Source organism: Struthio camelus, chromosome 3, assembly GCF_040807025.1.
Source record: "Struthio camelus isolate bStrCam1 chromosome 3, bStrCam1.hap1, whole genome shotgun sequence".
Taxonomy (NCBI): domain Eukaryota; kingdom Metazoa; phylum Chordata; class Aves; order Struthioniformes; family Struthionidae; genus Struthio; species Struthio camelus.
Genome location: NC_090944.1, coordinates 54,676,934 through 54,729,969, shown reverse-complemented (window position 1 = coordinate 54,729,969; position 53,036 = coordinate 54,676,934). Strand labels below are relative to the sequence as shown.

The following is a 53,036-nucleotide window of genomic DNA, read 5'->3' as shown; positions in this document are numbered from 1 at the left end:
GCTATATAACGGCCTTACACACTTGTTCAAAGGCCTTATGCACTCGTTCAGATCGTATCCTCCGGCCAGCAGGGTCTGCTGAGGCCATAAACCCGCGCAGCTGCCAGGGGTCTCCTCAGGTTAAGGCACGGAGGAGGGGCAAGTTGAACGGCGGCTGCTTCTCCCCGCTGCCAGCCGGCCGGCCGTGCGCGGCCACGGCGCGGCAGCGGCAGCCGCCAGGCGGGCGGCCCGTGCCCCCCGCCCCTCACGCGGAGCAGGCCGCGCGGCGGGATTAGCCGGGCCGCGGCTGCGGCCTGCCAACAAAACCACCGACCTGCCTCAAGCGATTAAAGCTGCCTGGCTGGCGGGTACCACAAGGCTCTCTGTTCTGTATCGCCTTTTCCACGGAAGCAGCCCCCGAGGGCGGCGGGCCGGGCGGGGGGAGCGCGGGTGCCCCATGGCCGCCTCCCGCGGGGCCGCGTCCCCTCCCCTCCCCTCCCGGCTGCGCGCAGCCCCCTCGGGCGCTCGGAGCCGCGCGGCTGCCGCCCCCCGCGTTACCCGCTCAGGAAGGTGGTTTCCCCCGAGGACCCTCCCGCAGGGGCCCGGCCCAGCCGGCGCCGGTGACCGTTGGGGACGCGCGCGGGGCGGGGCCGCCGTTGCCGGGCGCAGGTGCGCGGCCGGGCGGGGCCGGGCCGCGCCCCCCGCCGTGCAGAGAGGGCGCTGGCCGCCCGAGGCCGCTCTCCCCGCGGAGGCGGAGGCTGGCGGCAGCGCTCGCTCTCCCTCGCTCGCTCGCTCGCTCCTTCCTTCCTTCCTCCCTCCCTCCCTCCCCCCCCGCCGCGGCTGCCATGGAGAACGAGGAGCGACAGGAACTTGTGTGGCTGCCCGCAGTAAAGATGGCGGCTGCTGGGCGTCGCCCGGCCGCTGCCTAAGGCCGGCGGCCAGCCGCTCCCCGCCAGGGAAGGGGGCAGGGGAGGAACACGCCGCCTGCCTGCCAGCCCTCACCAAAGATGGTGGCGGGACGCGTTCGCGTTGTCCAGGGAAGGGTCAACAGCGTGACGCGCTTTACTTCCGGGTGAGCGCCGCTAGGCGCCATATTGTCTTGTTCGTGAAGACGAGGAGCGAAGGGGGGGGAGAAAACGGCCGTGAACCGATAGTAACGGCAGCACCTGCGGCGGGAGGCGGGGGAGATTGTAAGTAGAGGTGCGGGCAGCGCTCGCCGAAGCTCCTGGGGGGCTGGCGGGTGTGAAACTGGCCCGATCTTCCCCTTCGCTCCTCCTCCCCCAGCCGAGCCAAGCAGGGAGGCGTTGGAGGGTGCTGAGCGCTGTGTCTGAAGCCGCTCGCGGTGCGTGAGGAGCCGGCGGCCCCGCGCCGCCTCCGGGCGGAAACTCCTGTGCATGGACGAAAAGGAAAGACTTTAGCTCCTCGCCCTCCCCCGCGGCCCGGCTGGCCCGGCGCGCATGCGCGGCGCGCGGGAGCCGGGGGACCAGAGGCGGCTGGAGCCGGCAGCCCCGGTTGTCCCCCCCGTCCTGCCCAGCGCGCATGCGCCGCCGCCCTGGCGGGGGTCCTGGGGTGGCCGCTGGGGACGGGTCCCGTTACCTGCCCGTGCGCATGCGCCGGGGCTCCCCGGCGGGCGGTCCCGGGGCTGCGGGGCGGGCGCCGGCGGGCGGGGGCTCCCCGGGGCCGCCGGGGCCGGCGTGAGGGCGGCCCGGGGGCTCTCGGCCCTGGAGCGCGACGGGGCAAGGCCCGTGCGGGGCACAGGTAGGCAGGCCACGGGGCGAGCGCGCAGCTTGGCCGGGGGATCGTCCGAGGGAGGCTTTTCAGTTACGAGTAAAGCGGTGTCCGTTGGTGCACAGCTGAGAACATCTGCTTACCTAGCGAGTAACCCGGTTAGGGAGCAACACTTGCCCTGGGATTTTGTAGCTGACTGTGGTAACAACCTGGCTTCTGCAGATTAAACGTCTTTCTGGAATATTTGTGCTGTTTCATGGGTCTTCTCATGGTTCGTTCCACTGGAGGGCTCCAGAGAACTAAGCATTGTCGTTACATGCAGTAACTTTGTAAGACCCCTGAACCTAGTTTGGTAGCTTGGCAAACGCAGGCTCTTCCTGAATGGATCTTGAAACGGAGCACAAGTTTGCAAGCCTTTCTTCATTAAGCACTTATCCAGACAGATTTTAAGTACTTTTCAGACAACTGCGTGAAGTTCAGTGTTGAATTAAACATGGATGAGGTGTGTGAGGCTGAACCTTTACAATTAAGGATGTGCTATTCTAACTGAAATTTGTCTAGTTTCTGAAACAAGTTAAGGTACAGAGTAATCTAACCACATAGGTTGTTGTTCATTTCATCTCTTACATCGTACCTGTAATTGTTTGTCTGTAAAAGACCATTATTGAAAGTTATGGGAGACAGGGACTAACAGATGATCTAAAGGATTTATTTTAAGGTAAAGGGTCAGCCACATTTTAATGATGAGAGATCATAGTCTTCCCTCAAAGGTTTACCTGCAGACAATATTCAAGCCTCATTTTACAAAGATAGGATTACAAATAAGAGTTTCATACAGCTGAACAGCTGCATCATGTGTTCAGGAGTAAGAAACCTGATTCTAATTCTAAAGTCAGGCTGAGCTGAGAGCTCTTGCCTCTCCTGGAGGTGAATGATGCTGTGGCTCATGCTGGTTGTAGAACACGGTGGGAACCGAGAGCCTTGGTTTTGTCAAGGGACAAGATGCTAGCATTACCGTAAATTTAGTAATAAATCAGAGGACAAGCTGCTGATCACTCATTTGGCTGGGGCAGCAACAAACCTTGCTGTTATGCCATTGCAAGACTTCCTATACTGTCTTTTTCACATGTCGTGCAGACTCCCGCTACAGAGGATTGGTTTCTATGCTTTTGGGCCCAGAGATTCTGTAGAACTTAAAAGTCCACAAGTTCAGTACAGTTCCACAAATTCTCAGTGGACAGCTTGCCCTATCACCTGTAGTGGCAGAGGGTAGTCTTAACCGTGGTTGATTTTCAGTTAGGCTCAGGATTATGCAAAGATATTGTAGAGGAAGGAGTGTCCAGTTTCATGACTCAGGTACATTGTCATCAGAAATCTGCCTTTCACAGTAAATAACACAAGGCAACTTCTCTATAGGTAAATCTTATCAGCCGTTCTTGCTTCTAGCTCTAGCAAGTCTCTCTTGCTTAAATGATAGCTGTATTTGTGTTGGGGGGGGGGGTAAAAATCTGTTCACAAACCTGATTATTTAGCTATTGGCTCTTGTATTTTGTTAACTAGCTATAGGTACGGTTTTGATTTTTTTTGTACAGAACATGCCCTTCAAGAAGGAAGTTGCAGGTGGACAGTATGCAGCAGGAAAAACAATATGGTGTGCAACATGTCTAATAGAAAGTCTAATATCAGATCTTCTATTGGAATGATGTGCACGAAGTAATCAGATCAGACTTTTTTTTCTCAACCCGGTAGAATTTTGGCTCAATTATTTTTGGTATTTTAGTATTTCTGCAGTAATGAACATTTTAACAATGGTTTCTGTGCTCGATGGTAGTCAAAGTAAGCAAGTGTCCTTGTGCGTAAGTGTCCTTATGTCTTCAAAATACAAAAAGTAAGTAAATGATACGTGACTTGCTAGTATGTTGCCCTTTTGTGCTTTTAAAAAGGTTGGCTACAGCTCAGCGTACCCACTGTAGATTTAAGTTTAAAATAACAGAAGTTGGAAGCCTTACTCTTTGAATGACTCACTGTAGAGGTTTTCATAGCACTTTTTTTTTAAATTGGCTTTTGTTCAGCTTGCTTCATCTTAGTAGTGCTGTAAGCATTAGTCAGACGTGCTAACATCTGAACCAGATTCTGGAAAACTTTGTAGATAGCAAAAAAGCAGTTTTCTTCAATTCCCTTTTTGTTTCTGTATTTTGGATCTTGATTAAGTATTTGGAAAAACCTGTATTCCTCACTCTGAGAGGAATACGGGTTGTATACCTGTATACAGGTGTATCTGTTGTTCTAAATTCAGTGAAGTAATTAAAACTGACTTCCAGTACTGCAGTGAGTACTGAACTATAAATGAGCTGGAAGAATTTCATGCATTTTTTGACTTGACAGGTTGCTAACAAATCCCAGGAGGCAAAAAAAAAAAAATTCTGTCGTTTCTGGCTCTCAGGAAACGATACATAGTATCTCACGTTAAATACCAGCAACAACTTAAGTGATGCCATAGATACTATAGCCAAGTCTTTGGCCGAGTGTTAGTGGGATGAGTGAAACAGAGTAACAGCCAGGGTAGTTATTCTAACTCTTTTCAGAATTATGCAATGGTAACTCACCCAGGAAATATTTCACTTTCTGACCAGCAGTTGAATGTAGCATAGTAGCAAAGGTTGGTTTAATCAGATAAAATGGAAGCTGATATGTTTTTCTCTGAATGATAGTCCATGTTTGATTTGACTCTGAGTGAACGTGTCTGCAGCACTCCTGTAGTAACTCTAAGTATTCGTACACAGTGCATAGGCTGGAACATTCTTCTGTACTCTCAGTTCTCTTCAGCTGCTGAGATGGACTGACTGCACGGATCTCAGACATGAAGACCGCCTGCTGATGATTCATATGGTACCTTCTCTACATTATTTTTTTCTTTTTGGTAGAGTGACTGGCTCTTCAGGATGCAGAAGATGTTTTTTGATTTGCATATGCCTTTTTAGTCACACCTACTATGTACAGATTCCTACAGTAAAGTAGTATTTACTCCACAGAGGCACAGTCATGGAGGAAGTGCTCAATTTACGCTTTCTTCAAGTTTCGAGGACACTGAGTTAGGTATTCTTGGAGTTAATACAGTCTGAGTGCTTTACTGACTTTGGACACTGGCTCTGTTGGAGATCCATGATACCCAGGATGAGCTGGTCTTTACTCTTCCTTGTGAAACTTGTGAACTGTTGGGGGGGGGGGAGGGTTATCGCTACAGTATTTATCCACGAGTCCTTCTAGCCTTGTCCATGAGGTCTAGGCTATCATGACCCTCATGAAGCAATAGCATAAGGAGAGAAAGGGAGGAAAATGGCTCTTAAGCAAGAATGTTCAACTTGAATTCTCCTGGTGTCCTTTATCTGATTCTTGTCTTACTTTTAGCTGCTATGCTCTGGGTATTATAAAAATATGAGTAGATTTATCCTGCTCACAACTGAATGGTTCTGCAGAATTCATCACACAAATTGACCACCAGCCTTCACTCACTGTGCTAAAACTCCACAGTGTCAATATTCTTTTGCAGTAACTCCCCTTGAATGAAAGGAAAGGACCCTACGTTAGAACAAGACACTGCACAAAAGATTGCTGATCAGGCTGTGGATTTCAAGGACCTTTGCTTCTGAGAGCGCTTCATTTTTCTTAAGGTCCATCTCTAGAGCCTAAATCTATATGGGCCAGAGATGCTCTGCCTGCAAAGTATGTGGTGCTTTTGAGATACTTCTTCCCAAGCTGTGGCTTGGATGACTTGATGCAGCTGAGGAATTCCACAAAGAGAATCAACCAGAGACTGATATACGTTTGCTGCTAGAAGCACTTACATTATCTTGAGCTCATGCGAACAGGTTACACAGCTAATGATAGTGGATTATTTAGTTGTCATTAAATTATTTCATAAACAATAATTACTTTACTGTAAGCCATGTGTTAGGGTCTTTCCCTTCAGTTACTTGGTAGACGTAAAGATAGGCAAAAGGTCATGACTGCAATGGCATTTTATCTTACAGGAGATAAAGCTTCTGGTTATTTACCTAGATATCTGACTGATGAACATCAAAAAGAGCAGGCCTTCTTTAAACCATATGGTCCAGAGACCATGGTTGTGTAGGGGTTTTGGATGCATGATGCCTGCTGTTTCAATGCCTTTATTTTAGAAAAAGGATGCTCCTTTGCTAAAGCAGAATGCGTGTTTGAAAGGCCTGCAAGACCAGATCTTTAGTCACCAGAGGCTCAGATTGCAAATAACACTTGTCAGGGCATCTCACGTCAAATTTGGAGTTGTCATTCAGGGGTGATGAATAGCATCATCAGAAGGGTGATGCAACAGCCTCTCTTCCGCATCAGAAAGCGTTTGCTTACTGACACTGGTTCAGTAGGCTCCAAAACCATCTGTTGTTAGTCTGCTTGTTTAGAGAATTAAGTAAACCAGATTGCCAGATTGTGTCCTGGAGATTTGGTCAAATGATGTTGATGTCTCATGTAGGAATTCTCAACCTTCATCTCTTCAGCTCATAACACAACAGAAGGTGCCTGCTACTTTCCTGCTAGGACAGCCTGAGTCCTGGGCTGTCTCCTGGTTTCTCAGAGTTGGGATTGTTGTGTATGCACCCTTTAATCTTGCTTCTAACATGTATTCTTTGGAAGATGAAATTAAATAGGGTACTTGCTTTTATCTGTCAAGATATTTTGGTTCCAAGAATTTTCCTGTGACGAGGCAGCAAGAATTTCCAGATCTCTTCCTGTTCTGCAGGAGCTGTTGATACGTAAGGCATTCTGGCTAGTGCGCTTCAGAGTTTGGATGCTCTATGACCCTTATATTGAGGAGGAACATATTTTCATAACGACAGGAGATTGTTGGATTCAGGAGATTCCTAGAGCAAGAAGGAGTCTGCTAGATGCACTCATCTGACCAAGTAAATGTGATTCGTTCTCTTTATAATATTCTTCTGGGGCTGAGCTCACTTCGTAAGCTCCTGGGCTTCTTATCTTGGACCATCCATATGAATTTGAGGAATTAACATTATCCGTTAACTCTACTAAATTTTGTTCAGGGGCAGTTTTTGCTTATGGAAGATTTCTTGGTATTTTTCGATTCTGTAGTCAGTGTCATAAGACATGTAATGAAGAGACTCCCTCCAGGATGACTAGTGGACTTGGTCTTTTTACTTTCACAGGACTGACCTCACTCCCCAAGACTGCTCCTCTCCATTGTGGAGAGGTCCAAGGATAGTTACCTCTGTACAAGCACTGTTGAGCTGGATAGCAGGTTTCATGAACTTCTGTAGTTCATGAACTTCATGAACTATAAATCTGCCAAGGTAGAGTTGCCCCAGGAATCTGGGGAAGTGCGTTAGAGCTCAAGCTCTGTTGCTGACCTAGTCTAAAAAATGACTCTTATCTTTGACACCCGGGGCCATGACCCAGAACTCTAATGGGGCCTTTACCACGCACTGTGTCATTGGGAAGTCACCAGGAAACTGTGCTGTACTTGGCAGGGTGGCATTCTCATCTCTGTGAAACAGCCTGTAGCTTGCTTCAAGGTAACTGTGTTTTGTGGGGAGTGCTGGGGGGTATCTCCCAGGGCTAAAAGAGGGCACGTGAATGACCACACAAAACTCTGGTTACGGGTAAGTAGCCTCTGTATACTTTTTAGAGCATGTGGTGTGTCTGGGCACACCATACACTTCTGTCAGAAAATACCTCATTTTGTGGATGAATAGGTAGGCTAAAGAAGATGCTTTTTCTTTCTAAAAGAACAAGGTAACAGTGAGTCTAGTCTACAGCTGAGATGTGCATCACAAGTGAGGAGAGGAGTGGAACAGTGTCTTTTAAAATACTTGTTCTTTTACTGGCCTGACCCAGCATTTTATTGGGTCAAATCCTAAAGTAGAGAGTTTGAAGCCTACCTCATTTTCCTCTGGGTGCTGTTGGCTCTCAGAGGTTGTTATCTGTTGTGGACCAAGGTAAGTCCTAGATTGCAGATTTTGTTGCAGGTGAAACAGGTGCTTTCACCAGCAGTCCTCTTGAAGGTGTTACGTTTTTGTACCAGTAATTTGGTATAAGAAATTTGGGTAGATCCAGCCTTTGAATATGAATCAGTCTTTTAAGCTTACAACAGCATATGCTTCTGAATGTGTCTGCTTTTAAAAGCTTTAGCAAAATTTTGTGATATCCCATTGACATAATGTATGTCATAATGTATGACAGTAAAGTACGTATATAACTGAAATCAAATGTGAATTGATAGAGTGTTTTTCCTTCATGTGATTGTGTTTCTGCATAAAAACAGAACAAAAAAATCCAGAATTAGCTTCTGTTCTTCCATTGGTAAACAGATTTTTTTAATAGATTCAGATTCCTGTTCTGTAAGCTGACATGAAGGAACAATTCTTGGAGGGCCGATAAATACTCTTTTGTTACTCATGGTTGCTAGAAAGGCGAAATACAGAAAGGCTACAACCAACTAAATTGGAGGGTAAAACAGCTAAATAAGAGAACCACAATCCATTGCCCTGAGGGAGGATTGTGCGTGTGTTTTCCTTTGCCGGTAGACATCTGTAAAATCTGTTTGTTGAACTTTATTCCTTTTCAAAAGTTGTTGCATGCACATTACCCACCCATGATATCAGAACCAGAGTGTCTTAATGACTTCTAAATTGACATACCTCTCTGTTAGGAAGGAAGTGTCTTCCTAATGTTTGAATTTGGTAGACTTTAGGAGGTATTCATCTTCCTCCTTTTGAGCAGGAGATAAAACATTTCACTGGGATTTGGATGCTCTGCAGTGTGTTTGGCCTTGTGTTGCTAGTAGGAGATCGACTTAGAGCTGTCCGTTGCTGTTGGATGAGGCCTCTTGCTTTCAGGTGATGTTGATCTGGGAATTTTGTAAGAATCCAAAATCATTTTGTGTTTCGTGTGGCAGCACCCCAAGTTAGTTTTGGCAGTGCAAATTGTAATTAGGTCAGAGAGATCTTTTTCGTATCTGTAACTGATTCTCTCTTCTCCGTCCTTTCATTATTACTACTTGCGTGTGTCTGATGACAAGGATGTCTACTTCTCATCATATACATCAGCGTAAGGGACTTCAGTTGTTGATTTGGTGGGGGAGGGGGTGTCGTTTTCCCCCTCAGTATTGGGGCTGATTTCTTTACAGTAAAATTAAAATTGCTGAATACAGGCTTAGTTGCTTAGTTGCGTTTTATGCGTTCCTTTAGAAGTAGTTTGTGGCCCCTTCCAGTTGATGGGCCTCAGTTCAAAACGCTTATTTGGATGGCTCTCATATCTGGTTAGTTCATTATGGGTATCAATCTGTATAGACACTATTTTTATTTTTAATATCTCTAAAATAGCTCTGCTGACAAAGGAAGATGTTTAATCGAACAATATAAAGCTTCTCTATAAAAATTCTTATTACAATCATCACAATGAAGTTACACAAAACTTTTTTGTTTTTTTATGTGAAACAGACTAACGTCAAGTAGCTTCCATACAGATAATTTTATAGATGTGCACGTATATCAGATTTTTTAGTTATCTTTTTGAATATGATAACAAAGAATTAAAAACAGTTTACGTTTGCCTCTGAAACTTAAAAACGGATGAACTTATTAAACACACCAGGATTTAGCACAACAATTTGTAAAAGCAAAACACCTACCTTTTAATGTCTGTACCCTCCCTGTAGTAAGTGAGAAAATGTTTCATCTTTAAAGTCCCTTTTTCCTATTCATGTTATACTAGTTAGTGGAAATAGCAAAAGTGCTGGAATCCCATCAAGGAGTAAAAAACCAGGGAAGGCTGTTTCTCTTATTCGAATAAATGAAGTGATGATATTCTACTCTTTTAGGTCATCAGGTAGATTTAGGCTTTAGAACAAATTATTTCTGTTCACTGTCTGTGGACAGTGCCTATGAAAATGCATCATTTACTAGGGGTGTTTGAATACGTTATGTTTTCTCCTTTCACCAGTGAATTTTAAGGTTATTTTTATTTAATAAAACAATTTAAAAATGCTAATTTTGTCCCCTTCTTATCCAATTCCTGTTTCTGTCCAAAAAACAGTACGTAGAAAAAGATGAGTGAAAATATATAGTATATGAGAAATGTTTTTTAGCCAGTTTACACATAATATTTGAAAAATGCTTGTGTGTGTACATACAGAGATGCATACAGAGAGCAAAATATTTGCTCGAGTATAGTACGTGTTTCTGATTAGCAAAGGAAGTTTTATGCTAAATTTGACAATAAAGATGTTTACTTGAAAGGCAGCGTGCTTTAAGCTTGCCAAGCTATGAAAATCAGCATTTCTTTAGGAGAACAGTACAAATGCAGCACAGAATTAAAATCTTTCAAATACAGATCACAAATTAAAACTGGCACTTTCAAACAGCAGTGGTTTTTAAATCAGTCTGCTCTGGATGGTATAATTTGAATTAAGCAAACGCTGAACTTGTTCACAGTTCAACAGAATTGTTGCTGTCCTGTCATACTGATGTGGCATGTGTTTCTGTCAAAGTACAGATCAGTTCCGTGTCTGTTGAGTTCCTTCGACCTCTTGCTTTGCACTCCCCCACCTGACTTATTTTCCCTAAAATAGCAATAATAGGGTGAAATCACCTCTCTGGGGAAAATTGAGGACTCCAGGCTGTATTATATTGTAGAGCGATGGACTAGCAGCTAGCTACCTACGCTAATGAATACAGCATGACTGGGATTCTTTCACTTGCCCTGAAGCCAGCTGACGCAGACGGGCAGTCTGTGACCGTCCAAAGCAGAAGGGCCCCACCGGTGCCGCTGGTGGCTTGCTGGTCCCTGCCACCTCCTGAAGCGTGCTGGGACCAGCACGGAGGAGCGCCGACCGGCCTGGGGCAGAGCAGTGCCAGGGACCTCTCCTAGCGGTGGCAGTGGTTGAATTCCAGTGCCGTTTTCTGGCACTGCTGCATAATCTGGACTTGACCTCGGAGTCCTAACGCAAGGCAACGTACTGTAGGGAAAATCAGGAGGGGAAGGAGCTCTGCTGGTACCAGGAGTCGGGATCTATTTTCTGTGTCTCTTGTGCCACCTTTACAGATGCCACAGGATGTGGCTGCAATATACTTTACCTCCCTCCATCATAAAGCACGATTAATGTCTTTGGACAACTTGTAGAATGATAAGGTAGTTGCTAGCTGTCTTGGGTGTAGGTTATATAGAAGCGATTCTGAGGAACTGGTTGTCTTAGACCTTCTTACATTCCAAACTGGTGTTTCGTTTTGTCCATAGTGAGGATCAAGGCCTGAGAATAAAGAAGAAAAACATAGAATACTAAACATCCTTTTCAGTGATGAATCCATTAGAAACAGATAAACGGCGAGCATTTTAACAGGTACAAAAGTTTATTGCAAACTAATTGTGTAAGTTGGAACATGTCAAAAAATGTGATGTGTCCAAGACTTTAGCGCAGAGATACAGCCAGTACAACAAAAATAAATCTAACCTGATCCTATTAGGTCAAAACTGTATCTAGGAGTCTGCAATTCAGTTGAATTTATAGATGCGTTTTAATAATATTGCTACACTCCCTCAAGAGAACAATTTAATCTGGTAATCTCTTGCTGAATTTATTTTAGTGACATATCACAAACTTTTTCCAAGGTAGTACGTATTTAGGTAAATAAGTAATATCAGAAATACTGAAATACATTTTTTGTCATTGCTAGTGTGATTTAATAGTTGGAAATGAAGGGCATAGGCACCATGAGGCAGTTCAGTTCTTTGAAGACTAGCGATTTTCTTGAACCGTAGTTGATGCAGCTTTATTTTAATATGTTAACAAGTTTATTTTGACAATTGAATGATTCTGGATCCTGAAAGGGAAGATGAATTGAAGGGAGGAAGAAACAGAATGATTTGCTTTCTTATTTTAGGATGATAATATTTATGTGAGGTTACTATTTCATACTTAGTGTTTGAAATATGATATATGAGTATTCAGAGAGCTAGATGTTACAGGGCCAGCTTCAATGTTGCGTTAAGTGGCAGGTTAGTTCCCTTATTAGCCACTTTTTCTGTACTCAACTAATGTAAGGAGGTTGGCCTCCCAGATACAGATCAAAATGCTGATTGCGTGTACTCTGTATTCACCTACTAAAGGTTTGAATATCATAAAAATGTCATTGAAATAAAAATATATTTAATTTTGCTAAAAAAGATAATTAAAGTAGCAAAGCAGGTTTTGCCTGATACTCTGATCTGGTCTTGTTGAAAGTCCCCAAAAAGAGGTTTGCAGACTGGCTATGTTCATTCGTTTTGTATAGCGCTTGATTGTGAGTCTCCTCTAGGTTGCATGTGCTGCCCTGGTGACTTCAGGAAATAAATGTTTTTGTGGGAGTTCTTTGGTTGTGTTTTTTTTTTTCCCCTTTAAGTTCAAAGTATTTGAAGCAGCCCACGTGGGTGATGTTTTATAGCATGAAATCAAGAGTTAGGAGTTGAATGCCCTGTGGAAAGGCATTAGGGTGTATGAGATGTTTGAGGGTGTAAAGCCTGCTGAGGAGTGGTTACTAGAGACCGCATAGGGCAGAGGGAGTCATGCTTGGTGCAATCTCATCCATACTGGCATTTGGGAACAGTTCCTGGAGAGAGCTGTCCCCAAAACTGTACCCAGTCTTGGTCTTCAAGAATGCTATTTGGAGCAGTGTAGACAGCACTCTCTGGCTCTCTGCAGGTTGGATATATAAATATATGAGGTGCAAATTAACCAAATAATTTCGTGTGCAATTATGGACATACCTGGTAAACTGCTGTACCTCATTTATTTCTTGAAGAAGTTTGTGGAGCTCCCTTTCTTTCAAGTTCTAGCGCTGTTACTTGCCACTCAGCAAGGATATGTATCACTGCACCGAGAAATGTTTCCGATGATTTTAAGAGACCGTTTGGTGAAGCTGCAGATATGCAGTGAAGTTTTTCCCTCAGATTTTAAGGCATATTTCACTTAGAAATTATAATAAGCTTATACAGTACATAAAGCACATGTGGAGAGCATCTTGTACCTGTGCAGCTCTCCAGTGTAATCGTTAATGATTTGTTTACCATTCAGTGACTTTCGTTTGTCTCAGTTAACAGCCTTGTATGAAACTTGTATAGAAAAATATCCCCTTTTCCCTAAAATAACTTTTAAATAACATATTGTTTATTTTGACTTTCTTTAAATTGCATTTATTGTCATACATGTGTTTTTTTCTGACAGACTTCCCATGTCTCCCCTTGAATGTCGTTTGTAGTTAATTTCCTCACAAAAATATGGATGAAGTGTACTAATCTTCTGAAATCTTACAGTAATATTTTCAGATATTACTCTAGAAGATGAACAGTTTCTTCCAGCTAAAAATACTGAGCCAGCATTGCTTCAGCTTGCTTTGCAAGGCTTAAATGTATCTGCAATTATATAAGTTTCAGTTATGTGATATTTCATGGGTATCCATTTAAACATACAACTATTATTTTTAGTTGAAATATAGACTATATAAAGACTTAAAAGATGTGGGATCAAGGTGGACAACCTTGGCAGCAATGGCCTTTGAACCAACAGCAGTGGATGCAGTCATTTCAGCACCAGCAAGATCCAAGTAAGTGTGTAGAAAGCTTTGTGGATTTGACTTTTTTTATTTGTTGTAATCTGAATTTTAGAATCTTTATTACAGATCATTACTGATAATTGCTCTATTATATCTACTTTCAAGATATGATGCTTTTCTGAGCAACTTAAAAAAAAGAATCCTAGTGTTTTGATACTTTTAATGTATCATATGCAAAATAAAGGTAAGTGTAGTGAGTTTTCCTGGATAAATTATCAACATTCTACCTGTCATACAGACCTACGTTTAGACCTCATGTTCTTTTACAGAGTCCATATGCTTTTCAGTTCTTCAGCCAAGCTAAATTGTAAGAAACCTTCATTTGAGAAAATCTGTCTTGTCGTTTAGTGCCTATATGGTAGAATTTTTAATGCAGATGTATACATAGAAGAACCTCTCCCTGGAACAATTGACACAATATTTATTTTAGGTTACAGTAGTGATGATCATAACCTAGTTTATTCCCAAAAAAACATTTTAAGCAGTGGAATATAATTTACCATAAGTTGCATGCAAGGTAAAAATGCAAAGCATCCAGAGGTATCCAGAAAAGACGTGGAGGAGTGTGTTTAATACTCAGAGTGATCAGACTGACTGGTTTTGCATTGTTATCTGTTGCTTAAATTTTTGCAACCTCAACATTTATTGACTTGATAACGAGCGGTAGACCTAATACTGTCCTCAGATGACAGTGCAATTTATTTACCTACTGGTAGGACTGATAGTGAAGAAAATAGGGGGAGAGAACTGTAATCGTACTGTAACAAAATAGCATTCTGAAAAGCAGATGTTGTACAAAGACTGTACGTTGTCAAATGTTTTCTAATTATGCATCTTTCCTAAGCTGGAATCTTTAAAAATTTAGACTGTAAGGGTGTATTTCTTTCTGACATAATTAGTATATTTAAGAAAAAAGAGTACTGCTACCATCCAGCGCAAACGTGAACCTAAAATAATCTGCCTTATGGCGTTTTGAACGAACGGAGAAACTCTGCTTAAGCAAGTATGTACATTTTGACATTTGCAGTCAGTTTATTGTACACTGTGAATAAGTAACAATTGTGCTGGTGATACTTGCTGAAGGTAAACGTTGCCTGTTTCTCTTGAGCACTTAGACACGTAATTGAGAAGCAGTGTTACACTTCAGAAATGCGAACACTAACCTTTAGTGTTTTCTCTGTTTATTTTAGGCCAGATAGACTGGGCTGCATTAGCTCAAGCATGGATTGCTCAGCGAGAGGCCTCAGGGCAGCAGAATGTAGTGGAGCAACAGGGAATGATGCCAAATGGACAGGATATTTCGGGAATAGAATCTGGTCCAAACAACCATAATAATTTTCAGGGGGATCCCAACTTCAACAGAATGTGGCAGCCAGGTTTGTTTTCCTTCCCATTCATTTTTTTGCTCCTATAATGAAATTTTATTTTTGTCAGGCTTATTTTGGGTTTGTGAATGCCCTGTCCCTCTGATTTCAGTATGCAACACTAGCAGTAGGATCAACTAATTAACCAACTATCAGGCTGCTACTCTCCAGTCAGTGTCCCACAAAATATGGGTAAGAGTAAAGATACAAAGGTCTTATAGCACAACTCACTAATCTCTATATAAACAAATACATTGCTTTATAATAGTATGTATGCAATAGATCTGTTTTATCCCTGAATGTTGTAGAATGATGAAAGTGTGAATTGCAGTTATATTTTTATTTCCCCAAATCTGTTCTTGCATCTCACATGTTTCATTGGTTATCCTAAGGCCCTAGGAACTGCAGCACTGAAGGCAGCAGGATGCTCCAGAATTGTAGAACATCTGTTGCTCTCTCCTGTAGCCCAATATCTGCCTCTGGCATGATTTTGACATGTAGAAAAAGTTCATATTATAACTGGCAGATTCGGGCTTTAGCTGTCTTAAAATTTTGAAGAAGGAGATGGATGAAGTTCTGTGTCTAACATACTTTTATTACATCTGTTTCATGTGTATAGAGGTTAATACTTACCCTTTTTGTCTTATGTATCTGATTGTCATGCATAATTTTTCATTTATAAGTTAAAGTTGATTGAAAGCTTCTGTTAATATTGATTACTTTCAGTTCTTTATAACTTTCTCAAAACTTGAGTTTCTTTTTAAAACTGCATAAAACAACAGTGACATCAAACATGGGATGGAAACTGAATATTTTCTACAAAGAATCTTTCTGAAGTTGTAGTCTGATAATTTTTCAAAAGGTTTGTTGCTTCAGCACAATATAACGCAATTTGAAATTTGTGAGGAAAGTAGTTTGTAAGTCTGCATGCATGCCTTCTATTGGCTGAGTAAAAACTGCGTTTCATGCTTGATTCCGTTAATGATTGAGACAGTAATTCCACCAGTTCTCCCTGTCACTGTTCAAATTAGCATAAGTGCAGTATTTATTAGAAGTAGGCTGTCTCAGAATATCACTGATAGATCTTACACATGCATAAAAATGGATCTAGACATCAGGTTTCACTTAAATTTAACATCACTCCCCTGGGTTGTAAGTTATTGTAACCACATGTAAGAATTTAAACTTTACAATGTGGTAGTATATAGAGCATATTGTAGCTATATTTCTGTATTATAAGCAGAAGTTTGCCCAGAAATATGTCATTATCAAATAGCTGTGTTCTTTATATGATCCTGCAGTGATGAGTTCTTCATACGATCCTGTTTCATTTGTGAGATGAAAAAGAATAAAATCTTTAGTGTTAGTTTTGCAAATAGTCACAGAATGGTAAAAGCGAGGAAGACGTTTTGCTGCTAACAGGGCATTAGGAGCTCAAGTTCCCCCAGGAAATGGGAGAGCAGGAAAACATCCCTTAAGAATTAGATCAGGGAGCAAAAAAAATGTAACACCCTTTGTTGAGGGGAAACAATATGCCAGTTAATTCTATTATTATTATTGGGCAAATCATTCAAAGAATATGTTGTTTTCCTGATCTTTTGCGATACTCTGATAAAGAGCATGCTGATGCAGATATGACCCAGCTTCCCTTAATTTAAACAGCTTCACTCTTAGTGTATAAAAGTAATCACAACAGACAAACTAAATCATGGTATACATGTTTAATCAAAATACTCCTTCACATATTCATTCTGTTTCTAGAAAACTTAATCTTTCTTCGTATCCCTTCAAAGTTTCTCCATCAACTTTGGGTCCAAAAAGTGTTGTGCACACTACTGACAAAGGAGGATAATGGCAATGTGAAAACTAGCCAGAACTACCAAAGCTAGCAAACAATTCATTTCAAAGGGTGTCATGTTCCAGCAGTGAAAACAGCATCTGTTGTGTGCAGCTTGCAAGTTTCCAGTCAGTTGGACTGAAGTGAACCAGGCATTTAAATATTGTCAAATATTAAGACACATTTATAAACAGTAACTGTTGTAGGCTGTTCCTAAAGGATAAAACGTTCTGTCCTGGGAGATGCTGGCTCTGGAAAAAGATTCAAATAATCGGTTAGACATGACCTTGCAGGATGACACTGAGAGTAAAAGGAGTGATATAATATTTGAACGTACAAATAAAGGGACGATTAAGTAGAAAAGATATGTTACCCCTTTTTAGTAGCTGCAGTAAGGGGTCCAGTTCTGCTACTGACAGATGAAAAGGATTCTAAAAATGAGAAAAATGAGAAGAGTTATTAAAGGATTGGAAGCCAGGTATTATCACAAGAGGCTGGGTGTTAATTCTTTAGCGATGAAAGTTAATCACAGTCTGTAAGTAGCTGTAATGGTGGATATAAGTTATAGGCTGAATTCCTGAGGAAAAAAAAGCTTATGGTAAGAAGAACTGTTTATTCATTCTTCTGGATAACTTTACTCTGTTAGCCAGTTGTAACTTAAGTTTAAGGGCTAACGGCCACAGCTTATACTGGGACCTCTGTTAGATATTGGAGATTCCATGGAAACATCCATTACCAAAGCATATGACTTTGGAAAGCAAATTTCATCAGTTTTGCTGTTCACAGAACCATTTGTGTCTATAATAGGTCTCTTAGGTCTATCATGCAAAGGAATAAAACAGCTCAGTGGGTTGAAATTTGAAATATCACAGAAGTAGAGAGGTGAGGGCAGTCCTGTAACAGTTCGTACAATTTGTAAGTGCTGTGGTGGACTCAATATCCTTGGAAACCTAGAGAAACAGATTTATAGATAGATATATATATATATATTTTTTTTTTTTTTTTTTTTTTCTCCAGAACATATGTTCCAGATCAGCCGCAGCTGTTTGTCTGTATTTCTCTCATTTGGTTGAGGAAATTATTAATCAAGATAGTATAATACAGCCTGTAGATTGATGATTCTTCATGGCTTTACCATCTGTGTTGCTTGTGACTCATATAAATCTTACTAAGTTGGCATTGAATTGTATTCTAAATCCTTAACAGAATGGGGAATGCCTCACCAGCCCCCTCATCCACCTCCAGATCAGCAGTGGATGGCTCCAACCCCAGGTCCGATGGAAGTTGTTCCTCCATCTGAAGACAGCAACAGTCAGGACAGTGGGGAATTTGCTCCTGACAACAGGCATATATTTAACCAGAACAATCACAACTTTGGGGGACCTCCCGATAACTTTGCAATGGGGCCAGTGAACCAGTTTGACTATCAGGTGAAACATATTTGTTGCTTTAATATTGTAGACGTGCAGAGTCCCTACCGTGGATGTGTTCCTCTAATTTCATCTAGCGGCGACTTTCATTCTTCGGTTCTACAAACAACCACAGAACCTGTTATCTGCTAAGATACGTTTTTACAAAATACTTTACAGAAGAAGACTTTAGAGTTTTCAGTTCTATTCTGAGGCCAAAGTGTTTTTTTTTTTTTCTCTATACTAGTAATGAGAAACGGCTGTTGTGTGCAATGTTAAAATGACTCACTGTTTTCCACTATATAACTAACATTATGAAGTTTTGTGTGTATAAGAAAAAAAATAAAATTCAGAAATACATACTTAAATACACCAGATAATGTATTGTAGGGAACACCCTTGTATTTGCAGGGAGATAGATATGGAAACGATCAATAGATCATCCAGTCTATCTACTGTGATTCTGTGAATAAACAATGATATTTCTAAAAATCCACATCCAATTTTTTCTTCATTTTGGCATATAGGTTGTGTAGCATAATAAAGTTAGAGGCAGTTTTAACATTAATAATAAAAGGGGGCATTGTGCAACTCTTGAAACACAAAAAGCTTATGGATCTTTCCCCAGTTTTCAGTACTCTGTGTTCAAAACTCTTGAAATAAATGACAAACGGTACCTTTTGGAACACCCACCTCCCGTTCATAAACAAGCCCAAGGGAAGACTGACAGAACTGTAGAAATATGTTTCTATCTTCTGGCCTACTTTTCTCTATTTTTAAATATTCATGTTCAGCAATATTGTTAGACAGGAGGTGAATTAATCATTTGCAAATACACTAGGTTATAATAGTGTCCTATGTTTACTATTGTGGTACCAGAACTTAATCTCTCAAAACTCTCTAAACAGTACAGAAAATTTGTTGTGCACACAGGAATATGTGACCTTAAATTGTAGTGGAAGAGTGCTTCTACTACTAGTAACTTAAAAGGATAGTCAATAGAATGTAATAAAAAATATTTGATGCTATAGCTTTCTTTCTAAATGCTGTCCTCTGAAATAGTTGCATTAGGCATTTCTGAGCACCAAATACAACAAAAGTGTATACCTCGAGAGTTGTGACTCTTGGGTTATATACAGCTTGCTCAGAACCCAGAGTCTGTACCAAGCTTGCACGTTCATGTATTTAATATTTTAATCAACAATAGAACTTATTTTTACTAGTAACTTCCATGAATAATTACTCAAAAAAGCACAGTGCCAAAATTCTTGTGCAATAAAAACTTGAACTTTTCATTTCTGTCCTCTAGTTGTAATTAGAGGGAAAGACTGCTAACATAACCAAACTATTTCATTTAACTGCATGCTCTGATGATAACCTGGCAAGGAAGTGGTGAGGTTAGATGGTGACTGGGGGGCCTAATGTTTAGCTCCGTATGGAAGGAGATCGTTTGAAGCCCTTTCAGTGTTGTTAATATCCATACTTATACTCTAAAAATCTTCAAACCTATAAGTTAACTCCTTAAACGTGTAAAGAAAATCTGTTTCTTGAGGACCACAGGAAAGCAGATTGGGAGATCTCAGTAGCCTAGAAATCATGGACCCCTACTTGCATGGATTTCTATAGACCGACTTGCGCACATGCTCATGATGTATAGAGTATTAAATGTGAAGAAAAATAAACTGCATTACTCTTTCAGCATGGGGCTGCCTTTGGTCCACCCCAAGGTGGATTTCATCCACCTTATTGGCAGCCAGGACCACCAGGGCCACCAGGGCCACCAGCACCTCCTGCACCTCCTCAGAATCGAAGAGAAAGGCCCTCATTCAGAGACCGTCAGCGTTCACCTATTGCGATGCCTGTGAAGCAGGAGCCTCCGCAGATTGGTACATGTTAACCACTCTTTACTGAAAGGAACATGAAAGCATTATTTTAGAAAGAGATTTTATTTTAAAAAGAATTTGAATACTTTTTTTTCCTTATACAGTAAAAAACAAAGGAGAGGAAAAAGCTATTATTTAATGATTTTTGCTTGCAGTCTGGTGCATGATTTGTTTGGCTGAGGGTAGAGGATTTGCTGGTTTTTTTCTGTTTTGAAAGTGTTTCCATCTTACCAAACTGTAAACCTCACTTATGTAGATGCTGTGAAGCGTAGAACTCTTCCTGCCTGGATTCGTGAGGGCCTGGAAAAGATGGAGCGAGAGAAACAGAAAAAATTGGAAAAAGAGAGGATGGAGCAGCAACGTTCACAGATGTCTAAAAAAGAAAAAAAAGAAAGTGAGGAGGCTGAAGAAGGGGATGGCCCACGATTACCTCAGAAAAGTAAATTTGTGAGTAGAAGGACTTGCTTTTTGCTCTGGTTTGTATTTCCTGAAAGGATCTGAAAGGATAGCAAAGACTGAAGAAATTGTGCTTGTTTCTGTTCTGTGTTTTAGGAATATGTATGGTCTTTAAAGAGATGTGAGTTCTAAATAAGTAGCTGAACAAATTCAGAAATCTGTATTTGTTAAACTGAACCGGTTTAAGGAGCTTTGTGTTACATTCACTTCAGTAGTTAGCCTGTTTGTTTGTAATTCTGAGTGCCTATCTGGCACGGGACTGACAAGCATGTATTTACTTATCTCGTGTGGGGAAGGAGGGATCTGTGTATTTACTGCAAGGAAAAACAGAGAGAAGAAACAGGATTTTATGATAGCTGTAATACAGACTCCATTACAAAATAAATAAAGTTCATTATTATACATAGAAACTATTGAGCTTTAAATCTAAATTTTCCTGAAATAGACAATGCTGTTTTCTTACAGGACAGTGATGAGGAAGATGAAGATGCTGAAAACACAGAAGGTGTAAGTGTTGGGAAAATCAGCAGGAGTCCATCCCCAGCTCCTCAGGAGGAGCAAAGTGAACCAGAAATGACAGAAGAAGAAAAGGAGTATCAAATGGTATTAATAATGTAGTTCTTGCTAAGTATTTCTATTTGCTGATCTTTTTCATGCATAACAAAATTTAAGAAGTTTTTCTCTGCCTGATACTGTAAACATGGGTGTAGTACACATCATACAAAAGCAGAGTTACGTTTGCATGTCTCTTTATAATGCTGTCTTTTTCATATAGTCAAGGGCATAGGTCATATAGCTCATATTTAGCATAGTAGCAGATGAATACAATGACTGTAACCTTTACATTGACCAGCATTAATTCTACTGTTTTGCTTAACTCTGTAAATTTCTGAAAACTTTTAACAATTAAATGCATCCATCTGAAATCTATGCTTCAACCTCAGTTCCTTAAAGTTTCCTTACAGAGAAGTGTGTTCTTACAAGAAAACGTCAGAAACTTCTAGACCAGCAAGAACTTCACTGTATCTGCAGAACCTTTGTATTTTGGTATCATAGTTGTTGCTCTAGAAGGGGGAGCTTCACAGTCCCATGAAAGTAGACATACCTAATTTCAGCAGTGAGAATTAGTGATTCCTAAAATTTTGTCTTTGATATTTCACAATATAGCAAAATTACTACATCTCCTATATAGCTTTTTTGTGGATGTTTTCTGTTTTAAGTGATGTCTCTCGAAAGAAATCATTAAATAAAACATACAAAAGAATGCTTTTTTGGCTATTAAAATAAATGAAGTTGTCTTGTGGAATATAACTTGAATGCCTATTTTAGTCAGGAGATTTTACCTTTAACCATATATAAAATTTTCTTCAGATGTTGCTGACAAAAATGCTGCTGACAGAGATTCTTTTAGATGTCACAAATGAAGAAATTTATTACGTGGCGAAAGAGGTACACCGTAAAGCAACTAAAGGTATGCTTTTTTAAAGCTTCTTCTATGAATATTCTATATTTGCATGTCTAGAACACTTAACCTCCATAGCTGTCCCCCAAGAACAATCCCAGTATAATGCATCTGACTTGATAGAGTTCAAATCCAGTAATCATGTACTGTTGTCCTGTGCAGTGTATTGTGAGTTATTTCAGTTATTCCATTTCCTTCATATAATTCATTTATTTAGTTAAAATGGTACCTGTGTGTCAATGGCTCTTGAGTTGTAGCTGTTTCTTAATGCAATTGTTTTTATCTCAAGTTCTTAGCTGTTCAGAAGTGAAAAGAGACGAACTTTGAATCCTCAATTAGAAATTCTTTTGCTCTCACCTATTAACATGTTACTCTATTTACATAACAGATGTTTTTTAACATAATTGAGTTAAGTATGTAACTACTGAAACTTGAAAATTATGTGCAGATGCTGTAACTTGGAAAGTGATTTGTGAGCATAGATATGTTCTTTCTGTTGACTGTTAATTTGCAGTTAAATTCTAAATCTTCGTGGTCAGAAAATCTAGAATTGGTTTTAAATGGATGATGCGTTTTTAATGTTTCTTCTCTCCCCTCCAAGAACAGCAATAGTAGTAGATTTAACAATACCGTAAACTCTCATGACTATGAAATCGTGGCTATTTGTGTTAACATGTTGTTCCTGTTGTTGATGTGATACAAAGCTCCTGCAAAACAGCTGGCACAGTCCAGTGCACTGGCTTCCCTCACTGGACTCGGTAAGTATGTTCCTTATTTTTGAGAGGGCTTAAAGGGGGAGTTTCACTCTTGCCTTGCGTTTCTAGAAATTGCGTTTTGAAACTAGATTTTAATTGACCAGGAGTTTGGGTCACTTTCCAATAACTGTGTCATTACCAGCACCTCTGTTTGTTCCACAGGTGATCCTACTGATATCAGTGGGATGGTTTTTGGAGTAAAGGACTAGTCAGTGTGAGTTAGTATACCAGAATCTTGCCCTAATTTTGAAAAATATATAAAAACATGAGATAAAGTCACTTTTCGATAGGATAATTGTTCCAGGAGCACACTGCAGTCTCTTAGAGAGAAGAATACAGTTTTCATATTTTTCTCCTGTTTTGAGCCATCCAAACCACAAAGGACAGTTGATAGAACAATAATGTTTGTAAACAACTGTTTATAAATAAAAATATAATGTCTGGAATTTCTATTTTATTGAAAAGCTACATACGTACAGAGGCTCCCATATCTCAGATTACCAGTTAAAGGCAACGCAGGAAAAAGAGCTTGAAATTCCAGCTTGAGAGATAACAGCAGAAGATCTTTCCCAACACGCACTTTTTATCATCTAAAAATATATGACAACAAAGTGTCAGTGATCATTTATGTGCCCATTACATGATATTACAATGAATTAGTTTGAATGTTCTCGTTCCAAGTATTCAGACACTTTAGAAGTAATTTAATAAAGATCATGAGAACCTCAACTTCAAGGAAAGTAAAGTATCTCCATGTCAGATGGTTAAACTGACTTTATTTTTTTTTATCAGTCCAGTAGTTATTAATGTCTCTGGGGAGAAGAAAGACCATTTCTGTTCCATCTCTGTACCTGTCAAAGAGCAATATTTTCTAAATCAGTATAGAAAATTTGATATGGCATTCAGAATTTCCGTAGCCTTGGACTATGGAGGCGGCCGAAATCATTTCAGAGATGTCTTCAGGGAAAAGTCCCAGGCATGTCGCCGCTTTTGCTGTGCGGTTGCTCATAGGAAGGCATTGTTATGATCTCCACAAGGAGTTTTTTTGCCCTTCCATACAATGGAAAAAGTATCGTGGTCGCAGTGGTTGCCTGACGAAAATAGACAAGCTGTTCCGGAAGGAGTAGAACCAGACACTAAGCATCAATACAGATATGGGGCCTTGGTCACACCAGTCAGACAACATTGGCACTTACCAGAATAAAGTGGCTTCTTCAGAGAAGAGAAAGTGAAGGAAGGGCAGTGTTACTCTCCTCTTTGCCCCACAGAAATATTAAGAACAAAACTTAATCTTTCCTCGTGATAGACTGGACTTTATGCACGCAGGTGGACTGGGTGGTTATGGATCAGGAGACAGTGAAGATGAGAGGAGTGACAGAGGCTCTGAATCATCTGATACTGATGATGAGGAATTACGACACAGAATCAGGCAAAAACAGGAAGCATTTTGGAGAAAAGAGAGAGAACAACAACTATTGCTAGAAAAACAGCTAGAAGGTAAATCACGTAATGTCTTCCTACTATGCTGCTCCATGTGTATTCTGCTATTTAGAGAGTATATGTTAATCGGTTCAAGAGAAAGAACTTTTTGACCTAAAAATATGAAGCCTAATTTAGAAATAGTGTTCTTTAGTAAAATATTTTGATAAAAAAATATGTTCACGCGACTTCGTAAAAATTGGTTTGCTTTTTTCTTTCCAACAAGGAAAAATCTATTAAGTGTATTTTTCGTGAACTCTTCTACTTCATTGCTAAGAAAGCAGACATGTTACAAACATGTACATATAAAATACCTATTATATCTCTGTATGCGTATAATATACATGTTGAAAAATTCAGTTAGTATCCAGGTTGTAACTGGGGGATATGTTTTACCTCTTTGAGGAGCTGTAGCAGACTGCGTTGCGTATAGACTTGGTTTCTTAAAGTTGTTCACTGACACATTTTACTTCTGAAAAACTTGCTTTTAGATTACATAATCTTGTGCAGTGTGCCTTTCGGAAGGTAAAGCTGGAGGCTATAGTTTCTTTGAACTTTGAAAGTTTGAAGTTCGAAACCTCTGGAAAAAAAATGTCTGTGTTTTGTTATCTGAAAATCTTGGCCTGCATACACATTATGTTACTTTTAATAAATGTATTTTTATTTCCACAGTTGTATTCTTACCATGTTTATGGTATTTGCTGACTACCAGAATGTTACGCAATCTCAACCAATGTTAACTTTTTCTTCTGTAACAGCTTCATAGTCTCTCTGTGTTTAAATGCTGTGATGCTAACTGTTGAGCTGCATCTTAAGCAAAGAATTATCTATAAGTCTCCTTTTTCTGCTGTTCCTCCCTTCCTTGGTATTTATTTATTATCAAAACTGTTTAAAGCAAAGAAAAATGTAAATTGTTTGTAACTAGTTAGCATTTAGGACTAATTTAAGTTACCCTTGGATAAATTAATAAAAGGGATATTTTCTCTCAAAAAGTAAAAACGTGTATCACTACAGCAGAAAGTACTGTACAGAAAGTCTGTAGGATTGTTTTGGATAACAAGTCTTTCAGAACATGTAGGCAGGTACAACCGACACGTTGTTCTGAGGCTGAGAGGCACCGTTTGGGAAATACATGTTCTTCAGACCAAACCGTGATTACTCAAAGCCCATTGAACAAGGTCTGGGAGGAAGGTAGGGAGCATAGGTATGGCTAGAGGAGTAATGCAGGAAGGATAAAGAGAGAAGCAGGTGTGTGGAAAGTTTGCAGGAGGAAAAGGTATGTTTATGTGGATGAATTAGCAGGTTTAGTGATCCAAGGTATTCATTGGAGGGCTTTGTCTTAAGCCACTGAAATATGAAATGACATCAAATAATTCTAAAAGTCTCTGGCTGCAGCACTTTTTCTGAAACAGGGGAACAATCTTTCTAGAATTAAACAAAAAAAAAATCCAAGAAACAACAACGTGTTCAATAAGTAGTTTGTATAATGGCAGACAGTATATTAATTGTAAGTATTAGGAAAGGTGCTTGGAAACCTTGTTTTTTGCCAAAAGTAACAGTATGGAAATTATTGACATATTACTTCAAATTACTTGTATTTTTCTTTTGTATAATTTTTTTTCAGAAGAAAAGCTACAAAATGAAAGAGTTTCAAAAGAGATGAATGAATTTATCAGCAAGGAACAAAACAGTAATTTAACATCACAGGAGGGAAAAGAAGTTGAAGCAGATATGGTTCATGAAAAGAAAAGATCTCCAAATGCAATCACACCTGATATAGAACCCAAAAAAGAGGGTAAAGAAAAAGAGAGGACAGGAAGGAGTAGGTCAAGAAGCTCTAGTAGTGGTAGCACTAGCAGCAATAGTAGAAGCAGTAGTAGTAGCAGCACTATGTCTAGTTCATCCTACAGCACTAGCTCAGGTAGTAGTCGCAGTTCTTCCCTTTCCTCCTCTCCTAAAAGGAAGAAGAGACACAGTCGCAGTAGAACTCCTTCACATAAGGTTAGGCGCAGTAGAAGCAGGAGTTTCTCTCACAGAAACAGGAGAGAGAGAAGTAGAAGCAGGGAAAAACTAAGGGAAAGGAGAAGACCTAGTAGAAATCAGAGTACTGAAAGAGGGGAGAGACGAAGAAATCGGAGTCCTTCCCGAGAGAGAAGCTGGGATAGACGTAGAAGTAGTAGTCGCTCAAGAGACAGACGAGTTAGCCGTGCCAGTCGCAGCAGAAGTAGGGATAGACGTAAAAGTGAAGACCAGCGTAGAAGTCCAACCGGAAATAGGCACAAACGTAAAAGTGATGGCAAAGATCTAGAAAAGAAGAAAGAGCAGGGTGGAACTGTAGATAAAGACAGAAAAAAGAACAGAGAAAGGGAAAGAGATCAGGAAAAAAGAAAGGATAAGCCAAAAAAAGAAGAGAAAGACAGTAAGGCCGGCAATCATGATGACAGTAGATTAAAGAGAAAAAGAGACAGTGAAAGAACTTTCTCTCGCAGTGAAACAATATCTGTGAAAATATTCAGACAGGATTCCAGACAAGAAAGCAAAAAAAGTTCTACCAAAGATAGCAAAAAACATTCAGGCTCTGAATCTAGCGCCAGGAGTAGTTCTGAATCACCAGGAAGCAGTAAAGAAAAGAAGGCTAAGAAATCGAAGCATATTCGATCATGCTCCATGGAGAAATCTCAAAGGTCTGGTAAGAAGGCAAGCCGCAAACACAAGTCTAAGTCACGATCAAGGTAGTATACTTTTTAAGTATTTTGTCTGACTTTTTTTCTTTTTTTTTTTGCTATTCGTCTTCATGTGTACAGCATATGAAAGTTTTTTTTTAATAAAGTATGATATTTATTAAATTTCTTGTCTTGGACAAAAGTAACTTTGGAAAAATCTTTTAAAACTATTAATTATTAAGCCTGAAGTGTGTGTGGGCTTGGGGGTCTTTTATTTTTTTCAATTAACTTTTTCCCCTTTTTCCTTTATTTTTCAGATCAATGACTCCTCCTCGTCGTAAACGTTGAGGAATGATATGGCAGCAGTGCTATGACGTTTAAAAATTCCATGAGTTATAAAAGGCTTGTCTCATTATAGAGGCACATTGTGGCTATGTAGGTGAAACCAGAATCCTTTTTTTATCTGTAAATAGGTGTATTTTTTCCAAATGCTGCTCAGAATTAAATACCTAATAGGATTTCTTTGTATTACATTTTTTCAAGAACGGTAGTGCTTAATAAGAATATAAAACCTGCCATTCTCTTTCAGCTGTAATGTTCTTAAATTACTATTGAATGTACTGTGATGTCAATAAAGCTCTTTAGTTCATTTTTGTTTAAAATTCTTGCACCTGAATTTTGTGTTAAGCTGTAGAAAGTACTTTTTTTTTCAGAAAAAGGCAGCTTTTTTGGTATAATGAATTTTTAAAGTACTTGAAAAAGATTTTAACGTAAAACACTTGTCAAAGTATGTTATCCATGGACTTCAGATTAATCTGTTGGGTGGGGAGTGTGGAGAACCAAGGAATAGACATCTTATTTTTTCTTTAGATATGTGTAATAGGTTTTAAATCTCTTTTTTATTTGGACTATCAAGTGACATATGCTGTGTGTGTAAAATATGGGTCACTGTAATACAAGCTATACTTAAACAGACTGAACCCCTTTAGGAGTATGTGCAACTAACTGAACTTGTGTGACAATGTTAATCTCTGGAACTATATTCCTCACCCACTTTTATTTGGTTTTCAGAGAAAACTTTTTGGACAGTCAGGGATATTACAGGAACAAGACTCACAATGTTAGATGTCTTATTGAATATATTTGTAAAAGGTACTCAGTACGCGTTAGAAAACGGATAATAGATAAACTTTACATTTTGGCATATGCATCAAATGTGTAGTCAACATTAAAACTGATTATTTTTGTTAGTGTTATGAGAATTGTGATTCCTGTAAATTTAACACATTGATTAGACAGCAACTTAACTAAATCATTGATTGTAGTATTACCATAAAGTGAAACAAGTGACTGATTACCTCCTTGTTCAGGAAATGAACTGTTATTGTTAGTAACAAGACTGTGAAATAACACTAATAAAAAACAACAACAACAACAACCACCTTAGGCCAGTGACTGTTACAGAAGACGATTAATTTAGGAAAAAGATGAGTGATCTATGCCTAGAAGGTCTGGTATAATAGTAATTGTGAAGAAAATAAAAGGCGTAATATCAAAGTAAGATGGCTCTTTGATGGCTATCTCCTATAAGAAAAAAATACACTTGTACCGGCAACTTGCAGAGCATGTCTTCTTGAACAGATTAATCCATTTAACTAAAAGTAGAGTTCAGCTATGTAGCATTTTTGCTTATGTCATTTTTTTCATAAATGAGATGCAGAAATAAATTCTTTCAGTACTTTGGCAAAGAATCCACATTTTAACTATAAATTTATTAAGCGAGTTAATGGCTGGTGAATATGTGCATGTTTATCAAAACACTTTTTTGGATAAATAATTAGTTAATTCAGTTATAAATGATATACCCCCCCCCCAAATATAAGTTCTTTTACATGGAGTAGATTAAGCAGTCATACCTGATAGCAAAACGAGGCATAATTTGCAACACATTACTTTTACTTGCATTGGTATGGATATAAATAATGACCTGTCGATCCAATCTGAGTACACTATTGGCTCTTGGTAAAAGTGAGGATTTTTTTTTTTTAAGAGTAAGTAGCATATCGGACATCTTAGTAGTTTAGTAGTTCAGACATCTTATTCATTTTTCAGAGAGAGAAAGAAACTAAAATTAAGTGGAAGAAAAGCTATTGAGGAATACAGTTTCCATGATGCATTGCATTTGATTTTCAGTTCAGATTTTATCTTATCTGTTCAATAATAAAAAAAATTGTGTATGAAAAGCTTTATATCCTCTGCCAACAACTGGAATTTTGTCACTTCCTGTAAATATGAAAATTATTTTTCTGACACAAATGCACTTATATGGTAGTGACTGTATGCCAATAAAAAAAAGCATACAACCGCCATATTTAACTGTTTCGGAAATCTTACTAAGCAGCAAATGCAGCACACCAGTAATTAACAGTACATTGGTATTGTGTCAGCTTCACATACATTAGAATTCATTATGTTTTTGTAGTTCCCTTACTGACTGTTTTTCAAACGTAAAGGCTAAAATAACAACCGGTCTGAATTCCATATATTTGAAGTGATCTTAAATTAAAACATATACAAATATATACAAAAGTGGGAATTGTAGAAAAGCCTAAATTCAGTTGTTGTTCTGTTCTTTTACATTTTTTAATAAATTCTTTAAGAATATTTTAAGAATACTTGTGCAGTATAGGAGAGAGAGACATACAACGTGCAAGACATACACCTTTGAACATTACGCCGCAACTCTGGGGGAATTCCCTTGAAGGTGTTTTTTTGTTTGTTTTTTTAATACATAAATAAAGAGATGGTGTGGAATCAAGTGGAAAACGGTTTCTGTGCAAGTATTGCTTTGGCGTAAGTAGGGCAGAAACAATGTAAAGTAGCCAAAGGTACCTGTTACATAGTCTAAGACCAGGAAAAGGCTGCTACAATGGATAGGCCAGACAATGGTAGTTAAGTAAGATAGTCTAACCTTAAAGATTGAGCAACTCCAAACTTTCTGAAATATGGCATAATAACTCTTCCTGGTTTGGAAAATAAATCTGTTATCATTTGTGTCTTTGAGGACCTTTCTTGGGGGGGGGGGGGGGGGGGGGAGGGAGGAGTGTAGACTGCTACTTTTAACTGCTGTTATCTTAAAATCTGCATTTAATAATATAAAAACGGAATAGTTACGTGTAGTTTAAAATCAGCTTATTCTGTTAAGTAAAATACTTGCTAATGTGCATGTATATAATTACTTGCTTGTTGTTAAATTTTTTGAAATAGCAAATATAAAAGTAATGGCAATCTAAGTATTAGTTCTCATTCTCCCTATTTTGCCTTTACTTTGCTATATAAATGAAAAGTTATCAATTAATTTGCGTAAGTTAATACACAGAAACACAGTTTATGGGTAGTCTTAGTTTTGAGTCTTAAGGATAAGACTATGTTTCTCAGCATAAAGGATTTCTTTCTTTGGGTTCTGGTTCTTCAGTAGCTCTGAGGTCTTACTAATGACTCCTAAGTCCACTGCACTGAGAGCTTTGTTGGATGGAAAGCGGGTGAGTAGGGAAGCTGTCTGCAGATACAATAGAAAGGTTTGTCATGTATTTACTCACTGCTGAGACAAACTTCTTGGAAACTTTGCTGTAGTCCTCATTTATTTTTATTTATTTATTTTTTTAAAATGCAAGATAGCATATTTTCAGAGTATGCTATGCAACACTTTCTGATAGCGTGTTTTTTCTAACTAGAGTAAGAGTAGAAAGAAAATAAATCAGGAATATGTTTGTCTTATCCAGTAATTAAATTTCTGTGCTTTCACTAAGAATTTGTTTGACGGGTATCAGTGCATTATAGCAAGGAGAACCACAAAAGCCACTCAGATGATACAGAGAGAAGATAACAGTAGACAAGATCAGAAAGTTCACAACATTTCGTCATTGAATCATTTTAGCAATGAATGCTGTGCTTTCTATCTGATTCAGGCAGGAGGAGAGCCTGTGTGAAGAAACTTCTGCTCAGTGTTACCCCACAGAAATGTTCTGCAAGCGTGATGGGGAACAGGTTATGGTCTGGTCCTGTCTTAGATAAGATGATCTTGCCTCTTACAAACTCAGTAGAGGAGTTTTAAGTATACGGTTTTTATCATTAGTTGAGACTGTGCCTACTATGATAGTCTTAAAAAAAAAAAATCTAGCTTCAACAGCAGATCTACAGATGGACGGAGATTTCATATGCGAGTGTTTACAACTAATAATATCTCCTGATAATAATCCTAATAATATCAATTAATAAAATAGACTTGCGTTAGATACAGGGAAGAGTGAATCAAATCATGACGACTCACTGCAAACCTCCTGCTGCTGGTGGCCCCGGGGAGGCCTTGCTTCAGTGGCTGCCTCCTCCCTTGCTCTGCTCCGCTCCCCTCCAGCTGCCACTGGCTTTTCTGAGACTTTCTCCTGAGACCTATAACTCACTAAAGTGACAGAAAACTACTCTTTCTTCTTTTAAAACTGGCTTAGTTCTTTACCACTTAAGCATGTTAAGCAAGCTCTCCACAGGAGTCTGAAAATACCAAAGTGGGCCAGCGGAAAGAGCAGGGGAAGAGGAGCCCCCTTTTTCTGTCAGCACTGGACTGCTAGATTTGCTTACAGCGTCTCATGGATATAAACCCTTAAATTTAAAAGTGCAGCTAAATTAATGTCTTGGTGGTCCCTCATAAAAGGTTTGTCCTGTTGCTTCCTCTGTATTAGCTCTTGTGCTTGTTGGGTCACAGAATCACAGAACGGCTGAGGTTGGAAGGGACCTCTGGAGATCATCTAGTCCAACCTCCCTGCTCAAGCAGGGTCCTCTAGAGCATATTGCCCAGGATCACATCCAGGTGGGTTTTGAGTATCTCCAGGGAAGGAGACTCCACAACCTCTCTGGACAACCTGTGCCAGTGCTCTGTCACCCTCACAGGAAAGTTTTTCCTCAGGTTCAGATCGAACTTCCTGTGGTTCAGTTTCTGCCTGTTGCCTCTTGTCCTGTCTCTGGGCACCATGGAGAAGAGTCTGGTCTCATCCTCTCGACACCCTCCCTTCAGATACTTGTACACATTGGTGGAGGGGCAGGATCACCTCCCTCGGCCTGCTGGCAACACTCTCCCTCATGCACCCCAGGAGACCATTGGCTTCTTGGCCACAAGGGCACACTGCTGGCTCATGGTTAACTTGTTGTCCACCAGCACTCCCAGGTCCTTCTCGGCAGAGCTACTTTCCAGCAGGTCAACCCCCAGCCTGGACTGATGCATGAGATTATTCCTGCCTAGGTGCAGGACCTTGCACTTGCCTTGGTTGAACTGCAGGAGGTTCCTCTCTGCCCACCTCTCCAGCCTGTCCAGGTCCCTCTGAATGGCAGCACAGTCTTCTGGTGTGTTAGCCTCTCCCCCCAGTTTAGGATCATCAGCAAACTTGCTGAGGGTGCACTCTGTCCCTTCCTCCAGGTCATCGATGAATACACTGAACAAGACTGGACCCAGGACTGACCCCTGGGGGACACCACTAGCCACAGGCCTCCAGCTAGACCTCTGCGCCATTCACCACAACCCTCTGAGCTCGGCCATCCAGCCAGTTCTCAATCCACCTCACCGTCCTCTCCTCCAGCCCACACTTCCTGAGCTTACCTAGGAGGATGTGATGGGAGACAGCGTCAAAAGCCTTGCGGGTCTGGGTGAGCCAGTTCGATTTACTAACCTGACTTAAGAAAAATGAGTAATTTTCTACCGAATTAGTAAGCTAATCATCTTTGAGAGGAATCTGACAAGTGCCAGTCATCCGGTTATGAAAACAGGTTAGTGGGCCTGTGAGCAGTCCTGTCCGCCTGAGGGAGCCGAGGGGGTCTTGTCCCCTTTGGGCCTCCGCCTGCACTTTACACAAGGGTTTTTTGCAGGTGGGACACAGTAAGTAGTAGCCAGAAGAAATACAGTCTGTTAAAATTGGGTTTTGATGACCTGTTTTAGCACCTTCACATTCAGTAACAAGGAAACCTTGCAGTTCCAGCATTTTTAAGCTTAATCTTTATTTTTCTTCACTGCCCTTTATGTAAGGACATGCTCGGAAATCAAACCAGCTGTATTGATCAACGCTTTGTTCCGATCGGCTACGGCTTTGGGGGGGAGGAGGGGAGTTTTAATACAGTACGACCACTGTAGGAGATCCAAACTTGTAAGGCGGTGGAAAACAAGCATAAGCCTAACGCTTTGCAGCGGGACAGAGGCAGGGCGGCAGGAGTCCTTCCGGCGTTTCCCGCTGTGCCCGAGGCAGGGGGCGGCGAGGCTTTGCCGCTCTCTCTGCCGCCAGCCCCGACGCCGCCGGCGCTGGCAGGGCGGAGCCGCGACGCGGTTCTCCGTAGGGCACCGGCGAGGCGGCGGGCGGGGCGGCTCCCGGCCCGGCCGAGGCGGCGGGCGGAACGGCGCCGCGCCGCCCGTGTTGCCGCCGGACGCTGGGGAGGCGGCGGCGGCGGCCATGGCGGTGTGGGCCGGCGGCGGCGGCGGCGGCAGGGCGGGCCGTGCCCTCAGCCTCAGCCTCAGCCGCGCCCTGGCGGGCCGGCGGGCGGCGGGCGGTGAGCAGGCAGGGCCGGGGGGCGGGGGGCGGGCCGGGCCCTGCTGTGGTGTCCCCGGTGCCGGCGCTGCCAACGGCTCTCGGTGTCGGCCCCCCCCCGCGCCGCCATGTCGTGCCGCCGGGCCTCTCTGAGGCGCCGCCTGCGTGTAGCGGGCAACATCGCGCCCGGTGCCCTTCCTTCACCTTCATCTTTCGCCATTTCACAAACGTTTTTTTTCAAATTTCTGCTCTCCCGTAGCAGCACGCTGGGGCGCTGCCACAGCCAGCTGTGCTTTTCCCTCCGGTCACCCAGTGTTGGCCTTGTGCTGTCACCTCGCTGCCACCGGCGAGGGCGCCGGGGGCCCACGCAGCGCTGGCCCGCCGGCCGGCGTGGCGTAGCGGGTGCGCTTTTTGACGGGGGATCTGCTCACCCTCTCTGGGGTGTGCGTAGCCTCTTCCAAAAAGTGAGCGGTTGTGTTGTCTCCGCTCACGTACGTTTGCTCCCAGCTGCCTCCTCTGGTCTCTGAGCCGAAGTTGGCGCAGCGTTTTTGGTCCCTTTGGCGTGTGCACATGCTGAAGGTGTCTCTGGATCTCTCCTGCCGAACACTGCTTTCTAAAGTCACCCTAGAATCGATTAAAACTCGAGGGGTAATGAGGTTTATAGAGTTATACATTTGGGGATTGTTGGTCACTAGATGCCAGCTGAAATTCTGGGTGAGTCTACGCTATGTTTGGGAGAGCGGAGCAGCACTGTGCTAAAGGGTGCTTGGAAAACAGAAAGGAGAACGGAAAACAGGTCATGTTCTTGTCCAGTCTCTACACCATCTGCAAGGTTTTCTTACTTTTCTTATGCTCTTATTGTGCATACAATATAAAAATACAGAAAGACTGCGCAGCTGTACAGTTCTTATTCCAGTATATAATGAACCAGAAGTCAGAGGCTTATATTGATAGAGATTTATGAGTGTGCATGTATATGCCCAATTTGTGGTCAGTAAAGATGTTTGGGAGTGAAATTCTCACTAGGCATGAAAAATTTCCCTTAGATGAAAAGTTGCTGTTTGCTTAGACTCTTGAGAAATGTCATCATACAGGTTTTGACAAGTACAGGTACGGTAAACTAGCATATACTGTCCTATTTAATCCCTGTGTGTCCCTGAAGTGATGCAATCCCTTAAATACTACAGTGAGCAGGTGTGTAAAGATTTGCACACTCAGTATCCAAGAAAAACCTGTAAAGCATGTGCCACTATTTCAAGTGAGCCACTAGCTTTCCTTTTTTTTTTTTTTTTTTTACACTAAACATAATCGATAGATGCATAAACTGCATATTAATGAATGGTAGATGTAAAAGTTGTTCTGTAGTAGCGTTATGAACTAGATTTTTTGCCTTTGGACGATCGTAAAGCTGATGTTTTTCATTCAGTTGCCTTTTTTTCGTTTATGCAGGTGACCATGATGATCTTTCTTTTCAGGCAGGCCCGAGGGGTACTCTTGAGAATGCTACCTGGAAAATACAGCTGAAGTCCAGTAGTACTCTGCCTATCTCTCTAACTGAAATAAAGAGCCTGTAAGTATTGTATCTAAAATAATCCTAAATGATGAGTATCATTTTCTGTAACAATTTAATTTTACTTTGTGATAGTGTCACATGAAGTCATTTTTAAATCTCACAAATATTTAGATATTTGATGTAGCCTATTTTTGTTTTAATAATTACTAATTTAAAAATTATAGCCATGCAGTCATCTATTTTGGAAAATACATTATTCATACAGTGCATAAAATGTTTGCTTTTAATCAAGTATCGATAGAGTCTTTAAAGGAAGACCAGAGTTGGTCTCATCTGTTCTTTCTCTTCTGATCTTCCAGAATTTTTTTTCCTGTACTTCAGCTGACATGAAATATTGGTATGAGTTTCATGGCATTCAGCTTTCGTTATTTAGGTTCACCATGAAGAGATTTTTCAGCACTTCGCGCTCAACAGTGGATCCCAAAGAAATGAAAAAATTCCAGCTCCTCGCACATAAGTGGTGGGATGAAGAAGGAGACTATTCAGCCCTTCATTCTATGAATGATATTAGAGTGCCATTTATTAGGTATGCTTCTGAAGATGCAAACATTTTTCAGATGCTATTTATGTAAAAAAAAAAAAAAATTACAGTACTTAAGATAACGCCATATCACATCTATTAAAGCACCTTGTGTGTTTGCCCTCAGTAATATCCCTTTTATTTCAGAGATACTCTGTTGAACAAGAGTAATAATCATCAACTGGGAAACCCCCTTTCTGGACTAAAGATTCTAGATGTTGGCTGCGGTGGTGGATTGCTAAGTGAAGTAAGAAACACTTTGCTCCTCTTTATCATGTTAAAAGTATAGGAAGTTTTATATATGTGTGTGTGTGTGTGTATATATATTTTATATATATATATTTTTTTTTTTTTTACTAATTTATTGTTTGATTTCTAAACTTCTGAGGAGGAGCTTCTCTCTTCTATGGTGTATTAGTTACCAGGTGTTGTGGAGTGCAGTGAATTCTGCAAACCCCATAGAATATTTGTTTAGGACAGTGGTGGTGTTCACAGAAAAGAAAGGAATCTGTAATGAGAAATGCTAAGGTCTCAAGGTTCATCCCAGAAGTAAGTTGTCAAGCAGGGTAAAGAAAAAGGGAAGAGAATGATGTAAACGTCTTGTAGCATTCCTCTGGGCAGTCACAGTATGACAATCCTGTTGTTTTGTGTTAGAGCCTTCACAAGAATGCTTTACCATGACAATCCCTGCTATCAAAATAGTATTTTCTATTATAAACCTGTTCTTCCTCTCATTTATTTGAATTGCTTATTGTCAGTTTTTTCACACTGTGGTGAGATTCTTGCTTTTGCTTTGATCTCATCAAAAAAGCATGGAATAACTTCAAACACCTAAAACACACCTCCTCTCTGGCAGGAAAGAGTCCCCTGATGCAAGGGCTGGTGCTGCAGCTGCTGCCAGAGGAGTCTTCACAAATGTGGGGTTGGGAAGGAACCAGATCCATCAACAGTGGAACTGTCAGGCCACACAGGCTCTGAGCAGCGCTATTTCCTATCGAAAGGCTAGGGATGGTTTGCAAATTTAGGGTTACAGATCTGGCTGAGGTACTCTGGGAACTTCAGCACCTGAAACAAGAGGTGTTACAAAAATTACCTGACTCTCCCCGTGTTTTTTTCGTTTATTTTGGGCAAAATTCTCTAGTCTTGTGAGACTCAGCTGTCAGACATGCCTGGCAAAACTGGTATGCTGCATAAGCTTCTCAAATTGAATAACTGGTGAATTTCAGTTTGGTAGAACATACATGTGGTCATGTTCTGCAGGCTGTTTCAGTTTCGAAAGAGGTGATGACTGAGGTGTTAACCTATAAGTAAGAAGACACTAGAGAAACTTGAGTGACAACCAAGCCTGATGCTATCCTAGTAAACATTAGTGTTTAGTTCTCAGCAGCGAGAACGTCCCAGAGATAATCATATATTAAGTAACCATTAAAAAGATATGAGGATTTACCATTACAGGTGGATGTTGAAGAAAGTAATGACAGCAATTAAATACTGCACTGTTTCCCCCCCTTTTTTTTTCTGTGTGTGTTAGCAATAGTGGAGGAAACCTTACTTGGGGATAACAAAATGGATTCAGACCAATTTATTCTTCAAAAAAGTATACATTTTAGTAGGTGTTTTTTATGTCTAAGGTTATTCCCTCTCCCTCCCCCCCCCCAAACATTTAAAGGTTTTTTTTGTGTGCTTTATCTCTAATAAACATTTAAATGAACCTGGTGGATCAAAGCCTATCATTTATCGTTGTTTGGCTTATTCCTCTATTAATGTTTTCTGCAAGTGTTTTCAGCACTGTTTATACAGATTTTGAAGTTGCAGACACCTTTCAGTAAATTGTTTTCATGCACAGAATAAATTATACTCTGTATTATTAGCCTCTAGGTAGGCTGGGAGCTTCAGTTACTGGAATTGATCCTCTGGAGGACAACATTAGAATAGCAGATCAGCACAAGTCATTTGATCCCATCCTGGCCAGGAGAGTACAGTACAAGTCCAGTTCACTGGAGGATATTGTGGAAGAGTCTATGGAAACCTTTGATGTAATTGTAGCTTCTGAAGTAGTGGAGCATGTGGCTGACCTTCAAATGTTTATCAAGTGTTGCTCTCAGGTATTAAAGGTAAGAGAGCTTTTGCTTTTGTTGTTGGAAATATTCATTCTCTTTTATTATTAAGGCTTTTATTTGAATTCAGGTGTATGAAAATACCTAAATCTGGATTCGTTTCTCCACCCTGAAGTGCTTAAAATATGAGCAGTACTCTGGAGGTGCCTTTCATTCTCCCCGAGAATGCAAGAAGTGGGTCTTCCCAACTTCAGTGACTACAGTTAAAGGGAATTTGTTCCCCCAACCCTGCCTTAGTGACGCTACTTAAGATTGCAGTGTTGCTTTGCATCAAGACTTCCAGAAATCTGATTGCATCTGTTTTCTCCTGGGTGAGCCAAGACATGGCAGTGCTGCTGCTGATTGACAGCTACAGCTCAGACTGCACTGAAACTGGCTGTAATGACATTTCTGACTCACTAGATTTTATTCCAGATGTAGACTCATATCAGATGTACCCTGGGATTGCTTTTAAAGAATCACAGTCTTGCTTAGCTATATTTGCCATTTGTTTTATTCCTTCTGATATTATTTCATTTGCAAAGGATGGTAGGCCCAGTACACAAGCAGGAGCTCTCCTTTAATCTCTTAGTTTGTGCTTCTGGTCATCAGAAGGCAGGTGCCTTGTTTGACTGGAACCCTTAACTAACATTCAGTCTGTTGGGGGTATAGAAATTATCCTTTATTTCTGTCAGACAGTCTTTTAAGTGCTTACAGTTTGTTCCTAGTTTTGTTTTTTGTTCTTGTAATCGTTAAAACAAGCATTGTATTCAGCAGTATCTTAAGTTAATCAATGTTGTACATTTTCTTTTAGTTTTAATTAAAAAAGAAATATATATATATTTACATTAGGTCTTGCATGCACCTTGCACCTTTCATCCTTTTTCTAGGCGGTAGTATAGGTTATGTGTGATTTAGGTAGGTATATGTTTTTTGGACAAGGAGATAGTTTTCAGAAAATTTTAGGCTTTGATTATGTTGACTGTTTGAAGACTACTGAGTCACGCTTAGAACGTTACATTTTGACTTTTTAGTTATATTTAAATAGTATACTTGCAAATGTGTGTCCTGGCATGAAATTAGTTCTTACTCTTGCAGCATGTAGATTTGTACATAGGCATATCATGTGGCTTAATACAATTAAACTTAGAGTTTTTTTTTTCCATTACATATTCTTCTAATTGAACATTTTAATCTTTTAATTAGCCTGAAGGTTCTTTATTCATTACGACAATCAATAAAACGCAGTTGTCCTATGTCCTGGGAATTGTGGTTGCAGAAAAAATAATAGGCATTGTACCAGAAGGAACACATGAGTGGGAGAAGTTTGTTACCCCTGAAGAGCTAGAGCGCCTTCTGAAATCAAGTAAGTACTGGGCCAGATGATGGGAATGCACAGAGATATCGAGTGTTCCTTGTAGAAAAGGCAAGGGGACTAGATAGGTGAGGCAGCTGATGAAAACTGTACGCAGCTTTTCCTATGTGAGTTATCAGTCATATATTATGCATATCATTTGTGATTTAAAGTCAATTCTGCCTCCTGGCTTTTGCATAAAATAAATAATCTAAATGAGTTTCTAAGAATGCAGAGATACTCAAGATTGCCATTGCAGCTAAACCCCTGTTTGACAGCCTAAGCGAAAAGGCAAAGCTTTTCCATCCTGTTCTCATGACAGGATGTACGCTGTGAAGTGGTTCATATCTTCCGGCTCAGGTTTGAGAATCCAACTGTATTGGCACTCCAGAACTGCACTGCACTGTTTGCCATCTTTGTGTTGGGAGGAGGTGGTTTTTCTTTTGGCTGCTGCTTCTTGTTCTTTATTTCTATTATGTTACTGAAAGGTTTCCTAAAAACGTGAAGATGAAACCCACCACAGATTTCTTAGTCAGCTCTTGAGAAACTGATTTGAACAAATAATTAACCTGCCCTTGTTTTGAATGCTTTTAAAATAAAGCACTATCCAATGACCTCCTTCTGTACAGATGGTATATAAATATTTGGTGGGGTTTTTTTTTACTTTGCTTTAGTTTCCTGTAGAGAAGCTGAAGTATGATTGGTAAGGTCTTCTCATAGCACTTTCCAGTGATGCCATAAGGAACATGACAAATACTTGTTTGTATGCTGGTTGTTCTTTCCATTCTCTCCTCAAAAGGAGAGGCAGGTGCAGAGGAGTGATTTGTTTTGATAGGGTGTTTTGTTTTCTGCCTTCTCTTATGTATCCTGCTGCGACATAGCAGAATTGTGCAATGAACCTGTGAGCTGCTCAGCAGGGAGTGCTAAATTACTCCTCACTTGCATTGAGCCCTGGATTGCATTCTTCTGCCTCTTATATTTGCCCTTCTCAGAGGGAATCTCCAGAATCCTTCCAAAGACATGTTCAGATATTGATTTTGAAATGGGTGATGTCAATCTGAAGAACGTGTCCACCTGCAAAAACGCTATCAGTCAGCCACGCGTGGTGTTGTGAAGCTAGCATACCACCTTGCAGTGGCTTGCCATATGGCATGTTAATGGCATGTGGCGTGACAGAGCTATTGCTGCTTCTGGTCCACCAATAGCTGGACCCGCTGTCACCAGTGCTGCCAGCCGTGATACCTATTGCCACTGCTTATGGTGGTGTCTGACAAAAACAGACTTGTGAAGTGCTTCTCCAAAGTTCAGAGGAGGAAGTGTATTTCAGACTTGTTATTCCAAAGTGATGTTGCAGTGACTTAGAATATTTGAGAGTATCAGTTGCTTTATGCCTTCTTATTTTTCTAGGTGGCTTTTCAGTGAAGGCTGTGAATGGGATGTTGTACAATCCTATCACGGGGTCATGGAGTTGGACAGAAAGCACGAGCATTAACTATGCAATGCACGCTGTGAAATCCAGGGGTCAGGGACAGTCAGGCCACACAGACCCCTCGTCAGAGATGCAACGTGAACAGCACTCTGCCACAGCTGGCACTGGCATGTGACTGTTTGAGACGTGTGGTGACAGACTGCCACCAGGGACAGAAAATAAGGTTTTACACAGATGGACATCATAAAAGCTTTTGTAACAATAAGTTTGCTGTTTGCATGACTGATGCTTATACTATTTTTGGCCAGTTATCTTAGGGCAGTCTCAGAAAAACAAATGCCCATTATCTCAGGAATCATTTAAGATTGAGATGAGCAAAGCTTCTGAAGAATAAGTATTTTTTAAGAAAGTAGTTGCAAATTGTCAGACAAGGAAACGCACATTATTCTGTCAATAGCTTGTAGGAGCCTCTTCTGTGATAGCTTTTTCAATCCTACCAGGAAAACTCAGGTCTCCACAGAATAATAGCTTAAATGCAGAGTGAGTTTAAAAGTACAGTACTGTATGGTAAATGAAGATACTTAGATATTCAAGTTACTAATGAAGTCAGTTAAAAATATAAATCACTTACAACCCTACCAGAAAAACATTTGTTTCCATATTATGCCTCCTCCCTGGGAGAAAAAGAAAGGGCAGCAAACCTTTTTTGACAGGTCATGCTATTTCTACAGTTGACATAACCTAGCTGTGCAGTGGAATAGGACTCTCCTAGACCAGAGTGTCTCTGCTGTCAGAAGTCTCTTCTCCATAAAGGTACTGTGCTTGTAACTTCAACTTTCTTCCCCACCCAAATAAAAGGAAATAAAGTTGCAAGTAAAATTTATTAAGCAACTCTAGCTTTATGCTAGAAAAATGATACATTTGCAGTCTGTCCTGGAATTGGAGCGCCACGCCTACTCAGTCTCAAAGACCTGACGCCATGCATGCTAAGGAAGAGTATTGATCTACATGGAAATAGGACTTTCTAAATAAAATAACTTGTTTTTGAACATGGTTGTATCTCTTTTCTTCTCTCGCTCCCTCTCAGTCTCTCAGCTTGTTTACAGGTAGAGAGATGGGCTAGCTCTGTTTTGTATTTTTTGTTGTTTTTTTTTAAACTGTAATTTGCAGGGATGAAAATTAAAACTTTTTTGGTTACTCATGCATCTCTTATGGTAGAGGCTTGGTGGGCTAAATTATTGTATTGCGCGTTTGCATTCTTGCTCTGCTGCATCTGCTTGTTGCTTTGGAATCAATGTTTTGTGATGGATCTAATGATGCATTGAAGTATATAGGTTATTTATAATGGAAATATTAGTAATTCATTGATACTAAGACCGAAAAAGATTATCGTGGTTATCTAGTGTGGCCATTTCAGTAACAGTGAATTCTGCTTTGTAGTACCTGTTTGGGATATAGTTTGACTTTTGGGAAGAAGATTCATCTTCATGTAAAGAGTTAAGTGATGGAGAAGCCACTATATTGATAAGCAAATTGTTCCAAAGGTGACTAGTTGAAGTGTACTAGCCTCAGATCCCAGCCAGTCATGTCTTTATGGCTTTATTTGTAGGTTAAGGCTTTCTCTGCTATCAGTTGTCTCTTTCTTGTAAATATCGTTGTTGTGGTTGGGAGTTAAGTCATCCCTTAATCTCCTCTTGGGTAAAGGGACTGAGGTTGTTAGCTCAGTGTTGCTCACTGCAGTGTAAGTTTCTGACTTCGTATAAAACTTTTCTTTTACTTTTTGAGGTAAACATCTGAATCCGTCCCAATTTTTTACTTTGCCTTCTGAAGCATGACAGCGGAAATGAATGCAGTATTTCAGTAATGGTCTCACTAATGCTGTCTGCAGGAGCACCGCCGTCATTCTCCTCCTGCCTGACATCCTTGTTTTGCATGGGAGTGTCTGCTCAATCTGGTCACACATACAAGGTGAGGCGTAGTGTTTTGGAGTGGCGTGTGTGACACTGGGAAAAAACATGGAGCCAGAGCAGATCACCAGCAGTCTCTGTTCCTAGGAATGTGGCCTTGTGCTTATGTATATTAAAGCACGCGGTTTGAGTGTGTTCCCCTAGCTAAGCAATCAACTCAAATTGAAGTTATTTGTAACTCCATGAACGTTTCAAATTATACCAACAGTGACTTGAAAGAAATAGTATCTGAAAAGCACTCAGACCAAGACAGATTCCTGTGGGAGCCCACGAGAAACATTCTCCAAGGGTGATAATCCACAATTCACATATTTGTTTTTAAGACCTGTTAGGTAAAAATAAAATTAAGCTGGATAAAATTGGGATAAAAAGCTGATTTTTAGTTGCTTTAGAAGTAATAAATCTGGATGTATATTCAACCAGCTATTAGCATGGCTTTCTCATCCTTTCCTTTCTTCCCAATTGCTTGTTGCTTACTTGTATTTTTTCATTAAATTGCAAGCTGCCTGGGGAGGAATGTTTTTTTTCACTGCTGTTTCTTTTGTACCTAACAAAAAGCCTTTGACGCTGCTTGAGTCCCCCAGTCCAGGCTCACAAGAGGGCTTATGTAGCTAAATTAACAATGGTTGACATTTAAGCAACTAGCAGATGCACCTGATTGTCCATGGATTTTGACAAAAGCTTACTCAGGCACCAGACCTGCTCCTACGCATGTACAGGAGCACTATCAGCTAGGGAGAGGTCAGTGAACGGTTTGGGCAAAGGAGTGGGGACTGCTTAAATAGGTCCCTATAACCATGGCATGTCTCCAGAGTGGCCTGGTGTGATCTGTCCTCTGTTTCTAGCCCACAGTTTTTCTCTCCTGATAGAGTATCCTAAGTATTCTGGCTGTATTTCATCCTTAACATTAAAACATCCTTGGAGGTTAAAACAACCTCTTTTAAAGCTAGAGAGTAAATGACTGCACTAGAAATAATTTTAGTGAGATAGCAAAAAATTCCAGGACTTCCCTAAACCTTGCTTTTTAGTTGAAAATTCTTTTAAAATCCATACATTATTCAAAAATATGCATCTCTGACATAACACACATGCAGTACTATACCCTGAATAATATTATGTATTCATGCTGCAAAACCTTTTTTTCTTAAAATCTTCTCTACACTGGAAACCAGTAGAGGTTTCATGCTTCTCTTAACCCAGTTGCTGTGGAAATTTAACAAGTGCTATCGAAATAGGGTTTAGGTCAAATAGATTTGCAGATCTTTGGCTTTCCTGCCGCAAGCTTTTGTGAGCAGGAACCATACCTTTGAAGGTTATGGGAATAGTGGTAGTAGGAGAGAAAAAGTAATGTTAATGGTACCAGATAAGCAGCTGGGACTCTACAGGCCAAATAAGAGGTGATTCTTGCCTTGAGATTGTGAAAAACAGTCACATTTTGGGCTTACTCTTCCTCAGTCTGTTTTTACTTCTGGCTGCAGAGCCTTTTAAGCAGTCCTTGCCTCTCCTGTTCCAAGCCACTCATTTCTGCAGCGCAGCAAACCAGAGCAAGGAGCTGATCTGGGTAAAAGAATCTGACGAAGCAATCTACATCGTTCTGGGTGGTCTCAGCTATTCAGCCCCAGATTTGGCTCATTGTGGTGTTTCACCTCTCCCCTGTCATGCTGTACTGTCTGTCTCGCGTCTTTGCTGAGTCTCATGCTTATCTGAGTCTTCTGCACACTGATTCAGCTCATTGACCTAGTAACATTTTTTTTGGCGGGGGAGGGGGGAAGTGGTTCTGCTGTTCAGGGAGCTGAATCATCCTACCATCAAGGAATAGAGCCAGTCACCTGCACATGGTCGGGGAGAGGGTAAGAGCAGAACAGCCTCTTTGAGTGGCAGTAAGCTTACAGGTTGTCTCAGCCTGTCTTGTGGAACTGCACTTTAAAAAATACTAATTGCACTCAAGCCCAATTTGAATACTATGAGAGCCTCAAACATTTAATTTGGTTTTTAAATAACAATAGAACTTGATGTTTCCATGATGTTTCGTTGTGCTATCTCATTGCCTGATGTTCACTTGCAGTCAAGTAACATTTCTTGGCCGTTTCTACAGAACTTTACAATGTCTTTATGTATGATTGATTTCACAAGCAACCTGTATCAGTTCTCTAAGGAATGGAAAAGAGAGAAAGTAGTGGGAATGGAAATGTGCAGTGCTGTGAGTGGAGATAAGAGTAAAGACCATCTTTTAGAAAGTTTTTCTGAAAGCAGCTTCTCAAGTTCTTTCATTATGTTGAAATCTTAGCCTTAACTAAAAATAGCTTATTATTCTCACACTTACAAGAAATGTTTGAAAGGAATAATCATATGCAGTCTGAAGGTGCAGAAATCAAAAGGCTCTGCTTCTGTAATAAACCTTCCATTTTATTTTTTATTTTATTTTTTATTTTATTTTGTCGGTCTGATGAAGCAGGGGAAAGGAGAACAAGTGAGATGGAAAGAATATGAATCATAATTTAAGTGCTGATGATATAATTGCAGTGACTTGAGAAGAATCCGGGAGTAGCTGGTATGGGGAACAACACTGGAAAGCTAGTAGTTATAGAAGGAAGAATATTAATTCCTGGAAGATAAATACGATTCTTAAGGACTGAGCATGTTAAGCCAAGGTATATATGGCAGTCAAGTTCGAGTGTGCCTTGAAAGAGCAACTACCAGTAGTCGGGAGAGTGCCTCTGTGTCAGATTAAAGCATAACAAGTCAGGTATTCACAGCCTCCCACTTGTTTTTGTATAATGAACTCCAGCGCCTCATTCCAAAATACTTAACACCCTTGCTGAATTCCTCGAAAGGAAAGCTGGGCTCCTCTAAGTACAAACTGAATATTAGTGGCTTATTATGGTGTGATTAGCTGGTAGCTTCCTCATTCATGGTGTTTGCTAGGTTGATATAGAGACTCTCTTATTCTGCGGCTATAAGATGTGTTCCCGCACTATTTCTTTTTGTTGAATTCACTTTTATCAGGAACATACGCTATAGCAAAGCTTCTTCACCACCTCTGCCCGAGGTGCCTAGGAGGGAACAACTTGTGTCCTAGAACTGGAACATTGAGTAAATGAAATGTTTCAAGCTACATCAATTTAGTAAAGATACGGTCATTAATTTGTTAAAAGAGAAAAATGTGGAAATCCTAATGGATGATAAGGAAACCTGCTGCATAATTTCTCTTCCACATCCCCTCCCCTTTGAAGTCCTCAACCAGCCAGCTTAGTACACAAGTACCTTTTGTCCCTAAGTCTTTACCATGGATCTTAACTTTGAGGTCACGAGGCCATACCTGGTTACAGAGATGCCCTCAAAAGATTATGAGGAGGTAGAGCCTGCTCTTCTGTTGTTCTTCCCACAGAGCAGAGGGAAGGTGATATAGTGAAAATTGTATCTCATTGATTTTCTCAGTACAGCGCAAAGTGCAACTCTCAAGTAAGCGTGTTGTTCCTGTTTTAGGGGCAGATGAACTGAGGCACAGAGCAGTGAAGTGAATTGCCGCAGTCACCTAGCTGGCTGCAAGTGCACTGGGAACAGAGCAGCATCCAGAGGACCACCTGGTAATACGCTGCTCACTGCACTAGGCAGCGTTGCCTCCCTGATACTGCCTCTGCTGGGCTTTGTGGAACCCGCAGGGGAGGGAGTGGTATCTTTTAGTATACAATTATCCGTGAGTATATCTAAAGCAGATTCATGGTTTTATTAGTTTCTCTGCTGTCTCAGAATAAATTTTTTTTCCAGTGCAGCGTGAATTTCGTTCCATTCTGTTTCCTGCTTCGTGATGAGTGCCCAAAAAGTAGTTCTTTTTATGCAATGCAGTTATCTTGCCATCCTAACCACATATTTTTCTTAGCCTCCATCCAACAGAAAGTAGAATATTGGTTTTGTAACTCTCAAAATCACTTAATTCTGCTTAGACTAACCAGTACTATGAATCTGAATAAAAATAACATACTTTTCAGATGATTTTGTGATAGAATCAACCTGTATTCCCTCTGGTTCCTCCAGATTACAGGATAAAATTCCAGTTGTTTAATATTCATGCTAACAGTAGACTTTCTTTGTACTGATAGACTCGCACTGTTTTCTTGAAGGGATATAGGATGATATCATGTTTTATTCTAGGCAGAGAGGCTGGGATTTCATCTAGGATGTAAAATCACTTGATGCGTCCTGACTTATACATGCATTCTTTGCACACCCGACTCTCCAGATGACATCAGTGCATTAGGAATTCAGGATATGTACTTTGATCTGCATTTTATGGTGCTTTTATTTCTACACAGAGTTACTGCAGTAATAGAATCAATATTCACTTTTTCTAAAAAATACAATATTTTTCTGCTTAAAAGGATTGTGAAGACCATTAGTATTCCATTAATAAATTTGCGACCTCTGTTGCGTGCTCATGAGTTATGCTAACAAAAAAAACCAAAAAACCCTGAAACAACTGGGAGATAAAAATGCTAATATTGCCTTAAAATACAGTAATTATAAAAAAACTAGAATAATGGAAGACAGAAGATTTGAAGTGTTTTATTGTCTTGAGTTAGAAAAAAGTGCATAACACCTGAAGATGTGTAAAAATGGAAGTAAACCAACAATGCAATAAAAAGGAGACATCAAAGGAATGCATTCAGATCATATGAAAAAGTAAACACTAAATACTGAATATTGTGCTGAATTTCAATTTATTATTTTTATTATCATGTTAACTCATGTTAACAACTTTACCCTAAATGCCCTCTGAAAAGAACAGCACTAGCATTAAAACTTGGGGCTTACTTACCAACTTTGCTGTCCTCTGGCTTCCTCTCTGCTGTTGGACAAGTCACACAGCTCAGTACCTTGTCTCCCTTGATTCACCTTGAAGTTATGCTTTATAAAAGTAATGGGACTGAAGCATCTAAGTGCCTTTAGGAGTCTGCCCTTAATGCACTCTCTGCCTCAGCTCCCCGTTTGTCATGCAGGAGGCTGTGAGGTGATGGACATATTCAAGAGTATCAGGTGTCTGTATTGCTACAGGGACAGACGCATCTTTAGCAGACAGACTGTTAGAGACGCACCAGGGAGGTTGTGCTGAAATAAGTCAGACATAAAATGTGATAGAAAATACAAATGTAGCTCCTTGGAAGACATGATACTTGAAAGGTAAACAGGAATCTACGGGCAAGTAATAGGCATCATGCAATTAGAGTACCTAAAAATGCTACTGACAGGTTTTGAAATGTTTTCTCCTAATCGCACCCACAACATCTACAACACTGGGTATTTAACGTCTGCCATAACCAGGGATGTTAAATAACAATGAAACCAAATATTATTCTTTCTGAAAAAGGAGGAATGCAGTGGTAGCTTCAGGTAGCTTTAGAATGCAGAAGAAAGGTGCCCCTGTGTTCATTAACAGCCGTCCCCCTGCTGCCAAATACTAACAGAGAGACCATCTAACTCCTTGACAGAGCAAAACCTTTTAAACCATTGGAGCTATTCCCTGGTCACGTGCTTGCCTGGATCCTCTGCTCTGCGGTCAGGAAGCACGCAACCCTTTAAATTTTAAAGCCCCAGAACAGTATTTCTCAATACACCCTCGAGAGGAGATGTCCTGCCAAAGCTCCCCGCAAAAGATGTCCGCTAAGGAGAAAAGTACACAGGAAGGATGAGATCTGACTCACCCGACTATGGCTGTTGACAAAGTATTCTGGAGATGCCTTGGTTTTTCTGTAGGCTACAGAGGAAGGATGAGACACTAGATGAACCTACGTGCCGAAGTTTCTGAAACTGAAGTCAGGTGAAATGATTCCCCATGAAAGGACGAGGAAGAGCGGGAGTTATATGGACTGAAGTACTTCATGGCGATGAAAATAGATTTCAAGTGGCCTGTCCCAGCAGGATTGCATTCCTGTGCAGCTGGTGCAGCATCTCCCCCTTATTGCCTCCAACCTGTAGATAAGCAAAAGGCTTCTGTCTGAGGTCCTTGCCAAGTAGCCCCTTTTCTCCCAAAATCCACCAAATTGACAATAAGCCAGAGTCCTGCCATCTGCTGTGGTGCTCATCAGTCCGCTTTCCCAGAGGGTGCAGACAGTGGGTCAGCTGCTGTGCTGCCCTGGCTCCCATCCATCTTCATTGCCAGAGCTCTCTGGATGCGCAAGAACAGTTTTAGCCTCAGGGCTGCTTCCTCTGAAAAGGGCTCTCCTCCTCCCTTTTTCCATCCCTCCTCATTCTCCTCTGACTGCCTTCAGCTTGGAGTTGATTTGCCGACAAATGTGCTACACTAAGATGATCTGCTGCTCGCATTTTTTGTCCTATTGCCCTGGATTGACAGGGTCTGTGTTAGCTAATGGTACACTGTTCTATTTTGCAGGGTCTACAGCAGCCAGGCTTTTTATCTCTGTCATTATCACCTTAGGCTAGTTGCTAGCTAATCTAAGGCAGATGCATTAAGCAACTCATTTTTCCACAAAAAACAACACTTCCCACTTAATGGGATTATATCTGAAGAAATCTGAGGAAATCTGCAAAAACTTCTACATCTTTATTATTAATCAAATATTAACTGAGACACCAACCTGTGCTATGTGTTGCAAATCTAAATTCTTCTGATTAGAGGATGCTATAAATGGGCGAGGGAGAGTATTTAACAAATGAGAAATGATTGAGAGCCACTGCACTAGGCTGTTCATAGGTGACCTGTACTTGGTGCCCAAAACCGTTTTGCTATTTACAGGGTTTTAAAGGAAAGATCTGACTGCAAAAGCACGTAGCCATACACATGACATTCTCAGGGTTGTCAGTTGTCCAAAAAGCTTGTAAAATATTGTAGTAACATTGTAAACAACTAAAGGACCAAAAGACTGTAGGTCTGTCAACTGAATATCTTCTTCTGTACATTTAGCTCCGTATTAATAACTTATGAATATAACCTTAGCAGGGAATTGACAGCCTGAGTATTTCCATCTGCAGAAAGGAAGCTTTATACATAGCCATTTTTTGGCAAAAGCAAGGAAGAGCACTGAGTTATCCTCCATCATTTGGGGCAGTCTCACGGTATGAGTTACCTCAGAAAGTGGCTTTGCTGTTGCTTACCAGACAGTACAAGATAAACTCTGTTTAACTGATGGAATCGTACACAATAAGGACTTATATATAGGAGCTTCTGTGTAGCAGACAAGAAGTATTTTAGATTCTAGATGTTTAGTGTTTTCTATGTATTTGTGTATTTATACTTAAAGTTATGATTAATTCCTTTTTAAAATCCAAACTGAAATGCAGCACGAATGTTTTGCAGCTATACTTTGGCTCTTTTTATTTGAATAATTAAAAAGATGTGTATATGGAACTCAAGCTGCCCAGAGAGATCATTAATATTACAACAAAATAAATCCTGGCAGCAATAAATTTATTATTTCAAAACGAACTTGGAGAGCCTGCCAGCTATGGAAAAGCCCATTTTCACCCTCCCAAGCTCAACCCTTACCACCAAACCCGATGAAATCATGTCTTCTGCAGACAAGGGCTCAGGAAATTTGGGCTATTTCTGAACAGGAGGAAAGCATCGCCAGAACACTGGAGCCTTCCCAGCAAATGCCCTGCCAGCAAACAAAATGAGAGGTCCTACCAGTTTGCCTGGCGACAGCAGGTCACTGCGTACAGGCGCTGTGAAGTGGTTTCACTTCGGGAGGAACAACTCTTGAGCAGCATTTGCAAAAGGCCATGGTCTGTTATACAGCGGCCTCGGGCCTGATCACAATATACAGTTTTTCTTTCAAGCACTCTGAGACCAGAATGATTGCTTAATGCCATGTAGCATCAGGGCTAAACACAAAACAGTCTGCACAAGTTAATGGAGTTGTTAAAAGCTCCACTCTGCCCAAAGTCTGAACAGTTAGAAGAAAGGTAGACAAGTTTCAAACAGTGAGGAGAAGCCATGGGCCTTATTAGCGTGGAAGGTAAGCAGAAAATTGGTGGCTTTATTTCTTAAAACTCTGGGGGAGAATTGGTGAGTAAAGGGCTGCTGTTCAACATACATTTGACAACAGTACCAGGAGGCAAAACTCGGAGCAAGGCATTGCCATGTGATGTCAGATTTTTAAAGATTTCATCAGATCTCAGATAAAATACAAACGGTGAGTGCCAGGACAGCTTCTGAGGAGGAGAGTCTGCACAGACTGTGTATCACTGCCTGGCTAAGACTGTGCGGTTTCAACAACTATCTCCAGCTCAGTGGTACTAAGTGGGTTTTTTTTTTTTTTAAGAGATACAGTGATCTCAAAGACTTTGCAGAAAAAAAGAACAATGTAATGAAGAACAAGAGATTTTATACTGACATGCAAAACCCAGTTAGTATATACCATTGACAGCCCTCAGAATTCATGTGAACGGCTACACGCTTTTGCAGTCAGATCTCTCATCTTTTTACCAAAGTAAAGAGTTTCAGTGACTCCGCGCCCCCAAATCAAACACGAGAGTTCAGGATACTGGCAGAGGGAAGAATTTAACTTGCTATAACAAAGTAGGCTTAGATTTACACTTACTGGAAAAATCTACTTATTTTATCCTATTATTCTCTCTTCCTTTAGGCAGCCTCACTAGCGCACATTACAGATAAACTACATATAAGATTGTGTTTTGCTCTACATGATACATCTAACGGATCACTGAGACTACGCTGCTCTCAGTTGGCCTGTGTTTGCAGCCAAACAAACAGGAGCGTGGGCGTCTCACTATTAGTTCTTATTTTATTTACTCTGCAACATGAAAAATGATGAGGTGGTTATTTAGCAAAGTTGCAGTGCTCACTTCTGTTCCCTATTTAAATGGGAGAGAGGCAGCTGCTGTTCCTGTCTGCGTTACCTGTGATCTTCTTTTACGCAAAGATGGGAAAACCAGGACGCAGCTCAGGAGATCACAGTGCCTGGAATTCGCGGAAGCACAAAGCAATACTCACAGCTAAACTCAATAAAGCACTACAGCTTGGGTTTCTGATAACTACTGCCTCTTAACATCTCCAGTAGAAATTTTTGGTCACTGCTACAAGGGATGACACGGCTGCCTTAAGAGGTTGTCCGCTTTCCTTGGAGAAAGCGACAGTCGTCTTTGACATCCAGAGAAAAAGCAGACTAAGGACACTCTGTTTGCCAGTTTGCCTGCAGATGTTATTGCATTGCAACTCCAACAAGGAGACAGGACTTCCAAACCAAATGGATTCGGTCTCCTTCTGAGGGGAGACTTTGAAAGTCCAAGGAAGAGAGGCTAACTGACCACTGTTGGTAAGTTTAATGTGTAGGGTAGGTATAAGAGTATAGAATCTGTACTTCTTCAGTGTTGTTTATTTGCTGTTGTAAAATTCTAGCTATACAGTAAGATGTGATATTAGGACCTTTTGCAGTTGTGACTTGCACCTTTGAAATAGTTTAGCTTTGGTGACACCCTCAAGAACACCTGCAAAAATTCCCCATTCTGTTTCCTCATGGCAGCAGGAACTAGTCAGTGGATAAAAATGATCTCTTTGATCACTGCAGCGATCCCTCAGGCTCCTCCAAGTCCAGTCAGTGCCATGCAGGTCATAGCAGTGCCATGCAGGTCATAGCTAACCTATGAAAATCCCTTTTATGAGCAGCAGGGCAAAGCTGTAGGGGCTCCTATTAGGACCAAGCACCCGGTAAGCGGCTGGGGCTTTCCGCTCAGCTTCCTGCAAGGCATTGCTGCGCACTGTGCCGTCGTCGCCTCAAGACAACACGGTAACAAGAACAGAAATAATGTCACAAGGTCCGTGTCCAAAAGGAGGGTGGCAGCCTCTTTGCCAAACATACATTAAAAATCTGACTAGCTTACTGCTCTAATAATCCTGGGGCAACTGATTTGCCCTATAACATCCCTTGAATTTGTACACCATCTTAACGCCAGCAGAGGTACAAACTGGACTACCAACACAAAGAATTGACTTTCTGAGCCTAGATTGCAGTAATGCTTCCTTCAAAACACCAGGTTTGCTTACCTTGTCCAGGACAGCACTGAGAAGTGAAAGACCTAATACCTCCTCCTCCTCTTCCCTCTCTCAGGCCTTCACCGCTTGTGCCAGACACCGATCCAAAACACAGGCTTTAGGATAACTCCTTTGCCCCTGAAAGTCAAAGAGTGCCAGCAGCTGTGATGTGGATGCCCAAGACCTTTCCCCGCCCTCAGGGAAGCTTAGATCCCATCTGTAATTGGATCACTCTTATCTGTAACATAGTAAGCAATTCCCTTGCAATAGGAAAAGCCGAGACCAGCTAGAAAGCTGTGACAGTCCAGATTTATTAGGCTATCTGCCACGTGAAACAAATCTTCAGCCTGAGATTTGCAGATGCTGTAGCAGCGGGAAAGAGCTTTTCTTCTTTGCCTGTTTGCTGCCCTGTCACAAGAATTAAACAAATCCTTATGCCGTGAATGTGGCATGAAACTGTGGCATGAAACTTCTTCCTGTGCTGCTCTCACTTTCCACTTACTTCATTACTTGTGCATCATCTGTAATGTGGAATGACCCAAACGTTGTGAAGAGGGTTCTTGGCCACCACCCCATTATGGATGAAGGCAAAGGAGCGCAGCAGGTTTCGGAGGGAGCAATCTGTTTGTGGAATGAGATTTACCAGGCACCTGGGACCTTTCTACTGCCATTAGTTCCCAGGAGCATCAGCATAGGTGCACAGTATCCAGCGTGGCACAACGGGCTCTTGTGCTGTAGCCTCTGGCTACTGAGTACCAGTAAATAACCGTTTATAAGTGAGGAATAAAATGAAATGCCGCAAGGAGCTACTGCAGGAAAGTGGCTCGAGCACAACAACAGCTTTCCCAGTGAGTGAAGTCAGGACACAGAGCCT

The 53,036-nt window shown here is 40.8% G+C and overlaps 2 protein-coding genes across 8 annotated transcripts; both read left to right on the top strand.

Annotated features, from left to right (window-relative positions):
- The first annotated feature begins 1,033 nt into the window (after nucleotides 1-1,033).
- On the top strand, nucleotides 1,034-28,212 carry PNISR (PNN interacting serine and arginine rich protein). 4 transcript variants are annotated; one of them, XM_068937865.1, is made up of 13 exons: nucleotides 1,034-1,169; nucleotides 10,993-11,095; nucleotides 13,216-13,334; nucleotides 14,534-14,719; nucleotides 17,751-17,974; nucleotides 19,653-19,839; nucleotides 20,093-20,283; nucleotides 20,758-20,895; nucleotides 21,664-21,763; nucleotides 22,459-22,512; nucleotides 23,836-24,006; nucleotides 25,613-26,720; nucleotides 26,969-28,212. In XM_068937865.1, exons 3-13 carry the CDS (start codon nucleotides 13,247-13,249, stop codon nucleotides 26,997-26,999), a joined length of 2,478 nt encoding a protein of 825 aa, XP_068793966.1. In that variant the 5' UTR covers nucleotides 1,034-1,169; nucleotides 10,993-11,095; nucleotides 13,216-13,246; the 3' UTR covers nucleotides 27,000-28,212. The 4 variants fall into 4 exon arrangements, with proteins under 4 accessions (XP_068793966.1, XP_068793965.1, XP_068793967.1 ...); XM_068937866.1 differs by lacking the exon at nucleotides 10,993-11,095 and adding an exon at nucleotides 4,491-4,596 and having other exon boundaries at nucleotides 1,048-1,169; XM_068937864.1 differs by lacking the exon at nucleotides 10,993-11,095 and having other exon boundaries at nucleotides 1,039-1,169.
- Nucleotides 28,213-33,121: 4,909 nt separating this feature from the next.
- COQ3 (coenzyme Q3, methyltransferase) lies at nucleotides 33,122-41,235 on the top strand. 4 transcript variants are annotated; one of them, XM_068937859.1, is made up of 7 exons: nucleotides 33,122-33,236; nucleotides 34,664-34,784; nucleotides 35,161-35,313; nucleotides 35,455-35,554; nucleotides 37,179-37,421; nucleotides 38,610-38,769; nucleotides 40,165-41,235. In XM_068937859.1, the coding sequence occupies exons 1-7, from the start codon at nucleotides 33,140-33,142 to the stop codon at nucleotides 40,359-40,361; spliced, it is 1,071 nt and encodes a 356-aa protein (XP_068793960.1). In that variant the 5' UTR covers nucleotides 33,122-33,139; the 3' UTR covers nucleotides 40,362-41,235. The 4 variants fall into 4 exon arrangements, with proteins under 4 accessions (XP_068793960.1, XP_068793962.1, XP_068793964.1 ...); XM_068937861.1 differs by having other exon boundaries at nucleotides 33,125-33,236; nucleotides 34,694-34,784; XM_068937863.1 differs by having other exon boundaries at nucleotides 33,164-33,236; nucleotides 35,087-35,313.
- Nucleotides 41,236-53,036: the final 11,801 nt, after the last annotated feature.

What these genes read in the sequence shown, in the direction of transcription:
- PNISR (XM_068937865.1), top strand. Translation starts at nt 13,247, where the DNA reads ATGTGGGATCAAGGTGGACAACCTTGGCAGCAATGGCCTTTGAACCAA. An exon ending in TACCTCAGAAAAGTAAATTT is followed by an intron (nt 20,284 to 20,757) that starts GTGAGTAGAAGG and finishes GTTTTCTTACAG; the next exon opens with GACAGTGATGAGGAAGATGA. An exon ending in GGCTTCCCTCACTGGACTCG is followed by an intron (nt 22,513 to 23,835) that starts GTAAGTATGTTC and finishes TTATGCACGCAG; the next exon opens with GTGGACTGGGTGGTTATGGA.
- COQ3 (XM_068937859.1), top strand. Translation starts at nt 33,140, where the DNA reads ATGGCGGTGTGGGCCGGCGGCGGCGGCGGCGGCAGGGCGGGCCGTGCC. An exon ending in CTAACTGAAATAAAGAGCCT is followed by an intron (nt 34,785 to 35,160) that starts GTAAGTATTGTA and finishes TTCGTTATTTAG; the next exon opens with GTTCACCATGAAGAGATTTT. An exon ending in AGAGCGCCTTCTGAAATCAA is followed by an intron (nt 38,770 to 40,164) that starts GTAAGTACTGGG and finishes TTATTTTTCTAG; the next exon opens with GTGGCTTTTCAGTGAAGGCT.